This window comes from Empidonax traillii, unplaced genomic scaffold (genome assembly GCF_003031625.1).
Source record: "Empidonax traillii isolate 1590-97213 ecotype Southwest subspecies unplaced genomic scaffold, ASM303162v1 scaffold106:size2091409, whole genome shotgun sequence".
NCBI classification, from domain to species: domain Eukaryota; kingdom Metazoa; phylum Chordata; class Aves; order Passeriformes; family Tyrannidae; genus Empidonax; species Empidonax traillii.
This window is the reverse complement of record NW_020955299.1, coordinates 868,425-938,377: the sequence shown is the minus strand read 5'-3', so window position 1 is coordinate 938,377 and position 69,953 is coordinate 868,425. Positions and strand designations below refer to the sequence as shown.

The 69,953-nt window shown below is 48.0% G+C and overlaps 4 protein-coding genes across 6 annotated transcripts in view; all 4 read right to left on the bottom strand.

The window, feature by feature from the left end:
* PIK3CD (phosphatidylinositol-4,5-bisphosphate 3-kinase catalytic subunit delta) overlaps window positions 1–2,287 on the bottom strand; it is a 24,623-nt gene extending 22,336 nt beyond the window's left edge. The window contains exon 1 of the mRNA XM_027882485.1: window positions 2,134–2,287. The gene's annotated coding sequence lies outside the window, so the exon portion shown is untranslated. The remainder of the gene's footprint in view (window positions 1–2,133) is intronic.
* Window positions 2,288–20,105: 17,818 nt separating this feature from the next.
* Window positions 20,106–20,801, bottom strand: LOC114056862 (forkhead box protein L2-like). Its single transcript, XM_027882450.1, has one exon. The coding sequence runs from the start codon at window positions 20,799–20,801 to the stop codon at window positions 20,106–20,108; it is 696 nt and encodes a 231-aa protein (XP_027738251.1).
* A 1,383-nt stretch (window positions 20,802–22,184) lies between these two features.
* On the bottom strand, window positions 22,185–49,027 carry TMEM201 (transmembrane protein 201). 3 transcript variants are annotated; one of them, XM_027882483.1, is made up of 11 exons: window positions 48,910–49,027; window positions 42,937–43,057; window positions 42,479–42,673; window positions 40,559–40,735; window positions 39,606–39,997; window positions 38,966–39,169; window positions 29,145–29,362; window positions 28,665–28,736; window positions 27,460–27,750; window positions 26,834–26,965; window positions 22,185–26,408 (listed from the first exon to the last, which is right to left on the bottom strand). In XM_027882483.1, the coding sequence occupies exons 1-11, from the start codon at window positions 48,981–48,983 to the stop codon at window positions 26,311–26,313; spliced, it is 1,974 nt and encodes a 657-aa protein (XP_027738284.1). In that variant the 5' UTR covers window positions 48,984–49,027; the 3' UTR covers window positions 22,185–26,310. The 3 variants fall into 3 exon arrangements, with proteins under 3 accessions (XP_027738284.1, XP_027738283.1, XP_027738285.1); XM_027882482.1 differs by having other exon boundaries at window positions 42,937–43,060; window positions 48,910–49,012; XM_027882484.1 differs by lacking the exon at window positions 48,910–49,027 and adding an exon at window positions 48,565–48,638.
* Window positions 49,028–53,004: 3,977 nt separating this feature from the next.
* SLC25A33 (solute carrier family 25 member 33) lies at window positions 53,005–69,496 on the bottom strand. Its single transcript, XM_027882481.1, has 7 exons — window positions 69,338–69,496; window positions 61,756–61,935; window positions 58,798–58,875; window positions 57,245–57,345; window positions 56,112–56,178; window positions 54,558–54,838; window positions 53,005–53,586 (listed from the first exon to the last, which is right to left on the bottom strand). The coding sequence occupies exons 1-7, from the start codon at window positions 69,385–69,387 to the stop codon at window positions 53,384–53,386; spliced, it is 960 nt and encodes a 319-aa protein (XP_027738282.1). The 5' UTR covers window positions 69,388–69,496; the 3' UTR covers window positions 53,005–53,383.
* Window positions 69,497–69,953: the final 457 nt, after the last annotated feature.

The window sequence follows — 69,953 nt, the reverse complement described above, 5'->3', positions numbered from 1 at the left end:
CAGATTATCAGCTTCTGTTTGTGCATCGATCTCTCATATCCTGCCACACAATCCCCTGCACTGATTCATTCATTCTTTCAGCAGCAGTTCATTGTTCATCCAGCTCTACATGGCAGACACATAGTTGTGTTTAATGATGCCTTTTGTTAGATTTCTAAGCCCCTGATTAATCACTTTTACTTACATCAACAAATAGACTGTAGATGTACCGTGGACTCTAGCCAGGATACCTGGGCAAGGGATGATAACACACACCCCTAACTCTTCAGGCCTCTGAGACACTACAGAGCATCCTCTTCCCCACCAGAAGGGCTGATAAAAAACAGCACTTAAGTCCCAAAAGTCAGCACCTTCTGTGCATCAAGATGTCACTGGAGAGCCATGGGTTTTCCCACCTTCCATGGAATTGTTCTGGTCATGTGAAACTACAAAGATCAAGCTTTAAACAACCACTGGATCCAAAGAATGCCTTGGCTTTTGCCCTTCCCTTTATGAAATAAAGGCTTCTTTACTTTGAGCTGTTATATTACTCAATGCCTGCCTTAGACACACGCACTCTCTCCCACAAAACAGGCTCATGGGGAAAAGTAATGGGAAGCAGAAGTACACTAATGTGATCTGAACTGGAGCTAACCTTGTTTGTGTGCAGGGCTGATGATGGAAGGGGTTGTCACTGCAGGAGAGATAGGAAAGCAGAATGGACACGTGGTGATAACAACAGGCTGCAGTTCCCGGGGCTCCCAGCTCCAGAGCAATATACCATTGTCCACGCTCAGCAGAACCTCAGATCCAACCAGAGGGAGGGAAACAGGAGCTCAGGTAAAGCAGTTTAAGAGAAGAGGAGATGTAAAGTCACCCCTCATCCTGGCACTAAAGCCAGTATCACCAGAGAGAGGCTGAGGAACACCAGGGAGTGAGAAAGGCATCTGGTGGGAGACTCAAGAAACCTGCTCTGGTGGAAACTTCCAACCAACTTTTAGGCAAGTTCACAGTATTGCCTGAGGAACTATCTAGTAGGAAACAGTATATGTAGTGGTTAAAGCAAGAGCTTGAAAACCAACAACGTGTAAAGTTCCATTCCCAACCCTGACAACTGTTTGATGCACAACTTCAAACAATGAACTCCTCCGTGTTTCAGCTTTCTCGCATGCACAAGTACAACCCATAACTCATGAAGGATGTTGTAACCCTTAAATGCTGGCAAAGTGTTTGTGGCATCCTTGCACTCTTGCCGTTACTGCTCACGCGGGCAGAGTCTGGGAGTTGCAGGAAGTTGTGAAAAATGAAATCTTCCAGCTGAAGAGGTTGCTGAAATTAGGCTTTTTCAACGTCTCCCATGAGTGGACAACGCCAGAGGCCCCCCCCCACCCCCCCAAGCGCATCTTGTTGATGAAAACAAAAAATAAGTCATGCATTTCTAATGACCTCCATCATGACATTCAACTTTCTTTCCTTTCAGGTTCCCATCTCAAGCATGTACAGCACACTGTGTTTGGGTGTTAAGAGACTCTCTAGAGAGCTCTTAAGAGACTTCCTCATGCCCTACCAAAAACACAATCCAACCCACAGCAGAAACACACACGGCTGTGGAGCACCTGAACCAGGCAGCGCAGCTCCTGCATCAGGGAAGGTCTGGACGACCAGATGTTGCCACTCCCCAAAGCCGGGAGTGACAGCTGTGGCGACAAGGTGCCATGTGCCCAAACCTCACCGGCAAAGGCCCGGCAGACACCCCAGCAGGGCAAGAGCTCACCACCTCCCCGTGGGGTGGACCTCTGGCCGAAACAGCCATCCATCCATCCATATATCCATCGCGACACCGAGCAATCACTGCCACGGCCGCTCCTCGGGTGGGGGGGGGACACGGGGCCAAGGGCGACCCCTCGAGCAGCTCAAACCCGCGCACCGCCCGCAGCTCGCCGGGTTCTGAAAGCCCCGCTTTCCATAAAGGAGAAGCGTTTTTTTTTTTTTTTCCCTGAAGAACAGCGCTGTTCGCTAAAGGAGCCCGGGCACAGCCGGGATTTGCCGCAGCCGGCCCGGCGGAGCCCCCCCAGCACCGGGAGACCCCCGCGGCCGCGGGCAGCGCTGCTCCGCTCCCAGCCCCGCTCCCCTCGCCCCCATCCCGGCGCTCACCTGTGCTGGTGCCCGCCGTGCCCGGGGGGTCCCCGGGGGCTCCCGGGCGCTCCCGCGCTCCCGGCCCGGCCCCGCCGCCGGCACCGCCCCGGCACCGCCTGCAAAGGGGCGTCGGGCACCGGCTGAGAAAGGGCCGCCCACCGGGTCCGCCCCGGCCCCCTCTTCCCCCCTCAGCTCCCCGGAACCCCCGCGGGGCCGTGCGGGGGCCGCGCTGGCCCCGCTGCGCTCCGGGGATGCGCCGGTGCGGGGTGAACCCGTCCCGGGTCCCGCAGCCTCAGAGCCCCGCAGCGCTCAGCGCCCTGCGAGCCGCTCCCCCGCGGGAAGGGCAGCGCGGGGGGCCGGAGGGGGCCGGCGGGAGGCACCGAGCCTGGCAGCCGAGCACGGAGGGTGTCCGGAGCGTGACATGGCTGCCACCCTCCTGCCGCAGCGCCGCGTCCCCGAACCGCACTGGCTGTCACGGAGAGCGGCTGCGGGGCCGTGCGGCACCGCGGCAACCAGGGCAGGTCCTCCACACACGTGTGCGTGTAAAACTACTCACACGGCAGATGTAAAACGCCTTGGGATTCACTGCTTCCCTGGGAAAAGCCCTTCTCTGACAAGCCCAGCCGTGCAACTGTTCTTCCTTCATCCGAAAAAGTGTTGTGCAATAAGGATGGGGAAGACCCCAAATCCCAAAGGGGAATCAAGGGGATTTGAGGATGAGCACAAACACCTCCAAGGCAGGCAAGGTACCCCTGGCTCCGAGGTAGGGGTACCTGCTGGTGTTCCACTAGCACCTGTAATCACGGGAGTGGGAACAAGCACTCCTTTATATGCTGAATGCCAAGGATGTAAAGGGTTACCCACCCATTTTTTTTCTCCCTCCAACCTGTTGTACAGGTCCCTTGGCCGCAGAGGAAACCCACCCAGGCACCAGCCCACGGTGGAAGGGCCCATCCCACCAGCACAGCACCCCAAGCTGCCCCAAGGCTCGGGACTCCTCACACACCCTGAGGGCCTCAAGCACCCTTTGCACAGAGCAGCTCTCCCCGTTTGGCGCTGGGAACCACTGGTTCCAAAGCAGCAGCAGATGGGGATCTGAAATGTTTCCTTCTAGTGTTCAAAGACAATCGTTCCTCTCTGTCTCATTAATTTTTCAGCAGCAATTAGATACCCAAAGACCATTTGTTCATTTGAAAAAAAAAAAAATCTTTCTTTCTTCACACGTCTCCTCTGAAGCGCCCACCGTACTTCGGGTCACAAATGAGAAAAGATTGTGAATGTGGATTTGTGATTGTAATTATTTCAACTGCCACCCACGGAAACAAACAATCCTGGTAGAGGACGTGGTTGGTGCTACTGTGTCACCCTGACTAGTCCTGCAGTTTTATGACTCCTGGAATCACCATTTTTCCTAAAGCTTCTGCTGCTGGAGGCACATGATTAAGGTATAAATTCTTTTTTTTTTTTTTTCCATGTTATCATCCAAGAAAATCTCATTATTCTTGCATTCTGACTCATTTTTTTCCCTGAACATAACTAGTTGGCAACACAGATATCTTGCCATCAGTACAAAATGTGACTGCTGAAACATTTGTTCTTCGACTCCATTTGAATCTACTATCGTGTCTCCATGTGACCTTTTAACGCTCAGAAATTGTCTATTTTAAATCATCAGCCCTGACATGTGTTGAAGATATTTTTAACAGACTGTTTACAGGAATTCTGGTTTCTGTTCTGCAATTTTTTTTCCCCCTTTTCAACAGCTTTTCTATTCACCATCTCCAAGTTGCACATGTGATCCTGTACTGAACACTGACAGGGCATTTGCCCACCTGGTCTGTGAGAAGCTGGACATCAGAAACTGTCAGAAAGGGGAAAAAGGACCTGAAAGTCAGAAAAATAGCTTGCAACCTGGTAGATTTAAGATCCAAGACCTCCAGGAAGAACAGAAGGGAAGGGTAGGTAGTTGTTCTTCCTCGTGTTACTGAGAACCAAACAATGCTGATGCGTGTGAAAGAGAACACTGGTGAGAAGGGCAAGTGGCATCCACGTGGCATTATTCCAAATGCACCCAGTGTGAGGGACGTGCAAGGCACGCCAGTTCACAGAGACCACCTCTGCTGCATGCCAGTCTGGTTTCAATTTACCCAGGGCTGTTCCTAAAACTCTGCAAGGTTGGTTTTGTGTGCCCAGCTCTCGGGTTCTCTCGGCACACGGTGCCACGTGCTCCACGGCACTTCATGTGGTGAGTTTGCCAGAAACACCATTCCCCGCTCCTGCTGAGTCAGGGGGATGCCATGTCCTGCCTGGGGAAGATGCAGACCCCAGCCTAGGATTCACCACTGTCACACCAGCAAGAAATGTAACTGATATCCCTAGTCTAGATGAGACAGCTGGTCAGCTCTCGGAGGAACAACAGCGGGAGAAAGAAGAGGATGAGGACAACAAACGTAACCACAACACCTTGGTGTTTACAGGAACACCCAGCAAGGACACTTCCAACTGCCAGGGGAGCACCTGGAGAGACAAACACCCTGCCCTCCCTCCTGGGTCCCAGGCCATTCACGTCAGGAACGCAGAGATGCTGGTAAATTTCGTGAATAGTAACGCTCTCCGAAGCTGCATTCACCGCTTCCACACACGGGGCTAGAAGTCACCTCTCTCATCCTCCCCTTTCTGGAGCAGGGGGTAAACAAACAAACCAACCAAGGCACCGAACTGGCTGCATTTCTCTGTGCCACAAGGCAAACAGGAAGCCCCAGCAGCTCTAGGAGAGTGGGGGCTCTTTGCTCCATGTGGTTAACGCGACTCGGCAGCGGGAAACCGCGCCTGGCTGCAGCTCTGCCGCGCCGCTCCAGCACGGCTGGGAACCTGCTCTTATATTCAAAAGGCAGAGGAGGGGTTGAGTTTGTTATTTTTTGGTTTGGTTGTTGTTTTGTTGGTTGTTTTTTGGTTTTTTTTTTTTTGGCAAGGAGATCTGAAATAGGATGACAGCCACACGAAGGGTGCAGCGCTGATCCAGCTGTCAGCGGGGAGCAGAGAGCTCACCTGTGTGAGAGCAGCCACAGGACACATCCTTCACTGAGAAAAGCCCCTGGTCAAACCAAACTGCTTCAAGATTTGACTATCAGTTTCTTTTTGCATGTTACAACACAAAAGCTCTCTGTGCTGGAGCATAACAACACTACACTGCTGCAGGCTCTTGGGATTTCTTTAAACACACACACACACATATATATATATATTTGGGGCACACAGCAATGTGCACACTGAAGGGACAGGAGGGATACCAGGATGAACTGCACAAAGTCTTAACAGCACCTCACAGCCTCCAACCTCTGTACACATTCATTTTCATGTTTTGAGCTTTCCAGTTCTTCACTTCAAATAGTCAGAGCTGCCACAGCCTTACAAATTCCAAGGAACTTCACAAACAACTTAATACCACTGTATTTTACAGATATTTATTTGAGTAGGACAGAACATAAAAGGTGAGGGGAGGACTTGATGTTCTTCACTTTGAAAATCAGTGCTAATGCTCCGAGGAAAACGTTGACTACTCTAAACCAACTGCAGATCCCAAACCTTTGTCGGGGAAATTCAGATATGAAGTCACAATTTTAATGTCAAGCCCCATATGACTGTTCCTAGAGCAGTCAACAGCGTGGTGGGACATGAGAGATAACACATACAAACTACTCAGCTTGCCAGAAGGATTATCAAAGCAAACACTCATCCCGGGGAAATCGAGCTCTGATCTAGCAGTGATGCGACAGCACCAACCTAATTTGACATAAATTCTTGTTTTATAGGAACACAGCACTACTAACAATAAATAATAAATAGTAAATGTTGCTGATACGTTCAGAACTCACACACTTTCATTTGTACTGCTGAAAACACTTCAACAGCATGCACTGTAAACTCTGTGTGCCTCTGGCTCCACAAGGCTGGCCTGTCCCCAACTAAGGACCAGGCAGGGGATGAACACCAGGTGAGGATATTTAGGGGAACAAACCCCAAAGCATCACAAGCACAAACATCCTTAACCAACCCCAAGCAGATTCTGTTTCCCTCTATTCCTCATCTCTGCCCAGGTAACCTTGTCAGGAGGACATTTCTCGGAAGACAAACGTGACAGTTATTTCAAAGCTCAGACTTCGGGCCAGCTGAGGGCACGGTGGTTATAGCATGAGTTGTTTTCCTTTCAAGAACAAGGCCACAGTTTGCTTGTTGATGTTGCCACAAGAGAGATTGCAGGGGCTAAAACCACGGCAAAGCCTCAGCGTGTTTTTTCCCTTTGATGGACATGCATTCAAATAAAAATGCCATTAAGCAAAGTTTTTCCCTGAGTTGAGCTGTTGGTGAATTATTAGGGGGTGGCATTCAAGGACCTGAGCAGCCTGTTCAAAAAGCCTGTGAAACAGTGGCAAGCCAAAATGACAGAGAGAAGGGAGAACAATGACAAAAGATACTCTGCTCTCTTGCTGAAGGCCAGAGTGGCCTAATTTGGTGTCCTTGCCCAGATAAAAATACTGTTTTCTTTGTGTGACTATGCATTCAAATGAAGGATACTGCAGACTGGAGAACAGTGCATTCCTCCATGACTTCCCCATAAATGTCTGCGGAGGAGAAAAGTACCAAGAACTGACCCAGGTTAGCTGCAGTGAGCAGCTGAGATTCCCATCTTGATCATCAGCAACACCACAGGACTTGTACAGGAGAAAAGTCCCTGCAGGCAGTTCTGCTACAGAATTATCAAAATGAACCTCCTTGGTCGTTTCTTTATCAGAATTTCCAAGTTAGAACCTCTGCCCAGGACAAATTATTGTGTTAAGGAACAAAGCACACTCTGTTTAGTGCTGGTGTTGCAAGCAGCACATCATCCCAGAGAAGAGTGGAAGGTGTTAGTCAAATGTGAGATGGGAGGAGAGGCTGCTGACCCAGTTCTGCAAGATACCTGAGGCTACAGTTAAGTCGGGGGGATGCAGGGTGAGTTACTGATGCAAAAACGTAGGACAGAATGTGTTTTGGGGGAAAAACCCCACAAACACAAACCAACACCAGCAAAAATCCCCAGCAAAATCTGCTGCAAAAGCCCAAGGCTCTCAAGGACCAGGACCTGGAGTGAAGGTGTTCATGGTCTGCTCCTCACACCATGCTGATGCTGTGGATTTTACAGCACCAGGTTTCCCTGAGCGCAGAACACAGACAGTATCACTTTGTGTTCCACAGGGCATTTTTGTGAAGCTTTGCTGTTTGTACAAGGCATCCGAGGCCTTCAGCTGGTGATGCCGCACAAGTTCAGAGCATCAATAAAGTGTGCACACAAAATATCACTTTGTTATCATGTCAGAACGTCACTGCAAACACACACAAAGAGCATTTCCCCCCACACAAGGAATGCTGCTCAAAAACTCACTTCTGCTGAAGATGCTTTTTTTTGATGCAAAGCCAAAAAATGTCAGACACAGCTGGCCAGAACCTCCATCCCTTTTCAGACTCTCAGTTCTTCAGGAGGGACAAACAACTTGATCTGAGTGATCTATAAACCCACAAATTTCCATTATGAATTGTAACTGCCTGTTTAACTAAACCACCCTGATGAATCTTGAAATTACTCTGAGGGGATTCTGGATCCTCTTCTTTGCTGCCAGGAGAAAAGCAGCACCCAAGTCTTCCCACACTACGGTTCAAGTTCACACGAGCGTTGGGTTCTCAAAAAAACCCATAAAACCAAACCTCAGTGATAAAGGCGGAGCACTGAAATGAAAGTCCTTCATCCAGTTTGGGAATTTTGGGGGTCTTTATTAATTGTTTCCAGTAAGACCGGATCTTGCAGACTCTTGTGTGGGTGGCTGGCTGCACACAGGACAGATGCAGGTGCCTGCCTGTGCTAAATATTTTGCACAGACTCACGAGTTTGCTATATTTCAGGGGGTTTTGTTTAGCTTTATTTGACATTTAAAATGTGTCTTCCGAACTAAGCAACATTCAGAACCCAAACAAATACACTCTGTGCATGAAAATCAGAATATACGTATCGTGTGACCAAACGAGGAGGATGCCAGTGACAAATGCTTCAAGAATTTTTTTTAGCAGCCACCTGAAAAATCACTTAAGAGTCAGAAATGAGGAGCAAAGGCCACTGCATGAGTCACCAGTGACAACAAGGAGGAAAGGAATGTGAAAGGAATTTTTTTTTTTAATTTTTTTTTCTAAAATGAGAGATGGCTTTGCCTGAGAGAAAATTATTTTTTACTGTCACCAGAGGAAAATTTCCATTTGCAAACAGGGGAATTTCCACCTGAGACATATTGATGAAGACTCACTTACATAGCTGGAGGTAAAACTGCTTTTACCCTGGGAACAGTGTCGAAGGAAAAACAAACTCCTTTCGGCAGCAGGAAAGTGCAAAATTTTTGTACTCAAATTTTGGTCCAGAAATAGATAATGTTTGTTTTCATTACGTCTCTCAAAACATTTACGAAGGAGGGAAGATGTATTTCACAGAAGTGACCAGTTCAGCCAGCCTAAACAGAACCAGGACTGGGAAACTGCAGTGGACAGGATTATCTGTGTAAGGCACCCCAAGGGTGAGTGTGCCTCAAAACATCACATAAAAAAAGCTCTGTTGTTTATTACTGCAGCATCATCATTTAAAATGTGGCAGCAGCTCCATGTGCAGGTCTCACCCTGCCCCTTTCCCTGACACCAGCCATGCTGCAAACTCCCTGCCTTGCTTTCCCTCTCAGCACGGTGGGAACAGGAATATTTGGTGTTGGATCATTTAAGAGATCAGCATTTTTTTTCACCCACCCTTGCCTTTGTTGTTGGTTTTTCTGCTATCCCCACAGCAAACCAGCAAAGTCTTTAAAAATGGCTCTCCTAAAGCCAAAGAGAGAGAGGACAGCATGGAAGAGTACACTGCTTATTCCAAGGAAAATACCTGAACACTTTAAAATTAAAGGGGGAAAAAAAAAAGTCCCACTCATTGAACTGATACTTCAGCTGAGTCTAGCACATTGAGTAAATCATCTACTCCTAAACAGATAATAAACCCGTCCATATTCATAAACAAAACCGAATATTAAGTCAATTATTATTAAATCAAGTGAATGGTGGCAGTTTCCATGTGCAATCTTAATTGCTTTCTAGAAGAGTCTGCAGTCTCTCCTCAGTACCTGTACATTTTACATCCCTGAGTAACGAGGCTTCACCTCAGTGACTTCTCCATTTTTCCAGGCTGGCAGTGATCTAGCACAAATTACAGAGCTTACACACCTTTGCCCACACAGTGCTCTCTCGGTTGGAAAATTGTAGAGATTTTAGATTGAATTTGATACAACTTTATTTCCACCAGGTCCCCAATAGCCACTGTCTGTATTAGCACGTCGAGCTCACAGCAACCCACTCCCCTTCTCTCCCAGACAGGAGCTATTCCAGTATTATCCATTATGCCCCTTTTCTAAGTGATCTCTGCTCAAAGCTGCTCTGCACCATCACAGAGACCTCAAGTCCAGCTTTACCCTGACAGTAAGAGGAATTAATCATCAAACAAAAGCAGCCAGAAAGCACCTGCAGCCTGTGGTGCTGGGGGGGCTCAGTGAGATGATAACCTTGCACTGAATTTCCTATTTTATTTCCTTACTACCTTCAACAGGAAAAAACCTCAGCCTCTCGTTTCCTTCCTCCTACCCACTTTCTGTTGGGTGTTTTTTGAGTGACTGGTGTAAATTAGCTGCAGTCAGGAGCCAGATATTTCAATTTGTTCTCCTCCTAAAGGCCAGAGGTAGAGATGCAGAGCAAAGTCTGCTGGATAAATTGACAAAACGACGGGGTGAGGAGAGCAGTGACAGACACAGGGGCTGCAGGAGGAACGATGCTTGGATGCTGACAGCATCAAACCTTCCCTGTCAGGAAGGAGATGGATTGAGCACAGCTTTGCCAAGGTGATGCTTTCAGAATCGGGGTTGGAAATTTAATGGAATAACTCAGTGAAATCTCTGCTCCCATAAGCACCAGCTGCACAGGCCTGTGCTGTTTGTACAGCACAGTAATGCTGCCAAGCCCACTGCTGTGTGTGACTGAGAATGAAATGACCACACATCATCCACCCATTCATCAATCCTTTCTGCCCCCTTGGGAACCAAGATACTCTCTCAGCCCCCTAAAGAAAAGGTTGCAAAGGAAAGGGGCCTTTAAAGACATTGCTCTCCATGAGCAAACCCCACCTTTTGACCACAAGTGATTCCTTCGGTGTCAAAAGCAAAGGAAACCCACAAGCCCTTGGACTCTAAAAATACACCCTCCCTTCTCCTCCTGGACTTCTCCTTTCGCAGAAACATTTCTCTTTCCGGGCCACTTCCCAGCCTGTCACACTTGTCTCTTGGCTCCCTCCCTGGAGCCAGACGAGTGTCCTCTCAAAGCACAGAGCTCCTGGTGATGCCATATGTGCTTTTACTGCCATTACAGCACCCACTTACAGCCCATTCCCTGCTGACAGGTCGTGCCCTGACTATTCCTCCAGCACATTATTTATTTACCATTCTTCTCTTCCTTCAAAGCTTTATTGATTGCTGTGCTTACCCTGTGTGTACCCTGGGATGGGAAGTCACAGGCAGCGGTGGGGGGACGGACACCAGCACTACTGTCTGTTCCTGAAACACCAGAGAGTTTTGCCCCGTGGTCACATGAACATCCACAGAGCAAACTTTTACCCTGGGGTAACTCCCTCAGAGTAGCAAACAGCAAACCAACCAACCCCTCAAAACCCACACCCCATTTTTCTTTACTGCTGAATCAGGACCAGCAAAAGCCTACAGAGATTTGAAATGTGTATCCCTCCTCTTGGCAGAATGGAGGTACAGGCATCTGATCTCATTTACCACCCTGTCCCCCATGGTTCCTGTCTTTACTGAACCTTTATCTTTTCTCTTCTCTGATAATGGATACCCCAGCGTGTTCCATGGTAACAGATCTGTCCTAGGCACTGGGAATTGCTCAATCCACATCATCCCTTCTCCTCTTCCTGAACCTCTTTTATGGGGTTCCAGCTGACCAAAGGAGGGAAGGGAGCCAAACATCTACTCAACTTACAAAAGACCAAAAAAAAAAAAACAAACCCCAGCACGTGAAATCCTGCTCAGTTGCAAAAAAAGTGAAGATGAGAACACCCAACAAACTTGCTCAGGATTGCTGACAGAGCCAAGTCCCTTCAGAGCCCTTCAGCCGCTTTAGACAGCAGTGACCAGCCACAGGGTACTCCAACCCTGATTAATTTTTGATCAGCTTCCTGATGCTCAGTGTTTCCAGCCTGCTCACAGATGGCTGTGCCAGCTACCTTGGTGCTTTGCAGACCTTGTAGCTCCAGGCTGGCATGGGCTAACACATGTCCTGCCCACATGTGAATTAGCACAGGCTGAATGAGCCCTGCAGACAGCGCTCCCAGCAGCTGGGCCCAGGGAAAGTGCCCTTGCTGCAGGCTGGCAGCATCAGGAGAAGACACTGAGGCTGAGTTATCCAGTAGTCCTCCCCACATATTCCCTCGGGACCAGTCTTACAGCAGAAAATTAAAACCAGTCACACTTCTTCTCTTATGTCATTAAAAAAAAAAAAAAAAAGAAATAGAGGAAGAGGCCATAAAAAAACCCCAACCAACAGCACAACTGATTCAGAAAACAATGTTTTTCTCTGCTCTGAACGAGGAGTCAGCAGCTCTGATTGCATGTGTGCAAATTCCCCCAAAGTTTCCCTGAAACTTTCCATTACAGAGAGGCAACTGAGCTCTACTATTAAAATTATGCTGATACTTGTTTATTTACCTCAGTGAAGACTATCTGTTAGATCTTATCATGGCTGAGTGAATCACCCTCTACTACATATGTGTAGTTGTCTCTCCCCAAGGGAAGGAGCAGATCTTCAGATTGCAAGTGCTCTGTGCTAAAGGGGCTTCTCCCAGCACTGCTTTTCCCTCCTTTTTTTTTTTTTTGGCTGGTTGCCTTCACTGAAGAACAAAATTCTGGTGGGAGGACTGAGGACAGCCAAGTGACAGGCTGTTTCCTTTAACATACAAGACAGTTGTAGTTTCATACTATCTGTGTGCATCACAGATTTTACCAAAACCAAAAGACCTGCTTAGGTAATGCAGGAAAATACCTCTGTGAGGGCTTGCAGGGCAAGGAGGGGGCACCTGCTAAATTCTAAGCAGAGGTGCCTGGAAGATTTGTCATGGGAATCCAAACCAGGAAGGATAACAACCCTAGGAATTAATCTGGACGACATGAGTGTCACCATGAAATCACCAGTGACCAAGTGACATCCAGCACACAGCAGAGACTCGCTGTTAAATCTTATTAATTGTATCCTTGTAACACAGCAGACAGCTCTGCCCACAGATCAGAGACCACAGCATTACACTGCAAAAATCATTCATGTGCCTGCTGGTGGCTCTGGAAGGAACTGTAGAATGAAGGAGAAAAAAAAAGGAGTTCTAATGGAAATCTATTCCTGTCACTTAGGAGCCTGGATTAACTTCTGCCCAACCCCTTTACAGCCCTGGAACCAACTCAAATATGGGAAAGCCGGGCACCCCTTATTCCACAAACACCTGCACCAGCTGTGCTCCTCTCCCTGTATCACTGCTCACATCTGGCACCACTGGTAACTATTGAAAAGCCACAGAAGTGGCACTTAATCTGCAGGAGCCTTGGGTGGAAGCATCTTGAATGAGAGGATGCTCCTTCCCTCCCTGCCCTGCTCTGCCTGCACAGTTCATACATCATTTTTCACCTCTTGCTCAGCCACTGAGCGTAGGGGCATCTTACCCCAATCCCCTTCCTTTTCCATCCTCAGCCAAATCCTGTCTTTCCCGTGCTTTGGCAGCTGTTTTTTCTTCTCCTCCCGGCCCATTTGCCTGCTGTTGCCTTGCTAATTATTTTTACAAGGCTCAATAATTGATGCAATCTTTCCCATTTTTCATCTCCTTCCCACAGCACTGTCTGGCAAGCCAGGAACTCCTCCAGCAGCTGTGCTCCCTTGGCTGCCCACCCACCTCCTGGGGAGAGGGACCGGGGCCAGAACAAGACTCTGCAGCCTAATCCTCTATTTACCTTTCTCTGGACTCAGCAATTATTATCCAGAGGAGCAGCTTTTGAAGTCACTTAGCAACGTGCCAGCAAACCAAAGCTCTGATGTCACTAACAAAAATAGCATCTCAGAAACACCCAGTTGTCTCATGCCTTGAACCGAAGTGTCTGCGGCCCTGTAGCTCCGTTCCTCAAAAATTGTTGCTTCTGGAGAATTTATCTTTGACCCACTGGCAGACAAAGGAGCAACACAGCGATTTCAGGTTAAAAATAATCTTCCTTTCTGCAATAGTCACACTGAGGAGAGCACAGGGCTCCTGGTGCCTCTCTAAAGCACACGGCATGGAACAGGAGCACAGTCACAGGTCTGCACTGTGGAGCAGTTCCCTCGACCCCTCAAGTTATTCACCTGCAAAGACGAATTACAGATTTAAAATAGCTTTCTTCACATTTCGCCTCTGACTGATGGTCAAACAGGCCCTTTGCCCCCTCCCAAAACAGAGGGGAGGAAACATGGCAGTAAATACAGGAATTACACCGACAGCAGAGTTCCTACTGCAACTTCTTTGGGGTTTTATGAATGCTGTCAAGCTCTGAAAAACAGAAGTCACAGCTCGTGAGAATTTTCAATTCTTTGCTAATTTTCAGTTAAAACTTGCTGCCTGGCTCTCAGTTTGGGAACCACTTCCCTGAGCAGTTGACTGTCCTCCAGCCTCTGTGCAGGCTGCCAGTGGGAAGGTGGGGCAGCTCTTCACTGCTGCACCCCAAACCAGAGCCTTCCCCATTTCACACCCCCAGCAAACCTACCCTGCCTGGTGGGTTTTGAGGCACAAAACCCCAGATTCTGCAGGAATCAGCACTGGTGGTTCAACGTCCCAGCATTGTTCTGGCACTGAGAACATCTGGCTGATTGTCACAGGATTCCTAAGCACAGGACACATTCTAGGTTTGTCCATTCAAGAGCAGCGTGAGGAGGACAACTGCCCAGGAGGAAAATTAATGGATAGTTTTTATGAGGGGCACACCCCACATACACACACACAGCATCTCCTCCTTGGGGAGCCACTTCCGTGGGACACAATGGCAGGATCCTACCTGGAGGAAAACACAAACCCTGCAGTGCCTTTTCCAGGACCTTTAGCAGGTGTTTCCAGAGGTTTCTTCCAGCCTACCAACCTCCACCCCTGTCCTCCCCTCTGCTTGCAGCTTGTTGTTTCTAAGAGCAGTGGTGTGAAAAAACAGGAAGCCATGCAGAGAGGAGAGAGAATACAGATTGAGGCATGAAACTGCACCAGCAACAGCTCCCCCAGCACTCACCCCACCCCCTCTTCCCCTCCCACCCCCTCACCACAGGCCGCATTCTCGATGAGAAATGCTCTACTTGCTCTTGACGGGAAACTGGTTACGGAGTCGCGTGGCCGGAGAGCCACAGAGGGAGGGGAAACCCAGCAGTGTGAAGGGGAACATCTCACAGGGCTCTGATGGTATTGGGGGGGTCTCATGGCCGTGGAATAAAAGGAGCAGGTTGAACAGACGCTGCTCCACAGGCAGCTCTGCATCCATTTTACGCTCCGCGAAAAAGCAGGTAACTCCTCTGTCCTCCAAAATTCAGATTTGCAGCTTCAAATATCTGCTGAGGACCATTCCACAGAGCTGTTTGAGCTCTGTCTGTGGTCTGCTGCAATCAAACAGCTCCTTGTACTGTTTTATGCCCGTATAACCTGTTTAAAGGATAAGGATTCCGTGTTTCAATCTATTGAAGAAGGACAGTGGATCACCTTGGCTGCAGCTCTCTGCATTGACAGCTCTCCCAACTCACCCTCTGCTGGCAAATCCTGACACCAACACTTGCGTTTCGCAGGAGTCTTCCTTGCTCACACCCTTATCTCTTCAGTCTCCAGCATAAGGCCAAGAGATTAAAAGGGTGAAGATGAGGAAACAACAGTTAGGGGCAAAAACACGAGTAGGGGACAGAAAGGCCAAGCAAACTGCTGACAAACACACAAATACCCCACTTGCAGTTCGTGGGAAGCACTCCCAGCCTTGTCTCTGCTCATAAGCACATTGACCAGCTACCTGGGTAACACAAGAAGAAAGGAAGCAACACCTTGGGAGTCCTGGTGATGCTGAAAGCCAGGAAGAAGCCCAACACCAAAGGCAGCTCGGCCAGTGCTTCTGGAGACCAGCACTCAAAATTCTAAGTGAAGGCAGGTGGGACGAGCGTGTACAACCTGAGTGGGTAACAGCTCACAAAACGAAGGCACAAAATGACCTCCCGCATCGCCCAGTGAGCGACAGCCCAGCATCAGTTATGGGCATTAACATGTTAAAATATCAGCACCTCCCTGTGCCGTGCTTCGATTTATTTTGTCAGTCACAAGTCTTTAACGTCCATACTAACTCAGCACCACGCACAGATAAATTGTCCTCCTCTTCCACTGTTAGTAACTCATAAACCCATTTCTAATTGCTAAAACCAGAGGGGAAGAAGTGAAGACAGGCTCGAGACCACACAACGGAAAAGAATTAACCAGTCTGATATCTACTGGTGGGAAAGGGGAATGCTGTATTTCCTCAGCCATACCCGAAGCCTCTGCACTGCTCACAGAGGGATGTGCTGGGCTGAGGTTTATTTATAAAACCTATAAGAATGTTGACCTAAGGCTATAACTTGAAGAAAAATAAGCAGAGGTCAGATTTTCTAAATGCAGCCACAAGCCCAAGAGAGAAGCTTACCAGTAAGAGCCTCAGCTGCTGGAGGGATGCAGAGCTCAGGGGAGGCTCCGGTCCTGCTGAGCTGCCAGGAAAGCCAAGCAAACCAGGAGCCATCCCCTGGTCTAAGGGCAGCCCATGCAGCAGCTTTCTGTTCCAGCCGCAGAGGCAAGGCAGGGACTGGGGGGGAGTTTGAGGTGCCTGCACGAGGCTGAGGGGGATTCCCAGCACCTCCCTGTGCTGGCAGAGTTAACCAGTCTTCCCAGGCTCTTGGGGTTTTTTGTCTTTTTAAATAGTGAAGAGAGAGAGGCTCCTACAAGTGGTGAGATACAGAGCAGGGCCTTTGTCTAAGTGCTCTGAATAGTTCTTTGGAAGGGCCCATCCCCGCTGACAATTGAAGGAGCCTCTGGAGAATGCAGACAGCTAAAAGAGAGGATTAACTCTTTTGTGGCATCCACGTCAGGGCATCCATGTAAGAGAGAACCATTTGCTACTGGGGCTGTGGCTCGTTATCCAAACCTGCTCCCAAAAAAAGAGGGCAAAGCAGGTGCAGTAAGGAGCATGAGAGGAGGAAGAGCAAGGCTCCTCACAAAGCGGTCTGCGATCCAAATACTTGACCCACAAGCAGCTCAGTCGCGTGCATCCCTACTAATTTTTTAAGGAATACCATGAACTCCACCTGCATCTGTTTGGACCTGCCCACGGACCTCGTCACCCTAAGAAAAATTATCCAAGCCTGGCATGACGGGGGCACTGCTGGGAAGGGGGGGGGAGCAGGAGGTGAACACACACCTTTCACTGCAGGTGAAAATGGCGCTGGGACGTTCCCATCTCCACATGCAGAGTTTTAGAATCTCTCTCTGACATTGCTCCCACATGTATTTATTGTTTCGTTTTCCAGAGGGGGTGAAGGGGATGCCGGGCCTTCACTAAACACCCGCTTTAGCCTCGAGAACCGATCCATACTTTGGGATGCTGGCACAAACGCCCCATCTAGTGGCAATCGCAAAGGGAAAAGCTGTGAAACCCATAAAGTGCTGCCAAATAAATCACTCTTTACCAATTAAACAGGCTGCTGAAAGTAATGAAGGGCCAACATGACACACGAACGCTCTGGAGAAAGAAGACAAAGCTCTTGACTTTTCCTCGTGTCCTCAAAAGTCTGTCACACCTGTATGTCTTTTTGAGAGATGAAAATCAAGAGCTGGACCCAGGTAAAATTCCTGCATCTATAATATATAATATAACCGAACAAAAATACCCCAGCCCCAAACACCTCCCTGCCCAACACTTTTAAAAGCCAGAGTTAATTGGGAAGTTCATTTATTTACTGAATCTCACACAGGCAGATGAAGGATAAGACGGCCTTTGCAGGATCTCCGACATGAAAAAAAAGAACTTCCATCTATTAAATCATCAAAGACAAGGGATGAGCAATAACTCAGCTCTTCCCAAATTTAAGTGCAACTGCAGAATCCCAAATGGGAAGACTTTTAAATGCCTGATATTCAATAATCTTGAGTCCAGGACCCAAATTATTCCCTCCTTAGTTCTGAAAACCTTGGGCCAGACTTCGATAATGATTTCCATTGGGCTCAGCATCTCCATGTGAGAATGGATGCCCCAGGCACAAGAGCCACAGTCACCCAAAAGTTAAAACTCGAAATAACAATAGGAAAAAAAAAAAAAAGCCACAACCTCTCAGCAATTAAGTCCACTTATGAGTACGAAATGTCTGTGTCTTGCTACCTGTAGGATTACACGAGGAGCCAGACAACAGACTGTAAAGCGCTCATTTAGTGGCAAGTTGCCGCAAATGGCTTCAAATATGTGAAAATCGCTTTCTTTTTACTTATTTGTTCTGCCTGTCTGGGCTGCAGCGCTGCTACCCCAGCACAGACAAAACAGAAATGGAGGAGAAATTCCTCAGTCTGCACCTACAAAAGCCAGTGGTGCCCGAGCGCCTCACGAGCCACGGGGCACACGGCCCACCCCCCCAGACAGCCAGGCTATAAAATTCTCTTTATAATCCCTTGTTTCAGAGAGGAATAATCACGGTAGGAGTGATCTTTACTTAAGAAGAGCACAAAAGCAGCCCTGTCTTCGCATTTGGAGCCCGCCCTGGGCAGGGGAGGCAGAGCTCCCCTCACACCGCGTCCCGCAAATGGAAGTAAAGAAGGGACCATCACTTACCCCAGCCCATCGCTGCCAGCTGAATGCCGAGCCCACGGGCAGCCTCACGCCAGGAGCCATCCCTGGGCCAGGCACTGAGGGGTACAACACCCCCAGGATGAGGAGAGGGGGGGTTCCGGGGGCAGGAGCCCCTCCTGACCCCAGCGGGGCTGAGCGGGACCCGTCGGGGCTGTGGAGGAGCTCCCGGGCCTCATCAGCACAGACCAGCTGCGGGGACGGGCCGAGGGGAGGGCACCGACCCCCCAGCTGGGCCCAGGCCCCTGGATAACGCGAGATTCCCTGTGAAAAATGATGTACTGGCCCTTCAGGAACAGGCATAGCCGCTACTTGTCTCCAACCCACCCAGAAAACCCAGAGAATCCTTCTCAAAACCCCATCCCGGGGACAGGTTTCAGCCTGTACGGGACCCACCGCCAGCTTTCTAAGGAGACTCCATGTACCGGACCCCTACTCGGGCTATGGAAAATCAGAAAATCCAGATAAAACCACCAGTGTGAGGCACACAAAGAGAGTCAGGCTTTCAGAAACCCTTCCTATTTCCCTAATTGTGTGCACTGTGGAATTAATGGGAGTGCAGAGGTCAAACTCGATACCCAAAATTCAGCAGCTGGAGTTTTACATCTATGAATTGTTCACACATGCTCTAAACTGCAGCAGGCATTTAACAACTTTGCCAAGCAGAACAGAACCATACTCTATTTAAAACAAAAAACCCAGAGGAATTTGTTTCAGTTACACACAGTTACCAAGAGCTTCAAAATACAGCAATCCTTATGTACCTGCACTCCCCTTTGGGCACTGAATTGATTCCAAATCAGAGTCCAAATACCGTTCTTCAAAGAATAGCAAATGGTTTGGTGTTTAAAGATATCAGGAGCTACATGAAAAATGAGATGAAAAAACAACTTGAAACGTGACAGAACTGCAGCATCTTTAATGTGTTAACACCCTGTAAAAACAACCATAAAGCTAAATCTAACAGTATTTCACTGTTTATATCACATTGGTAGAATTTATAGATGACATTCAGAATCACTTCATAACTATAAAAAATATAAAATAACTATAAAACTGGATTTCAGTTGTACCTACTTTCAAGAAAAGCATCAAAATAAAGTACTTTTTGAAGCCACAACTCTTAGAAAATACTACTTATTAATATAACATGCAATAAGTGCTGCTCTTCACACAACAGTATTTGAATTCTTCTCTCCCTTCAAACGCGGTTCTTATTGGAAGCACATTTTGTTTCTGAACCCTTCTTTTGAGAGAAAAGCATAAAAACTACTCCCTCTGAAATCCAAAGGGAAAACAGTATTACATAGTAATTTATAAGAAACTTGTTAACAATGAACGTATGCAAACATACATAACCAGCAACAGTATAAAACAACCCGTATGAAAAATCCCACATAAATTCTAAATTCAATTCAAATACAAACCCACAAGATTTCCAGTATTAACCCAAATACCTTTGGGGTTTGCTGGTAAAAGACCTCCCCCCCCAAAAAAACCCCACAACATATATATTGCTTTTCCATAAACCTTGAAAGAAAAGCTTCAAAATAAAATAAGGACACTTGAAAAAAAATAACTTCCCTGCATGGACCGAGGAGTAGCACGTGTGTGACTCCTCCTCGTGTACTTTCAGAGGTCGCCCGGGTTCCGCAGCTCCCTCTCAGCCTGCCTGAAGGTTCAAACATCAAAACCCGTAATTCTTTCCCTGCCTGAAGATTCGAACAACAAAACCATAATGCCCCCCTTCCCCAAATTCAAACCGACTCAGCAGTGGAGAAGAGCAACTCATCCTCCTCGGAGCACAGAGGAGCGGGACAAGAGGCGCATCTCAAGTCACCGCAGCGGGGCACTTTTCACGCCGCTCTTCCTCCGGCGCTTCCCGGGAGGTTTGAAATCGCTTTCTCAGGAACCCAGCGGGTTTCAATCACTTTCTCGGGGATCCGGCGGAGATGCAGCAGCGCCCCGAGCCCGGCCGGGGGTTCACCTGAAGGAGGGCGACATCCCGGCGCCCGGCTCGCAGGGCATCCCCGCATCCAGCGGCCAGGCGGGGTAGCCCTGCGGCGGCCCCGGATACCCGGGGGGAGCCCAGCCGGGCATCTCCGGGCACAGGCACCCGCAGGGCAGGGTCAGCGCTGCCCAGGGTCCGTGCGAGCACCCTGGAGGGGCCGGGGGCGGTGACCAGTGCTCAGCAGGCAGCGGGTGCGGCGGGGCGGGCGGCGGTGGTGGCGGCGGTGACCAGGGCTCTGCGGGCGGCGGTGGTGGCGGAGGAGGACGAGATGCCGTCGGGAGGAGAGTGCGGCGCCGGCGCCGGCGGTAATCGCCCTCCGGGAACATGTCGCGGAAAGTGGGATCCAGCGCCCAGTCACCGCCTCGGCGGCCGCGGCGGGGCAGGCGTCGGAAGCAGGGGTTGAGGCTGAGGTTGTGGCGGACGCTGTTCTGCCAGCCCGGGGAGTCGCCGCGGTAGTAGGGGAAGCGCTCGGCGATGAAGGCGTAGATGCCGCTCAGGGGGAGCCGCTGCTCGGGGCTGGAGCGGATGGCCATGGTGATCAGCGCCACGTAGGAGTAGGGAGGCTTCTGCGGCTCGCCCGGGTCGGTGCTCGACCTGGCCGGCTCGGTGCCCGACATCGGAGGGTCGGTGCCCGACATCGGAGGGTCGGTGCCGTCTGCCTCGCCCATGGCCCCACTGCGCTCCGGCCCCGCGCTGCCCCCTCCTAAAACCCTCTCCCTCCCCCCCGTCTCCCCTCCCACCCCCCGGCCCGGCCCGGCCCGGTCTGGCCAGTTCGGGGTCGCGGCAGGGTCAGGACGGCGCGGTGGCTCCGCAAACCCAAATATTGAGGAGCGCGACACAGCAAGCGACAGGGGGCGGCCCCGGGCAAAGGCGGCCCCGGGCAAAGGCAGCCCCGGCACAGCTCGGAGCTTGGGATGGGGGGTGGGGGGGTAAAAATCCCTGCTCTAAAACAGGCCAAACCCATAATTTCTTATCGTTCCGGCGGGTTCAGGCGCCCGGCTACACACCCCCTACTTATAGGTGCCAACACTCCCCCCGGGAAGGGCCGCTCGAGGGTCCCTGCAGGCACAGGGAGGAGGATGGAGGAGTAAGAACTCTGCTGCAGCAACCTGGATTCCACCGGTGCTGCATCCCTGCAAGACACTAAACCCTTCAGAACACGTCCCTATGTACAGAATTATTAGTGGGCTCATGTCAGTCATTTAATTAAAATACACTCTCTTTAAAAAACTACTTCATTGATGACCCTTAATTAATTAAAAACCCACAAAAAGCGCCTAAATTTAAAAAAAAAAAAAAAAACAAACCTTGACGGGTTCCTTTGGAAGGAATCAGTCCCTCTTTTTCAAAAGTTGTAAAGAGCTAAGAAACAGAAGGAAAAGAATCGATGACTATCAGGCTGCTGTTCCAAAACTACCAACAGTGGCTCCACAGTGGTGGCTCCTATTTTAAAAATACTGCACAGGTCTTTGAACAGAAAACTTCCACCGGGCTGGATGGAAATATTGAAATAGCTAAGAATGAAACACCCCTGTTGGTTATAACAAATCTGCCAGGAGCAGAAGGGAGCTCTGATGGATCAGAGGAAAGACTCAGCAGTATGGCCACAGAGGTTTTTCTGCCCTCTGTAATGCAAAAGCAGTTAAACACAAGAGCACTGATGAAAATAAAAAGAGGCTGCAGAACCAAAGAGGTCTTTCACACTGAAAGAACAGGGGGAAAAGTGCCTGAGAAGTGCATTCCCTCCTGCACAGCAATATACAGAACTTCTCCAGGTATTTAAAGACAAATTAGCAGCCCATTTTAAAAAACGTGAGTCATAGAAGTATAAATGGAGGAAAATTATAGCCTTTGAAGCCTGTGTTCAGAAAGACTATGTCCAAAAGCTTATACCACCTGTCCCTTAACATATATTACAAAATAAAAACATACATTTAAGACTATACAATAATGCACAAAACACTCTCACAGACCAAAAAAAAAAAAATTCCTTAAGTGCCAGATGAACACAAAAGTACGGTGTGCATATAACTGGACCACACACACTGAGGTGAAAACTTACCCATTTTTATTTTTTAAAGAAAAATATTCTTCTTTAAACACAAAGCATGAACTAAAAACCTCTGAGGAACAGCTTCCCCTTCCTTGGAGCACGTTTAACTAAACTGTACAGTGATAGAGCTCCCCAAAGAAGGATACACACATAACATACAGTCTTTCACAGGAAATAAGGTTTAGGACTTGAAATTGTCCTCCTCACCCTCTCTAGATACCCATTCAGTCCAAAAGTACTCTGTACCTTACTCCCACCACAGGACACAGTGACGATAATTTCTGGATGCAGAAAAGAAAAAAAAAAAAAAAAAGTTGGCCAAATTGGCCCTTTCTAGCCTTTTAACAAATGTCTGTGAGAGAGGTTAAGACCATCGTTATTTCCAGGAATGGTGCTTGGAAGAAAAGATATAGCAGCATCCACAGGCAACACAAGCCCTTCATTCCAGCTGCCCTGTTTTAAGGAACCCAGCCAGTTCAGCAGTGTTTTACAGATGTTCCCATCACCCAAGAAAATGGAGTGGGAATCCAACATTCACAGGCCAAATCTGTTGCTTGAACAGCCTAAAATTCAGTGAATCTGGCCAACACGTGCCAGTTCTTTCCCCCCCCACCCCCCCGAGTGACCAGCTTAATGTCTAAAATTTTATGTAAAAAGATAAACAACTCCTTCTTCCAATCCCCTCTATCCCATGAAATAGATATGTGCATAATATTTGTCACATCTGCCAAACTACCCAGACTGTGGAACTGGAACCAAACTCTAAAATCCAAATTCTTTCTAAGTCGGAACAGCAAAATCATCTACAGTATCTGCAAGGTCTCAGAACATGCCTAACAAGCTCATATCCAAAGAAAAAGTACCTGGGCATTTCCAGTGGAAGGTAGGAAATGGAAAAGGCCTGGAAATAGAGCTCATTTATACTCCACCTGATCGTTAACTGTTGGTATTATTAAGTAATGCTCACACCTTTATCAGACCATTTTGTAAAGATCTTTTCCATTCCACTCCAACAACTTTTGCAGTAGGAAAAAGATTAGAAAAATAAAATCTCCCCCCTGACCAACGCTGTACGAAGATCAACACCACCAGTCACGAAGACTTTTACAGGGGGACCAGATCAACTTTTGTTTCCTCCAAACCAGCTTCATATAGAAAAGAGCAGCAAGATAGACACAGTATCTACGAGCTAGATTAAGGCCAACAATATAAAGACAAAACACGGGCTCAGGTCTTTTGAAATGAAGAAACCCTCCAAATGTTTTTATACACCTGCACACACACACACACACACACACACACACACACTCACACTCACACACACTCGTGGATTCTTCAAGCAAAGGCTTCACAACTGTGAGAGCACCACTGGAGAGTGTTCTAGCACCAGAACGAAAAACTTGGTTGTCTTCCCTCTTCAGCAATAAAATCCAAAGTCTTTATATTGCTTTGGGCAAGGTCACCAAACCCCCCTCCAGGAACAGTTTCAGCCCATCCGCGCAGGGACGGGTCAGAGCGTTCCTGTTCCGGAGCAGGGGTGGGAAGAGGCGTGTTGAGACGCTGCAGCTCCTTGGTTGCTGGAAGGGAGGAGAAGGTTTCTATTGCAGTCTGGTCGACACCGAGAGCAACTTGGATCCAGGTGGGTGTGATGGCAAAGCCCAGCGCAGGTGGGCTGGGAGGCGAAGGTGGGACGTTTGCATACGTGGAGTCACAGTGCGCATCTGTCGGTGTGACAGAGACAAGCAAAGCCACTTTTCAGTATTTTCTGGCAGCTCGTCTCTGTGCAGGAGGCCCCTCAGGCAGGACAAGGATCCATGAGTGGGATGTCACACACTGCACCAGGACACCACGAAACCCCAAGAGCAGAGGTTCAAATAGGAGCTTGGAAGTCGGTGTGCTAGCATCTTGCCTATACACATGCTCAAGTGAGCCTGCAGAAGTCTATAGAAGGGGGCAAAAATCTCTTTACAGCAAAGTTATGGGGTCCAGTTCGGCTACAAGGAACAATTCATGCAAGTTACAATAGACTCAATCATCAACCCACAGCACATCTCCCTGCTGCAGGTCTGTGCTGGCTCTAGGCCTTTGTGTGGGAGGTGCTGCCCTGCAAGCCCTTCAGCAGCTCCCTGAGGGGGCTGGGAGAGATGCAGAGTCAGGAGTGGCATCTCCTCAGCCTCTCACATCAGCACGAGTGGGTGAGGTCTGTCCTCCAACCGTTGCCACGCGGAGCAGGAGGAGCAGACTGCCCTAGAGGGAGGGTGGGAGCAGCAGCTGGCAGTGAGGCTGCTGAAACTATGCAGGGAGAGGGGGAAAAGACAAAGGGAGACTTCAGTTTTTCAGTGCTCGAATCAGCAGCAGTAAAGCCCCACTGAAGGTGTCATATGCATGCTGATTAGAGCCTGGCTATCACCCCAATGACGGACTAAGAGAGGTTGTGGTGGGGACTTGATTAAAACAAGAAAAGAAATCAGGTGAAAGGAAGGTGTGAATTCCAGGTTCAGAGCAGAGTGGTCAGCACTGATACACTTTGTTCTCTGCACATGCAAGAGCACACGAGAGGGAACGGCAGCAAACTGAAAGGGAGGGAAAGACACGGTAAGCCCAACACTAATTCAAGATGCAAACACAGGACAGTGGGGTGGGGGAGAGGAATATGAGGTAAAGGAGCCCAAAGGAAGAGACAATAGAAAAACTCTTAATAGAGCAAGTCCTGCTTCAGGAAATACACAGCTAATGCCAGTCAGCTCTCTTTTCACCAGGTATTCTTGACACACTGGTAAATCTTCTCTTTGCACTTGGTATTTAGAAATCAAAACACCAAGACTTTTGGTTTTTTTTTTTTCCCTTAGGATGCACTAAATGATTTTGAGTGTTCAGCACAATATTCTAAACGGCCCCTGAATTCCAAGCAATGCTGAAGACTCACCCAAAAGCAGAAATGCCAAACGATAAACTGCTTTTAGAAATCAAGGGCTGCTCCCCCTGGGTTGGAAATGGAGAATCTATGCAGAAGGTTGAACTGTACAGGTTTGGCATTTTTCACCAAAAGCACCTGGGCACTTAACTGAGAAATATCTGAAACAGTCACTCAGCAAATCCCAACACCAGAGTGAGGCATCAGGTTTGTGGATAGATGTGTACAATCAGACAGCCTCTCACCCAGCTCTGACAGAACAGGTTTGTGCGATTTACAGCAAGAACAAGCTCTGCCACTCGCTGCTCCAGGGAAAAGCCCAGCAGAGCTGGGACTTTGAGCCCCTTGACTGGGGTGCAAATCACAGCGGGACCCTTTCTTCTTCCAGACTTCACTGGAACAGAATTAACGCCTCCTGGGCAAAGGAAAGCACATCCTGGATCTGCTTCAGCCCTCCAGGATGTCTGTGTGGGGGCTGTGCAGCACAGTGTGGCTGCAGGGATGGGCAGACAACAGGTGCTGAGAACCAGCATGACCAGAAGGGGAGCTGGTCAAAGTGGCCTCAGGGCCAGGTCCAGGTGGAAGCACATGGACATCTAAGATGCAAGAACATGACAGAGCAGCCAAGGTCACCCACGTGCTTAGGCAAGCTTAAGGCAACTAAAGAAAATTCACTGATAGTTTAGAGGAGAGTGCCAAAGGGAAGAGAGAAGAGGAACCAGCGAGCAGAGGCTGGGGATGCTGCTACAGTAGCCAAAGACCAGCACCAGCTACTAAGCCATCCCTCTCCTTCAGCTCATTTGCTCTAATTCTCCTCATTTTACCAGCACCATCAGCACGAGGTCAATATGTCAGAAAGAAGAGCTGGGATAAGTTCCTAAAAATGCAGCTCACGCATTTTCAGGCTCGTGTCTCAGGTCAGTTGTTCCGAAATAAAAGTGTGTGGGCCGTTCTAACAGGCCTCCTGCTTTGAACTGGAGCTTGGTGGGAGTTCTGCCTGCCACCTCCGGGGGCAAGCCTGGGGTGTGTTCTACCTGGAAGTGATGGAAGCAGCTACCCAGGTTCCTTGTCATGAGTGTCGAGTGTACAGCAGTCCTTTAAAAACCAGCATGCACCAGTGGCATGGCCATTAGACGTGAAGCCATGGTTGGATTCTTGTTGTCTCCTCAGGACCAGGTGGACCCGGAAGGAAAGGGAGTGTTGGCACAAATCAGCGCAGGCTCCTGTAGACGTAGGCTGAGGTGAACACAGCATTGAGGGTCAGGCTCACAGCCAGCAGGCCCCGCAGAGCAGAGGTACCAAAGTGACCTTGGAGGAGGGGAACACACAGGGGAAAAAAGGGAATGGCAGAAAGAGGCATTAAAGAACTGATGGGAACAGTGAACATAGGCTGTAATGCTTCTCTCTCTTTGCCCAGAAGTTACTGAAGCAGTTTTCTTGTCAGGAAAGATTCCTCTGCTCTCTTTGGTTCTATTTTCAATCTCACCGCTGTTCTTGACACCTGCACCCCACCCCTTGTCCTCTGTCTCAGTTTAGCACTGTCAGTGTTCTGCAGACAGGCCAAAGAACAGGAACAGCCTTGTTAAGGTCTTAGAATAGCAGGCACAAGTTCCATTTTGCTACTACTTATTTATGTGATCTCAAGATCAGGTCACTGCAGCACAGGGAAGATCTCAGTTACCCTCACAGAAATGATTACACATGCATGAAACACTCACAGGACTTGCACTTACCCCTCCAGCCTGGCAAATCCTCCCCTTTGGTAGTTGTGTCTACCACACAGGTAGATGAGTGTGACGAGTGATCCTCCTTTTTGATGGAATTATCACTGCAAATGCTCCCTCCTTCCATAGCAGATCTCATATCTGCAAGGAGAAAGGATAGGAAAATTTGAAAAGGCACCAGTGGATGCCAAAAGTAGCAAAAGCTACCAGACTACAGCTAGACGTGAGTAATGGATGGTTGCTTGGTAAGATTAAGAAAGGACTGAGGAGAGGAACTGGAAGCAATAGGCAAATTTCACTGCTGTGCAGCAGAACTGCCTGCACGTGCCTCATACACTGCCCAGAGCAGCACCACCTCACTTGTGGCTAAAGGAGCTCTCCAAGCCAGGGAAAAGGCGGTGGCAGCAGCATTCCTGGGACACCACCAGGGAGAAAAGGACATCTGTCTGGGCGGCCAAGAGGCTCCTCAGCCCAGTGGATTCCTAAGGGAGCTTTGGTAGCCTACCACCACCACCACATGGGTTTCCCTTGAAGCCTTCCCATCTAACTGTGGCCTAGATGTTGCAGGGCTGTGCTTGCAAGCCAGCTCCTTCCTCCCAGAGCCCTCCCAGGAGCGCAGCAGGCTGCCAGCCTACCGGGCATTCCGCGCTCGCTGAGGCTCTTCCTCGGGAAGCTCGACAGCTCGGGGGCAAAGATGTTGCTGTCTGAGTGGGTGTGCTCCTCTGAGCTGGTTGGGGTGAGCAGGGCCTCATTCTGGGATGGGAACAGCAGCAGCTTCTGTCCTTTGAGGTTCAGGCGGGCAGGGCTGATGAGGGGCCGGCGGAACCGCAGGGATCCCGCGCTGGAAGTCACCGATCCGGCCACGGATGGTGCTGGGGAGGGGATGCGGGAGGGAGCACAGCTGCCAGACAGCAGGGAGAAGTGCTCTGAAATGAGACACCCCCAGAGAGGAAACCATGAGATTATCACCCAAATACAACAGGCACAGTTTGGTTTAACAGTTCTACAAGAGAAAGGAATGGGAGTTGCAAATGCCCAACGTATCTTGTGCTGAAATCCTTTATCTGAGTTCCCACACTGAAAAATATGGAGAAATCTGAGACGAGCTCAGAGCATGGTGCTAATGACACCAAGGTTGTGGGTTTGATCCTTGTATGGGCCATTTACTTAAAAGCTGGACTTTCTGATCCTTATGGGTTCCTTGCAACTCAGAGCATCCTGTGAAATTCCACATGCACTCCAGTACACTCAGGAATGACTCAGGAATTGGGTTATCAGGAGCCTGGTGAGCTTTCTCTTTGCTCCCTTGTGTCCATCCAGGAGAGCCTGCATTACACATTTTGCAGGTAAATGGATTGCTCTGGTACGTCCTTCAGAGGCTGGGGGGAAGGTGCACGGGGATGTGACCGCATTTCCAGTGGCACAAACAGCCAAGGGATCCACCTGGGTCAGAAGGGCATCAGACGGGTCGTGGGGACATGGGAGCAAAAGGGCAGAGCAGCCAGGGCAGCCAAATTAGCAGTTCCTGGGGCTGGGAAAGTGCAGCAAAAGAGCTGCCCTAGGAAGAATTGAAGTCTCCAATCAAAGCAGGCTCAACTCAGCTCCAAGCAGGGAAGGGCTCCTTGTTTTGTCTCACTGTGAGCTCTCTGGGGAAAAGGACATCTAGTACCTGATTTTAATGCAATCCCACTCTCAGCTGGGGCTCTCCCTGCAGCATTTCCAACAGCAAAGCTGACATTTTCACTGGGATGTGAGCAGGGAGGAAAGAATTCAACCACGTGTTTCAACCCACTCCCTGCAAATCCTGCAGACAGCTGCTCTGGCAGGCCCAGTGCAGTACCTGATGTGGGAGATTCCTTGGAGTGGGAGGACTGGGAGGCTGGTCGACTTCCACTGAATAAGTAGCCAGAATCTAAAAGCAAAAATGAAACAATCTGAACCCAGCTGGCTCAGCTGCTGGAGGTCTGTCCTTCAGAAATGCAACTGCATCATCTCACGAGGGGACAGGTGGGGAAATGCAGGCAGGAAAAATGTCCCTGTTTTCCTGCGTCGGCTCTATGCCAGCAGCAGAATAATCCACTTTTCCAGCTGCAGCAGAACAGCTCTGTCCAGGCTCTAAATTAGACATCCCTCCCCAAAATATCCAAAGCAGTGCATTTGCCAGTGGACTCTGGCACTGCAGAACTGGTTTATAATGATTTATCTAATGTTGCACAGGAGCAGATGGAAAACATGAAGGTGTGGATGCCTCACAGCCCATTTCCTTCTGACTGCACCGCTCCACTGCCTTTCCCACTGGGGCAGTTTCCTGCCCACTCACCTGCCCTGGCCAAGGAGGGGATGGTCCCCAGTGACAGGGCCCTGTTGAGACGTCCAGGGAGGGAGGATGAAGAAGTTCTGCGTGGGGACCTGAAGAGCTGCTGGTTTGTCAGGTGGAGGAGACTGGGTGGTGTTGGGACAAAGAGAGACGTGGCAGGTGAAGGGAAGGCTGTCCCGGTGCCGTTGGGAAAGAGAGTCATGGAATCCCCAGAGAGGTACCTGCAGAGGACACACATGACACACATTTAGCAAGGACAAGTTCCAGTCACTGCCTCCCTCAGTTGTTCTTGCATGAACAGTTGTTCTGTTACCAGCTTTGGACTGACTTTGCAGTGCAGGAGTGCAAGATGCAGAACGCTGAAGAGCTCCCAGGCACATTCCCACACTTTGGAACTGGGAAAGGAAGAACTGCTCAGCCTGACTTAAACTGTAGTGCACCGACCTGTCCCACAGCACAGGGTGGAAAAGACGGTGGAACAGCTTAGGGACTCAGGTGCAAACAGGCACAGTACCTTGGATCTCTCCTTGGATGAAAAAATTGCCTAGAGACCAGCAAAATGCTTTACAAAGTCCAGGTAAACATGGGATCAACCACAGAGCACATCTTATGTCTGCTGTGTGCACATGCCAACTGCATGCTTAGACATGTCGTGGCTGTGGGAAGCAAGTAGTTATGTATTACGTTTTTGTCCTTAGAAAGCAGAATCAACATCTTACCTCTGATGTCAATAGAGAGAAAAGGATTTATACTTCTGAGATGTACTAAAGGCTCACCACCCTCATTTTACAGATGGAAAAATCCTAAACTGAGGCCTAAACCACTACATTTAGTTTCCCTGCATGTCATAATTAGCCCCAAGTACGTCCTAGCACAGCCACTCCAGGGAGCTGTGCCCCTGCAGCTCCAGGAAGTGTCTGGCTTCCAGTGCTTAAAAACCAATCTCTACTACAGTGCCTGGAAAGAATTTAAATTGGAAATAATAATGGCAATTGTATTTCGAGGTCTGTGAGTTGTTTTCAATGGGTTCTTTCCAAGTGAAAGAGTGGAACTGCAGAACAGAGAGCGAGCAGCCTGAGAACACAAGAGGGGAGAGAACAGACAAAACATACCTGTTATTGATTTTTGAGTGCTAGAGACATAAACTGACTTCTATTCTCTGGTAAAATAACTGCATGAGAGGACTTTGTATTTTAATTGTTTTCACTGATAGCACTACCACAGTATCTCACACTCCACTGCTACATGTAAATAAAATACACAATTAATTTCTGACCCTGATTTCATCCCAGCTTTGCAGTGGTTTAAAATTTAAAAATCAACCTGAGCTGAACAATTTGCTAAAAGCTTACTCCTATTTTTACCTGCTTTCTATTCCTCCTTGCAATCATGTACTGATCTTAGTCCATGTGTACAGTTCAGTTGACTGTATCAGGAGGAGGCAGCTTTGGAGTCTCACCAGTGTTCTCAAGCCACCCAAACGAGCATCCCACAAAGGTTGCAGTGTTGAAAGTACAGCAATTTTGTACTATTTTTAACAATGGAATGAAAATACATGAAAGAAAGTCTAGCACAGGAATCAGATCTCTGAATGATCTCCTGCAAGATTTTTGGTTTGACAGAAACAGTAATAAAATTGTCAGAGAAATCACGATGAAGAACATATATTTTTAAATGGAGATACAATTAATCTGAAATATTTGGAGGCTTAATCTCACTTCTGATGGAAATAGATGAGAGCAGCAATGTGGCTTTTCTTCTGTCAGAGGAAAGTCAGGAGTAAATCAGAGCATGAAGGATATACATATCTCAGCCTTGTGCTGTGAGGTGATTTATGCACCTTCCATTCTGTCTCAGAGATTAAAGAGCTGGTGCAGCAATATCATGCTGTGCTAACACGTCCAGAAGAAGAGGTCTAAGAGCTAAGATTACAATTTAAAATATCTTACAAAACCATTTATCTGCTCCTACGAGGCAGACATAACAATCCTGACCGGCTCAATCAGGCTGAACAACATCTTGTGAGCAGGACTTGGATCTAACAGCAGCAAGGGACTCCTTAGTCCTGCAGCAGAAACTGCCCAACCTCTTCAGGTTCCAGGACCTGGGAAGGGTGTTGTGCTTCCCTTTAGTGCACTCACACACCCACATGTGCCCACCACACACACACACACACACACAGATGTGCCCACCTCAGCTTTGTAAGGGAAAAGGAGTGGGAAAGGGAGTTAAAAGTGCAGCTCAGGACTATGACATGAACCATGGGAGAAGGAGTGATACCTACCACTCGAAGGGCCAAATCAGAGCATCCCCTTGAACAATGCAGCTCTTTTGTCCTAACTTTGCACCTTCTGGGCTCAAGGACCCAAGGTTACACAGCTCCTTGCTGCAGCAGTTTTTCATTCAATGGGCTGGAAGATATTACAGTCATTTATCACCCATAACCACAATCTCTCTCTCTCACAATCCTGGGATTGTAACAGTTTGGGATCAGTCTTCCAAGGGCTTTGCTGCTCAACAGCCCCACTTCTCACCTCACCAAGTTAGTGCAGTCAGATCCTCGGGGCAGCTGAGGAATCATCTGCCTTGCACCATCCAGAAAAGGAGTTTTTCTGGTTAGCAAAGAGGAGCTGAAGAATTTTAAGCATAGCATACCAATGCCTTAGGATTGAATGGTGACCGAAGACTGGCTTATATATTGATCTGTTCTGAACAAACTCCTGCAAAGTGTTCAAAATCCTGTTCCCTTTCCCTGCACTCTCCTCCTTAAGTGTTTGCCACTGCCATGTCAAGAGGGCTGGATGCTGCTAAAAGCTGCCATGGGAATGTGCTTCGTGCCTGAGAAGGGGCAGCTGAACTAAAACTTCCTTCAGCAGCAGATGAAAAAAAGGTGAGGAGATCAAGAGGGTCATAAGGCAGGAAGCAACCACATCACAGCCTTGGAATGGAGCACTCTACAGCTGTGTCTTTGCTCCAAGCCATTTGTGAATGTGATAATAATGGATCTGGTAACAGTGGAAAAAAAGTAACAAAAAGGCTCTGGAGTCAGAGAGTTTGTGGAAATAGTCCGGGCCCGGAAGCCGTTTATTTCAGAACTCGATATCGTGAACATCAAAAATTGGGCATCTTAATTAGTGTTTACAATGATCACAGCGTTACTAGACAGTTGGGCACAACTCTGCTACACAGATACTTTAAAAATAAATAAATAGAAGGTTAAATAAGAGTATTACACGGTCTGGGACTGTACACGGTCCTGAAGAGACACCTCCTGCCAGCAGAGCCTCCCCTCCTCTGTCCCAACACCTCCCTCTTATCCAGAGACACCACCTGCGTGTGTGCCTATTTAATTCACATTTTAACCAGAGATGCTGCACCCTGGGACAGAGAGAGACATGGCAGGGCATGGGGCAGGTCAGACTACAGGGCTGGATGGACCCACTCCTGTGTCAGGGAATTCAGTCCATGAAGGAGGAAGGGAAGATGCAGCCACAGGCAGGCAGCTCGTGGTGTGTGCCCGGGTTCACCAGCCTGGGGCAGTCAGGGGATAAAATGTTAGCTTTGGACTTAATGTCCCATCCCAACTGAGCTGGGAGTTCTCCAGGTACAACTGCACCCTTTCCCCAGGCACAGTGGGTGCAGAACAGCTCCCTGTTACCCCACATTGCTGTGCCCTGACCAGGCACTGCTCTGCTCCACCTCCTCAGTCAGGGCCACAACCTGTGCCTACAGTCAAGAATCAGGAGTAAAGAGCAATCTATGAATAAAAAACAGGCACAGGGAGAAGGGAGAATGATGATTAAAAAGGGCACAGGTCTCGGACACATTAATATTTTGATATGTGACTTAGAGAGCTAGAAATTTTAGCTGTCACAAATAAGAGTTTTCTCCTATATGTTGTCCTGCTTTGGATGAAAAAGGAGGGTTAAACTGGAGCTGAAAACACTCCAGCTGCCAGGTCCTGCACTAACACCTTCTAGAGCACAGATTTGGCGTCAATTTTGCCCTCCCTCCTACAGGTGGCACAAAGGTCCTGTGTCTACACAAATCCAGACTCGTTGGCACGACAGAAATGTCCAGGGAACCTGTTCCTGTCTGTGCAACTCAACAGCTTTGGTCCCAGGTGAGGCTTTACAGGGGATAACTTCAGGACTGAGTACTGTCCCTCTCACAGGAGAGCATCTGCCACAGCTCAGAGTGGCCCCAAGGGTACTCACAGGTGACAACCTGGCAGGTTATATGTGACAGCACACATTTTCAGAAGCATCTCTTTGAAAACCAAAGCAAAGCCACACACCACAGCTCCCTGCTTTCAGGAGTGGAGTCAGTCTGAGCAACCATCTGGCTATTAGTTATATTAATTTTTATAAGAGCATAAATACTTTGTCCACATTACATCAATACATAGTTCCTACAGTATCTAAGCATGATTATTAGCTTCACATAATTTCAGAGTACTTGAAGAATATTCATCAAGCCAAAATGAAATGCCACGACACCGTTTTTATCCTCCCCTCGTGTCCTCACCCTTTGCCACACCCCAGCTCAGCTCACTGGGGCATGCAGAGCATAGGTGCAGGAAAGGAGGAGTTCATAGAACAGAAAAAATGAGATATAAATATAGTGTATTTCGAGGGGTAAAGGGCCACAAAGGCGTCAGTTTGCATGCACTGATGTCAATGAGGGCTTCAGAAGCAGCAGCAGAAGTGCTGACTTGGCTGCTAGTTCTGGGCCCTCCCTCAACCCCCTTAGAGTCTGCAGAGCTGCTCAGAAATTTAAGAGTGCAGCCCAAGTGCCCACTTATGCCCTGTCACCCTCACTAGGGGCAGATGAGGGACAGAAGCACTGGCCTGGCAGGCACACAGGCACTGCTGTCCCACGCTGCTTTCACCGCAGCAAAACAACACATCATTGTCACAGATCTTGCCCAGGGAAAGGCACTTAAAGAACCCACATCAGCCCCTTTATAAATCTGGCTCTGCTGGGCAGGGTACAAGATTTTGAGCTGGCAGATCAGCCACGACCACTGAGAGCCAGAGTCAGGCACTTGGGGATGGAGCAGATCTGATTTCAAGTGACACACAAACCTCACCACCTCAGCTCCATTCTGCTGTACCATCCTCTGCTCCAGGCACCAGCACGTGGGCACAGTGTGAAAAAGCAGCACCTTGAATTAGGGGCTTTTGGGCTAAAACCCTCTAATACTGTTAAGATGTTTGCACGCTCTGGCCTGCCTGGCTGGGAGAACCCTCAGGCTCCAGAGCTGCATCTGACAACCACAGGTTACCACAGTGTTCCTCTCTGGCCTGAAGGAAAGAGTCCAGCTAAGGGAAAACAAGGAGCTCAAAGCACCGATCAAGTGGTCCTGGATGCTTTTGTGCCAGCTGTGTTGATTGGCTACCAGCCCTTTGTTAGGTCTTGTCCCACCCAGCAGAAGGAAATGTGTTCCCCTGTGTGTGTGTCACACGAATAGCACCTCAGCTGCATGGGGAGGGAAGGGCTGTGCTCAGGGGATGGACCTGCACTGAAATACCTGAGCTGGGAGCATTTCCTTCTGCTGGATCCACTGGGGGGAAAGCAATCATGCAGTCAGGTGATATATCCAACTGCTGAGCTGTGTCCTCATTGAACCTCAGGGGAAAAATGCAGAGCACCTTCCATACAGAACCTACAGCGTGGCAGTGTCCAGAACAGTCTATTTTGCATTAAATCAGGGGTGGCATGAACAGTCTCAGGAAAGGCAGTGGTGATTTACCTACTTTTTTTTTTCCCCCCAGGAACAGTCCACAGTAAAATACTGCAAACTTACAACTGATCTTCTACAGGCCTCATTGTCTGACACACAGCTGGTACAGACTGAATGCTGCAGTTTATAAATCAGAACACCTCCGGAAAACCCCACTCTTCTCCTCCTTTCTTCCCTTTCTCCTAAAAGATCCATCTTCCTCTACCATCAGCAAGAGCATGAGAGACCAAGCATGTGAGAGAAGCAGAAAGGGAGGAGATTATCAGCATCAGAGTCTCTAAAAGACCAAAAATTCAACTGCTGCAAGTTTGGTTTTGAGGCTCTGAGGTTTTCTGTTGTTTTAAGAAGCAGCAGCACAGACATGCTGAGGCACAAAGAAGGGGGGATAATAAGCTGACACCTGAGTACAGACAAAAGCTTCTTTGGCATTAAAACTGAACCCCACTTCAGTATCTGTTATTTTGTTTCACCCATGACATTTTTTCAATTACAAGTCCAGAAGTTCTTCAATAAATCATGAACGAAGCACCACAGAGATCAGTTGTACAGCTTGACCACAAAACAAAGCAGCTTCCTGGTGTTCTGACATATAAATTAGTGCAACTTGTAAATATACTTCACTTGTATTAATCTGCATAAAGCGAAGACAAATGGATTTCTTGTGTTCAACTGCAGTTCACATATCTCCCAGATTAAAAGATTTTAAACTCAATGTAGAATTTGCACTTTGCTGTGCCAACAGAGCTAAAATACTCCCTAACAGGGTTATTCTGGCTTCACAGTGTAAATCCCCCTCCTTCCCACAGTTCTACCAACTGCCTGTTCCCAATATTGAGTTGCATCCTCCCCATCCCATCCCAGCACTGCACAGGGAAAAAGACAAGAGAAGAAGAGAAAAGAAAAGGAATAGTCAAACAACATAACAGAGATTGTTATATATCAGGGGTTCAAAGACGGGGCAAGGTTAAATTGAAAGAAAAAAAACCCCAAAGTGCTCCTAAAGAGATGGGAGGAAAACAGGAGACAGAAGGGCATGTTAAACAGCACACAGAGAAGCTTAACACAGCCTTGACTTTCAGCTCCTAAGAGCTAAACACCCCAAGAGGCTGCCAAGTATCTTCAGAAGCTGCCACTGAGAGATTCCTTGCTACTGGGCAAGAAAATTTGGACAGATTAATTTTGTTCTTATAAAAAAAGGGATAACTGCTGATAGAAATCAGGTATGACATTGCCCACAGTCTGTCAGCTGCTCACACCCCTCCTCCCGCCAGCAATCTCAACACATCCTTCAAACATGAGAGTTCTCCCATCACTGGGACACACCTGACAGGGGAGCAGCAAGAGCAACTTCCAATCCAAGCTGTGCAGTGAGGGCAGAAGAAAATCACAGCTAAACAGAAACATCAGTTATTTCCTACATTTGACTTTAGGAGGAAAAATTTAAAGTCCTGAAGCGGAAAAAAGGGAGGAAGAAAAAAATAAGTCTGGTTGTCTTATTTCACTTATTTCACAATAGCTCAGGGTTTTCTGTGCAGCTTTTTCAGAGAGTGGCAGAGCTGGCACTGGATTTGGTGCTCCTGCCCATCTCATCATGGCTTTGTCCACCACCTCACTTTGAACAGCAGATGGGCTGCAGAACAGTGGTGTTGGTTTTTTTAGGGCTTTTATCCTCTGCCACTTCCCATCCTTTCACGAGCTTATTACTTTCTGTCTTAACACTGCTCCCTGCTCCAAAAGGTACAGAGAAAAAAGGACTGCACTTTTAAGGAATGTTTCCTATTAAATCTCCTAACGGAGGGTAGGAAAGAGGCACCAGAGGGATTGTGAAAGCCTGACCCAGCACACTTCTGCTGGCTTTTTACTCTGCTTCGTCACGTGGCTTCCTGCAGTATTTACTTTGAAACAATTCTCTAAATTCAACCAAGTGCCCCTGCAGAAAATGGGAAAAATGGTTGTTATTATCATCATTTTGAAAGTCTGAGGCTGGAATAAGAAGCAACCTGTGACTGTGAGCTGGAAGATGAGCGTTTTGGGTCAGGATTGATAAGTGAGGGGAAGGTGGAAGATGGAACCAGACTTTGCAGGTGCTGGGTTCCTTTTGTGGCTAAGTAAGTAAACAACCCTAAGAGCAGGATCATTCACAAGCACCAGAATGGAGACAGGTGTTCTGTGAGCCTGGAGGTGGATATTTATCTGAAGGCACTGGAAAAACGTTCCAAAGGAGAGCCCAGAAGGGAAGCAGGTTTGTGTGGCCCCTTCCCTTGTTAAGTTACAGGCACACAGTCCTTCAGCCAGGAGCTGCACCTTCCCATGGCACACTCAGCCTGGCTTATTGTTAAAGAACCTCACAGTGTCACCTTTGTGCTTTCACAAGGATCACAGGTTGGAAGAACAGTAACTAAGAGAAGATATTTTGTTTCCTTTAAAAAAAGGCCTCTGATTTCCCCGGCATCTGCAGCATCCAGTAGTGTCTGAATTTCAGCAGGAGCTGCAGATACTTCACAGTGAGAGCTCCACTGATTATTTTAGAGTTTACACACTGGAAGATCACAACACCCAATTAATTTATATCAGACCATTAGTGTGGCAAGTTCCACTGCACTATTCAGAACAGAGGAAAAACAGCAGACCTGTAGCAGTGCTATTCCCTCTTGGAAGACCCAAATCCATCAGAGAGACTCAGTGGAGTGCCTTGCAAACAACAGTGCAGAATACTCAGCCTGCTGATCTAAAGAGGTCCCAGCAAGTCAACCCCATAAAAACCCAGGCAGCTGGAAGCTCCTTCCTCCCTCCCCACACAGTAACACCCAGCCATCCCAGCTTTCAGCAGAGGACTGCCAGGCACTCAGTTCCAAATCACCATTTCCAGACCCCTTTTTTTCAGCAGCATTAGCACCAGTGCCAGACTTCAAAAGAGAACCCTTCCAAGTTAACCCCAAAAATCCATCTCTGTTGCCATGCAGTCCCACAGCAGAGCTCCCACCCCTTCCTATAGCACATCCTTCCTATCTGTGTTCTCAGCAATAAACACTGATGAACAGTAAAAGCTGACCATGAGGTTGTTAGTCCCGTATTTTTTCTAAGGCTACAGGAGTGAAGGAACACGTGCATTTTTATCCAATTGTGCTTGTACACAGATGTTCCTCGGGGGGGTGGGGGTGGGTGGGTAACAAACCCAAAGAAAACTGGCACTGAAAGCAACAGCCACTGGTAGATCTGAAAATTTAGCCTCAGTCAGCTGAATACTTTCAGGTATTAAATCAAGACACCCTGAGCTACAATGACCTTGTAAAGCACCCTTTTGAATAAATTATTGGAGTCCCAGTCAACAGCACTTAAGGACACTTCTCCATTTAAAACAGGAGCCAGGAGAAGGGCAGAGCTAGAGGACATGCAGGTAAGTGATGCTACACAGTGGAAGGCAAGAAGAACCAGGTGATGGGCTGCGTGTGGTGCCCTCCTCGCATGCCTGGGCGTGTCACCACAGCACACGGCACAAGGACTCCAAATCCAGAGGCAAGTTCCCATCAGTTCCAAGTTAAAATGACCAGCACCATTAGAAAAGTGAAGGTGGCCTGGGCCCCATGGTGGATCAAGGCAGAGGGTTCCTCTGTGAGTGGCTAAGGATGGAGAGGCAGTGAGAAGAACTGGGAGGACAGGAGGAGCCCGAATCTCTTTGGCTGGAGGAGCAGAATGGGGAGGAGGCTGCATTCACGGAGCAGTTTGTGAGGCAGCTGCTGGAAGAACTGGCTTTGGGGAAGCTGGATATTTGCACTGCTGACGTAGGATGCAGGAGGAAGGGAGAATGGAGGCAGCAGGAGTAGCTTCCATGGCTAGCAGTGGAAGTGCTCCAAGCAGCTAGCACAGTGGTAAGCAAGAATGGGAAAAAAATAAAATATATATATATATATATAAAAAGGAAGAAGAGATCTTCACTGCTTATCTAATTAAAAAAAAAAAAAAAAGAAAAAAGGGAACAGAGGAAGGGAAATAAAAAGAGGAGAGAGAAGCACCAGTCGCAAAGAGTTCACAAGGCTTTTTTTGCTCCTTCCCCCAGGGTCACTGCTCTGGCTCTGACCTTCGGGGCCGGTATCTCCGCTGGCCCGTCGACTTCCGCGTGGCCACGGCCGCGGTGAATCCCACCAGGCAGCACAGGGACGTGGTGCCAAACTTGGCCGTGTCCAGCCAGCTGGGGGTTTCCATCTTCAGGTACCTCTCGGCTACGTGCAGGCTCATCACCACGAACCACAGCACGGAGGCGAAGGCGTCGATTCTCCGGAGTCTGCAATGGAAAAAAAAAACCAAATGAGTTTGAACACCAGTGAACTCCCTCGGTGCTGAGGAAGCAGAGGGAAGGTGGGGAAAAGGAGGGCAGGGTACATGGATTGAGCAGGTTATGTACTGCCCCTGACTAGGTGCAGCCCTGCCCATTGCTGTGTGTGAGCACCTGAGTAGATCAGCCCAATTTCCTCCCAGAGCTGCACAGGGAACTTTTCATTCACATTAATTCAAGTTTAAATTGAATGAGCCAAGGCACAGATCCAAAGCAAGCTCTGCTCTCTCCACCCAGCCTGCTGGCAAAGAGCTGTGCTACCCAGTACTACATCTACCATTCTGGCAGATGTTTATCCCTGGATCACTGAGTCAACACAGGACCAAAGGCCTCCAGTGCAACGCAGTTTTCCTTGAAGTGAACCAGGAGCCAAGTGCACACCCACCTGATCCTCCCAGCCAGGAACATGGCCAGCAGGCAGGTGAACAGCCCCAGCACAGCCACGGCCATCTGGTGATTCTTCCCATAAGCCCACACGGCGCTCAGGTTCTCCACCACGTGCTCCGGGAGCAGCTGGAGCAGCTCCCTCCATCCTGCCACCCTCACTGAGGTGTCATTGCCCACGTCTGCACGGGAGCCTGAGCCAGTCCTGTTCCGAAGGGGCGCTGGGCCAGAGGGGACGGGAGCAGGGACTGCTGTGCTGAGGGAGAAGGGGTCGCCTGACCCGTACAAGGCCATCAGAACCAGGAACGCACAGCTGAGGAAGGCCAGGAACCGCAGGAGGATCACCTGAGCTGGTGTGGTTATGGAAGCAGAGGAGGAGGACGAACATAAATTCTGCAGAGGAAGGGAGAAACACCTTGTCAGAAGCTGAAGGAACTGCAGCAAGGTTTTGAAACGGTGCTTTACGAAACGCCTCCAGACTGTATGGTTTACTGGACTGTTTGGCTCAGGTCCTTCCAAGTCTCTGTACTGGGCTGATACTACATGTAGACCAGCAAAGGGCAACTGCAGAGCCATGAGCAGAAGCCAAGGTCAGGCAGGGAGAATGTCATAATTCACTTCCCATCGTTCTTTTTTAATTTTTTCCCCTTGTATTCCACAGTTTCCTGCATTGCACTCCTAAATTGCCTTCCCTACCTCCCCTTCTCTCTACCTGTCCCACAATTTCCCTTCCACTCTGTTATTATTACACTAGACTTGCCTTCTGGCAACTGCCCTGAAAGGCACCAGCAGGAGGAAAACCTCAAACCAACCTCAGGAGCATCCGTGCCAACTACCCTGTACTCTTCTAAACTGCTGGTTTAGAAGCAGCTCCCAGCTCTGGGGAGCCCCAAAGGCTGCTGCCTTCCTTTCCCAGCAGGAATGGTATCCAGCTCTCTGCACGTGTCCCCTCACCTGGGCATAGGCCTTGTCCGTCTCACGGCGCTTGAAGTGGTGGCTGAGCAGCAGCGCGCGGAGCTGCCGGTTCTGGTGTTTGATGTAATACTCCACAGCAGCCTGGCACGGGCGGCACAGCTTGTAGGTCTGCTCCAGGTGGTGCTTGTACACCTCAATCTCCTCATCATACTTGCCCTGGTGAGAGAGCAGGAGAGGAAACGTGGGTGGGAACTGCAGGGCCCTCAGCAGCTATCGTGTTTGCTCCTGACAGGCTAAGCGTGACCCCGGTGTCCGGGGGAACAGGCCCCTGGAACCAAGCTGGAGGCCAGGCACACAACCAGCTTCACACACAGCTGACCCAGCCTCCATGACCCAGAAGAGACGAAAAAAAGCCTTGGAGAAGGCTGCTGTGGCCCAATTTCAGGATGTTGAATTTCTGTGGCCCTATTTTGCTGTCTTCGTTGAGACCTTATGAACTCAGCCCAGGAGGTGAGACAAGAAACTAAAACTGCTCTTCCCCTCCTCAAGTGAGGGGACACAAAATACCTGTTGCTCCACTGTGCTGGAGAAAGAGACAAGCTCCTTTCAAAAATCAGCCCCAAACTTGAAGGCTGTCCCTGTTTGGAGGCCTTAGTGAGATGAGCTCCACGAATCATTAATAACACCGGTAAAAACTGTCAGTAGGAATGTTTTTCAGTGTCACCACAGTGGACACATCACTTATCACAGAAGCTTCCAGGGCTCTTCCACCTCCCAGATCCTTGTACCAAAAACGTCAGCTGAAAGCATGCAGCTTCTCTGGAAGCAGGAAGGTGCATTGAGGCTGCCCAAAAGTTTGCTCCAGCAGTTCCAGAGGCTCCATCTTTTGGAATCAAGAAGGAATCTCATGGCAGAGACCAGGAACAGCAGCCTCATCCCTCACTGGAACAGGCCAGCAATGCTGCAAGAGGCCACTGCTGCCACTGGCACACTTATCCAACCACGCTGGATAACACAGTCCCACATTTCTCAGCTGGCACAGACACTGCAGGGCACTGAATGCCTAAAAAAGGGGCCAGAGGCTGGCAGTGCTTTGAGCAACTGGATAGGTCTGGCAAGAGGCAGGGACTAGAAATAAAGCTGAGAAAAGGGCACCAGCTGAAGATACTCTCATTAAGCATGATCAGATTTAATTCTCTGGGAGTCACCCTGATCAAACTCATTACAATTACACAAAGCAGACTGGATTAGGCAAAACCAGAGGAGGAACACGTCCCACTGCAGCACAGTCTAACCCCAAGGCTTGACAATGGTTGAAAGCTAAGGAGTGCAGCACTAAACTTTCTCTCTGTGAAACGTTGGGGAGGTATAAAACTGCGAAGCAGAAACTCCATTATCCCATCTTCCATGCATATTAAGTAATGGGAAAGCCAAGAAGTTGCTCAGCAGGAAATCCTATTGCTGTAACTGTAAAATCCCTTTGCCCTCCTGGGCACAGATGCCTAAGCAGGGAAATTATGTGGCTGCACAGGATTCCTCTCCCACTGCACTAATAATGCAGAGCTGCACAGGCAGGGCCTCAGGAAAAACAAAATCTGTTAAGGCTTCAAGATATCCAGTGGGCAGCTGTGCCTGCCAAATCCTGCAAGCTCGGCCATGGGAAGCACTGGAGCTGTTAGCTGATCTCAGCAATGTTTTGGGCTCCAGCTTCGACTCCCGGCACTCATCTAGAACAGGGCATTACATTCTGGCTCTGGAGCAGAATTAGGTAAATTTGCAGCACTAATCAGTAACCTTCTCTGCATGGAGAGTCACATGATGCTTCTGAAGACTATTGGAGCATCATTCCACAGTACCCTGAGAAATTGCTCTCTCTCCTGCTTTCAAAGCTGCAGGATGGAATTAAATCAAGCAGGAACAGCAGAGCCATGAACAGGAATGCCTTGGTCAAACACTCACCTCCTCCCTCGGTGAGAATGAAGCCAGCTGTTTGATTTTCATGGTTTGATGGTTGTTGCACTTCTTGCAGAGCAGAATTTGGCTGCTCACCCACTGCTGTGGTTTGGTGGGATCACAGTAAGTGGTGCCGCCCGACACAACGTGGTTTAGGTGCTCCATGTACTGGGCAGGGATGGGCTTGTTGTAGTCTCCATTCTGACAAAAAAAGCAGGAGGGGGAAGCAAACATTAGGTCATAAAATCAAAGCTGGGTTGGCAATAAGATTCCCTAAGCTCTGCCAGCAGCTTTAATTCCATGCATTCACTTACTGTAACAAAACAGATACGCAAGAAAAGAGACAAAACCCTTCAAATCTTCTGCCCACCTCCACTGCTCCACACACCTACTGCAAGCAGCTGGTGGCGAGATAGGTTTTGTTATTTAACAGAATACAGAACCAGAGGATAATAACACTGCACCTCCTGGAAGCCGTTGTACTGCTCACAGTTGGGGCAATCCCAGCAGTTGCGATTCCCGTAGGGCACCACCGTGTCCTGGTTGCAGAACCAGCAGTTCACCGTCACGTGCGTGGGCTTCTTCCTGCTGGGAGAGGAAACGTGTCAGGCACCAACACTGAGCTGGTGGACAGGAAAGCAACGGCTTTCAAACAGGGAAATGCAAGTGGGGCTGGAAAAACGATCAGCCTTTCCCATTCCGTGCACTTAATGAGTATCATTCACTTTGGCAACGAAAAGGTGGGTTGCCAAAGTAGAAATAAATTCTGTACTAATACCATGAACATGCGGAATTAACATTTTTCAGGGACACGTTTGGGGGTGCAAATCCTCTCCATAACCAGCAGTGTTATTTATATGAGAAGGGTGCTGTAGAGTAGCAAACAGAATTCCAGGAAAAGGAAGTCACGATCCACAAGGGCTGCCTATGATGGTGCTCAGAAACCCAGGAAATGGGCTCATGGTTACATGGTTATGTGTTTTGATAGAAAACTTTTCAAGAGTAAGGGTTATCACATTATCCCAAGGCTCAGGCACTGTAAACAGCTGTTTCTTCACAGCTTTAGATACAGAAAGAACTGAGGAAACAACCTGTCTTCCCTGAGAACGGAAGGGATAAAGACTAATGACCTTGATCCATGAGCACCTTGTTTTCTAAAGCAATCCTGTTAAAACAACAGCCAATACAGACAAACAGCTGTGACATGATCCTCAACACCACAGGCTGTGACAGATGTTTGAGCAAAGAACTGCAGTGGCCCGAGCCCTGGGCCTGCCTGCTAAAGAAGGTCTGTGTTTGTCTCGGAACTCGGGGCAGTCCCCACGAGGAGCTCCCTGGCAGGTCAAGGCAGCACAGCCCAGCTGTCTGGGCTTATCAGAACCAGTTCCAGTCCCACTTCCAAGGGAGGGCAGCTGCTCAGGGCCTGGCTATGGCAGCTATGCAGACAGATGGACCCAGCTGCTGCCAGCCCAGCTCCACCAAGTCATTAATCTGTGCGGCTCCACTGCAGCGGCAGAGAAAGCAACGGAGCAGGGGGGCTCATGGAGGGACTGGGAAGCAACGAACAGGAGTCCAAACGCTCCCAAATTGAGAGCAACTTCCCTTCTTCCTGCTCTAGGAAAGGGTCTCTGCTGCTGCAAAATTCCACAGCAAAACAGCTTCTGAAAACTGCAGAAGTGTTGTCTGGCACCCTGCAACCAAAGGGGCAGCTGGGTCTTCCCCTCTCTCTCAGCCATCACCTCTGTAGTTGGATGGCCACAATGAACATTCTTCCTCCCTCCCATTTCCACAGACCCTGCCTTGAAACTTGGTTCATAGAACATCCAACTCTCAGGCAGTGCCTGCCCTTCCTGTTTAGGTGCTAACAGTGAGATGAAGCTCGCAATGAAGCGCTGAAACTCCACAGTGCATTGAGGATTCCCTGCCAGATGCTGAAAGAAAATGGCTGGAGCTACTTGGGTGACAGATTCTCATCCCAAAAATAGATGCAAACACCCACACCCCTCCTAAAATGAATATTCCCTGCTCAACTTTCTTCATTGCCAAGGGGGCTCAAAACAGTAACTGATGCGAGTTAAAAATACCACTGCTGAAACGAAGAGGTAAAAAAAAAAGAAAAAAGAGTTTAAAGCAGACAAATCTAGGTCGTTAGTTTGAGTTATCCATGAGCTCCCACTGCCCAAATGCCAAGGAAACCACTTGTCAAAACAGCCACGAGAAGGATGGACAGCAACACCTGTTGGCACTGGTTTCATCTCACTATCCCAGGGGGGTAAAAGCTGTGCAAGCATAACATGCAGGGTTCTTTAACCACCAAAATACAAACCCTAGTGCTCCTTGAGCCCAGACTTCACAGCAAGCACAGTCTGATCTCCACCCACTGAGGGAGATTATTGCACAGGTCCCAGGTACTGTGGAACATGCCACAATCTCATCTCCATGACACTGTTCTCAATCCTCTGGCACCCATGGAAATTAGACACACCACACTTCAGCCCCTCCCCACCCCCAGTGTCCTCCATGACAGGACAGAGGAGGTGGAAGCACCGATTTCCAGCAAAAAAAAAAAAAAAAAAAAAAAAAAAGAATCAATGCCAAACCCTACCCAAGAACTTGCTAATACAAGAGACCAAATCCTCAGCAGACTCCAGACCCTCCCACCTTTTTCCAAACAGGATTCCCCTTCTCACTCTTGAGGCTGAGGAAGTGCTGGAAGGATTAAACAGCAGCACTTCATTCTCACAATGTATGCAAAAGAAATGGCTAAGTCCTGGATTATTTAGGATAAGAGGCAATAATCCTTCCTTTTGTGAACCTATGAACTGTTGCCATAGAAATAGGTGCAAAAAATCCCAGGTTCCCACTCTGCTGGATGCAGAAAGAAGAACGAGGGGGAAAAAAGGTCATTTTAAGCAAGAACACGTAGGTGGGGTACAAGTTTTCTAGTAATTGGGTAGGACTTTAAAAGCAAAAAACAAGTACTGCATTTGGAAAGGCTCTCCAATACAGATTTAATGAGTTTGGAGCTATATTTACCTTGACTGAATTCAGGCAGCAGCTGAAGGCAATAAGCTACAGCACACACTGCTGCTGGAGTCACACCCCAGGCCGAGACAGACAATGCAAAACTGAGCACTTACACAGTGCTCAGTGCCTTGCAAAACACCGGGCAAATCATCCCCGAGGAGTTTACACTGTACCACTGGATTAACTCGAACCAGCTTCACTGGGACAGAGAACCTCCAGCATCAAGAGGTGACTGAATTACCAACAGCAGAGGGAGATTCCACTCCCGGCTCACCTGCTGTGCCAGCTCCGTGCGGAACCCGCACACACAAACAAGCTCGACAAAATTCCCAGGATAAGTTATTCTGCAGGTAAGAAGATATTTGCTTAAGACAACAGCAAGGGGAAAACACCTGCAGTAAACTCACTTAGGGGACCAACACCTAAATGTCTGACAGTGCCCAGATAACACAGGATGTTCCTTTGTGAGAGGCCTTCATTTTGCTCACAAAAATCAGGTTGCAGCTCTGCAGATCCCGTTGACAGACACTGTTTAGCAACTACTTTGTGTCTGTCATGTAATATAAGAGGACCTCAGGTTCCTTCCAACTCCCAGCCCTCTTCACTATTCCTCACTTATACACATATTCAAAGCCACGCTTTTAATGGATTGCCAGAAGAACAGTCTGATAACTGATAAATGCTGATAATAATAAACTGGATCTATGAATATTAATATATTTAATGTATAAATATTTATAAATATTTACATCTATTTCCTCCTCCCCCTTACTACTAGGTCAGAAGACGACGATGTTTGGTTTTCCATATTTAAAAGAAATCACCGGTGGATGAGCAGTTCTTTGGGGGGGGGTTATCCTCATCCTCTCCCAAGGATTAGAATTAAAACCCAATTCTCCATAAAAAGTACTTAAAGCAGCACTCTTCATTCTGGCACAACTGGATTACAAAGCAATTATAGAAATGGCTATGCCAGCAAATCTGAAGGGAAGACACGCCAGGAAGAGGAGCTGATTTGCACAGATCAGCCCCAGGCACAGACCCAGCTATGGCACAGCCCAGCTCACCATCAGGGAAGCTCCTGGGTATTTCCAGGTTGTGCCCATGTCCATCACCTGCCAATAAAGGGGTCTGTCAGTGCAGACCCCCCATTTTCCAGTACAAGAAAAACACATCTATTTAAATTCCAGCAGGCAAATGCTGTCACACGTTTGCTCACAATCAGCAGTTGTGGACAGGGTTGAAGATTTAACCAGAAGATCAGATTTCTAGTACAGTGTCATAGGTTACAATGCACTCTCTCCTCTCACAAAACCCTCATAAGTGTCCTCTCAAGAGGGAATAAGGTGCCCAGTGGACCTAGGCAGGGACACAGACCCACAGTCTGTGGGCTTGTCCCCCTCAAGGGCTGCCAGAACTGTGAAACTGCAGCTTTAGTAACTTGGAACACTCTGGAGAACACTGGCCACAGGTCAGGATGCTCCAGGAAAGGTGCCTCTTTTTGCCACTGCAGTACCCATGACAAGCTTCCCAAGGAAATGCTGCTACAGCTGCTGGTCTGAACTCAGCACCCCAACTGACAAACAGCCAGCCAGGCTGTGATCTCAAAGAAAGACCACCAAACATCCCAGAGTTTTTCTATCTGGCCCAAATTCACACAGATTAAGGAGTTCCTGTACATATGTGGACATCAAATCTTTTACTTCCTTGATTCAAAAAGCAAAGGTAGCACCATATCTGTGTTTGACATCGTGTCTGTGTCCCTGATAAAGCTGTCCTCCTGGATGACTATGGAAGATTAATTTCTGAGGCAGAGTAAGAAATCAGGTAATATCAGACCATTACCAAGAAATACAAACACGTACCCCCAAAGAATTATCAAGGTCGCCTCCTGAAAGAATTTACCAGCAGTCTTCAAGGAAGAAATGCTTTCCATTCCAGAGACCTTTTGATGAACTTGAGCAAAACAAATCCAATCTCCTCCCTCAAAAGGCATGTTAGCCTCAACTGGGTCAAAGAAACGCTGCCTGCTTCGCTGGGATTGCTTCAGGCCACCAGGATTTCTTGGCTACCCTAAATATGTCATAGAAATGCCAAGTCCTGGATATGGGTTAATGTACCACTGATCATTTATATGGTTACACAGACAGCAAAGGCTTTAGAGCAAACTTTAAGCATCATATTGTTGATGTAGAAATATGCTTCTACTGCTAAGTGTAAACTTGAAGTGAAGCTTAACACAGGGAGCCCTTGGGGCTGCCTTTTCTCCGAGAGAGGCACTCAGCAGATGAGCAGACTGCTGTCTGTAGCTATAAAGACTAAAGTGCCTCGTATTCCACACATCCCTGCACTCCTGTCACGCTAGGCTAGATTAGAATCTGTCAAATTAAAGCTTTGCTCCTTTTATGAGATCTGTATCCTGACATGCCTCCTGATGCTTTTCAAGCCTGCTTTCCAACTGGTCTGAATTTGTCCTAAAGCGTCCTGTGCAATCAAGAAAACAAGTAACCAAAGAATTTTGCTCCACAATCAAGAATTTTGACTTCTATGGAATCCCCCCGAGTTCTAGCACTGTGCTAAGAGTGATGTGATTTTGCAGCCCCGTTCCCCATGAAATCCTGCCTTCAGCCTTCATCAATCAGCACGGGAAGCAGGATTTTATCTTTCCCTGCCTCAAACACATCAGAAAAAAAGGGGGAGACACCCGACCCCTGAGAGCCTCTGTCCCTGCATCCTCACATCTCTCCTGATGCTTTTCAAGCCTGCTTTCCCACTAATCTGAATGCATTCTAAAGTCAGGAACAAGAAAACAAGGAACCAAAGGACTTTGCTCCCTAATCAATCATTTTGACTTCTATGGAATCCCCCCCGCGTTCTAGCACAGTGCTAAGAGCGCTGTTCCAGCAATCCTGCCTTCAGCCCTCACCAACTACCACGGCAAGCAGGATCTTCCCTTTCCCTGCCTCAAACGCGTCAAAAAAAAAAAAAAAAAAAAAAAGGGGGAGACCCCTACCCCTGGGAGCCCGTGTCCCCCGCGGTGTGAGGGCAGCGAGCCGCGTACTCACCGCTCCCCCCGCGGCGCCTCCGGGATGCTCAGCCCGGCACACACAAAAGCCATTCCGGGGGACACGGCAAGAACAGATCCAGCCATTCGCCCACACCCTGACAACGCCGGGGGGGACTTTCCCCGAGCGTTCTCCTCGGGGACGGACCCGGACCCTGGCCAGGCGCACCCGCGGTGTCCCCACACACACACCCGCGGTGTCCCCACACCCAGCGGGCCCCGCGTGGCGCCTTCCCGCCGCCGCGGGCCGCACATCCCGCCATGTCCCTCCCTCCCTCCCTTCATTCCCTCCTTCCCTTCCCATACCCTCACTCCTCCTCCCTCCCTCCCTCCCTGCCGGCCGTACCTCCGCGCGAAGCGGTAGAGCAGCAGCCCCGCGGCCGCGGCGCACACGGTGGCGCCCAGCCCGGCTCCCTCCATGCCGGCCCCGGCCCCGACCCGGCGGCGCTGGCGCTGCTTTGTACGCGGCGCGGCCGCCCCCCCGTCCCGCCCCTCGCTCGGCGGCGGGGGCGGCGCGTGACTCACGGAAAGGCCGGAGTCGTGCGGCGGGGCCGCCGTGAGTCAGCGCCGCCGAAAAAAGGCCGAGATCGTGGCGGCGGGGGCGGCCCCACGGGCCCCCCGGCGCTGCCCCGGCCCCGTGCGGGGGCTGGCGGCGAGGGGAGGTCGTGCCTGGCCCCCGCCGTGCCTGGCCCCGCGCCCGCCGCGCTCGGGAGGCGCAGGGGGTTCGGGGGGGGAGTTGTTGGCTTGAACTAAATTTAGACGCGGCGCTTTCTCTGTGCTAGAGAGGGACAGGCCGGGCGTCCCCGGGAAGGGCGGCCGCGCTGCCCGGAGTCGTTCACACAGACACAGAATATCCTGAGCTGCAAGGGACGCACAAGGATCATCCAGTCCGACCCCTGGCCCTGCACAGACACCCCAGCAATCCCACCCTGTCCCTCAGAGCGTTGTCCAAACCCTCCTGGAGCTCTGGCAGCCTTGGGGCTGTGCCCACTGCCCTGGGCAGCGTGTTCAGTGCCAACCACCCTCTGGGGGAAGAACCTTATCCTGAGATCCAACCTGAGCCTGCCCTGGCACAGCTCCAGCCATTCCCCGGGTGCTGTCACTGAGATCCCCACAGAGATCAGCACCTGCCCCTCCGTTTCCCCTCACAAGGGAGTTGTAACCTCAGTGAGGGGTCCCCTCAGTCCCCTCAGCTGCTCCTCCCACACCTTCCTCTCAAGGCCCTTCACGGGTCCCATCTCCAAAGAGGGGAAAAAAGGCTTCAAACACCATGTTCTTAAAAAGGCACAAATGGAAAAGCTCTTCCCAAATATTTGTACTGGAAGTAAGCTGTGCTTTTAAGCTTGTCTTAACTATGGTTGGGCTCTCTTCACTGTTCCATTTCCCTCTCCATATATTTAACCACGGTAATGAATTCCGTGGAGTAACAGTGAATATTTCATCTTGACAAATGTAAAAGGGACATATTTTTTCCATCTCTCTTCCACTGTTTAGCACAGTCACTTAAGGATTGTTTTATGAGACCAAATGATAGAGATAGGAGAAACAACCCACCCAGTTATTTGGCACATGAAGACCTTCGAGGTCCTCTAGGACTTCTGGAGAGCTGGTTGATGTTTTCTACAGAGGTCCCTCCCTTCCTATCAACTCTCTGTAGCACCGGTCCAGCCAGACATGCATTGTTTAAGAGTTTCCTCCTTAAAGGAGCTAATGAGGAACTTGGGCAAAACCACTCTAAATCACAGTGAGGGGCACAATCACAACACAAGCCTGGATCCCAGTTCTCAGCAAATGCAGGTATTTTGAGGGATATCAACACAAACACAGATACCAAAAGGGAGGCAGTAAGTCTTACAGCATAAGGACTTGACAAATCTTCAAATGCCTCAAAAATGCTTCTAAAACTAAATTAACCATCGTGAGCAGCTCTTACTATTGCAGCAACAGTGTGTTTGTAATTTCATTTTCCCTGTTAATGTATGAATAGACACAGGTTCAGTCCTGGTAAAGTTAATGGGATCATAGTGGTGACTTCAGATAGGACTGTCATTTCATCACCTTACTGATCATTAAACTACAAAGGGTCTATTAATGAAGCCTTTACCTACCTTCCATGAAAATGACTTTCTGTGGAAGCTGGAGAAGAGGAATGAAGAGTGAAAAATGCTTTTAGTTTGACTTTCACAAGCAAGGAAAGGTTGGTTATTTTTAAGTTCAGGTATCGTTTTGGTAAAAGCTACTTCAAATTCTTTCCTCTGGTAATAGGCTTATTCCATACTCAGTGACATCAATGGGATTGCTCACAGAGCATCACCTAAAAATGGTAACTCTTTATAGGGTTTAAGGAATCAAGGGCCAGTGAATTTTAAAAATTCTATTAGAGAGAGGAAGGAAAAAGGATTTAATTATACTAACTCAGAAACTCTATTAGTTCCCAATACAGCTTATTAACCCCCTATCAAATTAAGACTAATTCTGTTAGGATTGGTAACAAAGCTTAAAAGAACAGGAACAGAAATCCTGCAGGATTCCTGATTTTCCACCAGATTTAGGCAGAACAAAAAATTGTTCACTTTCTCTTGCTTTCTCTCTTACCAAGGCCCAGACTCCTCCAAAGGGTCGGAGTTCCCTCCCCTCATTCTCAGAAGACATCAGCAGTCTACACATTTGACTAACATTTTAGAAGTGAGCTAGAGCACTGTAAGTACAGAGGAATGCTAATTTAAGAAAGCAAATCTCAGAAAATGTTTCAGAGTAGCAGCACAAGTGTCCCAGTTCACAAAAATAGCATCAGCACCATTTGACAGTTTTGCCTCCTATGAAGAGAGTGAAGCTTTTGCTGCTCATCGTCTCCATAAAAAAACCCCGTGTCAATTTTTACTCAACTGTTTCCTATTTTAGCTCAGGAGGAACGTGATCTGTTTTGTTCAGTAAGACATAACAGAAATCAGTTATTTTTGCCTCACAATGAGGTATACACACATTCTGCTCTCTTTGCAGTAAGCTCCTACATCACACTGATGTCAAACATGACCTCAAGTACCAGTCATCAGCTGGGGTCTGCTGGGAACGAACGGGATCTGAATCCAGTTATCAGCCCATTCTATTTCTGCAGCAAAACGCCAGCCTGGAAACTTTACCTGATCAAAGACAGCCCTGCTCACTACCAGGCTGCTTCTTAATGCTTCCCATGCTCCTTCCAAGCCTGCACAACACCATCTCTGCTGTGAGTGGTCCCTGAAGTCAAAGATGTCCATGAACACTTGTTCATGCTCAAGAACTCAACTGCTGCTCAGATCACGAGGAGCTCATTGTTCAGGCCACCAGGGAAGGCTGAAGCTTCAGGGTTTGTCTCAGCTGCCAAGGCAAATGACACCAATGAAGAGAATAGTATGGCCAAAGCAAAACACAAATCTACACAGTGGAGTTCTAAAACACTATCAGTAATTCATAAACCGCAATTGAATTACAAGGTACTGCTGCAAGTGGTGAAGATTATTAAAACTGAAACCATATTCTATTTTTTAGGAAAGAGCTAATCTCAGGTATGCAGGATATTTGATTTTGAAGTGAAAGGCAAGAATTGTATAGTGAGAACTGTTAAGAAAACCCCTTGGATACTGTGTTTGTGAAGGGGAAGACAGGCATCACAGCTATATGAAATGTGAGAACTCTTCAGGAGGCTGCACTAAGCTGATGAATCCCTACTGCCTTCAGCAAGAAATCAAGTAATAACATGAAGGAACTATTTACACAGACTGGGGATTTTTTTTGGTGTTAACTGCAATGATGTGTCCACAAGATAACCCAGCACCTCATTCCTATCAGAAGCCCTGCTCTACAAGGACACCAAGTCAAGAGGGACTTCTTCCTGAGTATCATATTGTAAAGCAGAATCAGAACTGCAGTTATAGTTTATAGTGGTTAGGATATAGCTTATCCTCTCTTCCACTCTCCAGACCCCTGGCATTGAAGTATAAGGCAAACATAGCCCAAAAAAGCCCCACTGCAGTAAAAGGCTGAGGTCAGGATACCTGACCAAGTCACTCCATCTCACGGGATTCCCACAGGGCAGCCAGGCCACAATCACTGACTGTCCTTATGCTCTCAGGCCTGCACTAAAACAAGTTCTGACGGATGTGTTTATACCCAGTAGCATAACCATGTATCCCAAATGCACAGGGGTACAGAACTGGGATTACATTTTTATGAAAAGCCTCCCAGAATCGCACTGCAAGTGATTTTTCTAAGAGATTCTGGTGTGCATAGTTCACACCATCAAAACAGAGAAACAAGTCTGTCCTACTTGAACACTCCAGGGTGTTCACACAGCAATGAATGATGCACCTTGAATAAACCAGAACTACTCTCAAACCTATTTGGGCATTTAGGGCATTACAGTGCTAAAAAGCAACATGACCCCAGTGGTAAGAAGACAGAGTTTCAAATGTCCAAACCGGTTCTCCTGTTTTAATACAGTTTTAATGAACATCAGTCCAAGAGATCACTTGATAGTATGAGGTACATTCCTTGACCACATATGGCTGTGCTTAAGGAAAAGGACAAACATATACTTAAATTAAATAGTGTCATTTAATTTAGTAGCATTTTAATTATCATCAAGTTAAAAAAAATTATAATTAACTATTAACGTTAATGACTTGAAACCTTTCAGAAAGCATGAATCCAAAAGGAAATATCCACAGGTGGTCACAGACTTGTAGTTCTCCCACCAGCATTGCCACCTGTACCAGTCTCTTAAAGGACTACTTGTTCAGTGAGGAACTGGTCTTCAGTCTGTTACTGGAGTCTTGGCTCTGCTACTTCGCATGGTCTTCTAAGAGATACACGATTAACTCGTAGGTGGACAACACAATGGCTGTGTTTGGGATCTGCCGGATGAGCTGGGCAAAGAGTCCTCTGTAGAAGGCCAGGTAACCTTCCTCCCGTGCCACCAGCCGAGCTGTCTGGATGAAAGCCTTGTACTTGGTGCCTTCCTCCCGCAGCCGTGTCCGAATGACCTCTGCAGAGCAGGGAAACAGGGCCTGGCGTTAACAGAGCAACCCTCCCACCCTCACGGCTTCCAGCAGCCTTTGGAACTACAGAGATGGTTCTCTGCTAAGTGGGACTCCCAAATTCTCCTAGGAAAGCTGCACACAGCAGGGTTGTCATGCTAAGAGTGCACACTCGGCTTTGCTATTTCACTAATACATACTCATAGTCATTCTTTCAGCTCGAGTTCTATCCAGTCTGTCACAGTTCACACCCATGCTTTAAAAGACAATCAGCACTGAAGAGACACTGCTTTGTGTTAAACTGCTGATTCCACTCAAAGCCATCAGCAGCAGGCCAAGAGACAGAGGACTGCTGTGTGGGGAATGATCCTTCATTTTAAGAAACATGTCACTACCAGGAAAGGTCTTGTATGCAAACCCCAGAGACAGGGAAACCTTCCTGTACCAACTGCCTGCCAGTACATCCAGCCATGGGATCCTGGACACACTGCCCTTCAGGCAAGGGGAAAAGTTATAAGAGTTCTTCATGTGGAATAAATGAATTGTTTGCTCATTGAAGCTACTACAGATCTAAATGCTTTACTGATGCTACATAATCAATATTGCTCTTTCTATACGACCACGGTACCGTTCACATCTGTCCAAAAAGAACAACACTGCTCAGTCCAAAAGTGTTTCTTGCCCACAACTTGCCCACAGGATCCCAAAGGTTGTGGGGACTCAGCTACATGAGGCTACTAGTGAAATCAGAAGCATTAGGCAAGCACTTTCTCTTTGGTGTTTTTTTGGGTTGTTTTTAAACCAGCAAGTCCCAAGCACCAACTATCTGTCTCCCCCTAGGAATGGTGGGACCAGTACTGAAAATGCCAGTGCACAGTAATTAAAGAACTAGGAGTTTTCATCCCTAAACCCCATCATTTGTCTTGGATTACAGGCAACAGCTGCTCTCCAGCTCTCCCAGATGGAAGGGTTGACATACCGTGTGGATAAGCAATACAAGAGGCACAGCCCTTGGAAACAGCAGCAGCAAACATCAGTCCAAAGAAGTTCGTCGAGCTCCTCTCAGTCCCGTTAGAAGAAGGGGGTGGTTGGACTTCCTTTAAGTGCTTTTTTAAACTTTCATAAATAGCAAAGCAGATGATGGTCTCAGAAATCCCTGCATAGGAGGCAGTCAGGCCCCTGTAAAAGCCACGGATACCTTCTGTCTGGTACACATATCTAGCACACTGCAAAGCATTCATTGGTTTGGAGCCCCTGACTCTAAAAAAAAACAAAAAGAAAAAAGAACAGAGCATATTATGAGCCAAGAAAAAAAAAATTAATATTAAAAAAACCCCTACCCTCATGGCTTTCAATAGTTTTTATAACTACAGAAATGGTTGTCTGGTAGGTTTTACTCCCAAATTCTCCTAGGAAAGCTGCACACAGCAGGGCTGTCATGCTAAGAGTGCACACTCGGCTTTGCTACTTCACTAATACATACTCATAGTCATTCTTTCAGCTCGAGCTCTATCCAGTCTGTCACAGTTCACACCCATGCTTTAAAAGACAATCAGCACTGAAGAGACACTGCTTTGTGTTAAACTGCTGATTCCATTCAAAGCCATCTTCAGCAGGCCAAGATACAGAGGTCTGTTGCATGAGGAATGATCCTTCATTTTAAGAGGCAGCACTCAGTTCAAAGGTGCCACCCTGTGAAGTGCTGGAGTTAAGTCTTATAAATTATTTATAAAGTTGTCGTGCTGTATAAGATCCTTCTTATCTGACCTAACGTGTCCTTGCAGGAGGGAATTTCCATTCTAAGCAGTCCCATTATTAGCAGAGTCCCTTATTGCTCCGATATCCATCAGTGACTGTGAATCACTCAACTAAAAGACACTGCTGTCAAATTCCCTCCCTGTCTTCAGGAGCTGTGGTTCACAGCAACACAATGCTGAAGGAGGCAAAAGAACATTAAACCACTGCAACAGATTCTCATTGCCTGCAGGGTGTTTGATGAAACTGCACTGTTGTGGCTTCTTTACAATTTAAACTCATCATCTTGCTGTTTGCAGCTCCATGAGCATCAGCACCCTTGGCCTGCTGCAGTAACACACACCTGGATGACCTGGATTCAGTTCAAGTGACCTTTCCACAGCCTCTGTTATTGCTGTGTCAAAGCATTTCAGTCCTTATTACATTTATCCCCAACATGACCCCTGAATTACACAGGATTCTGTACACAGAATAATGCTATGCTCAACTAAAGATTTACAGTGAAACCAGAGACTGAACCAAACAGCACTCAAGGCAACTTCCACATCCTTCTCAACAGCATCTGTGCATCCAACTGACACAGGACACACAGAACCAGAACTTTTAGTCTGACCAGACAGAAATATGGTGGCTCAAAAGGTGGAATTGGGACTCAGGGAAACAACCGGGCAAGATCTATCGAAGTACAAAGAGCCATGAGCAAAATCATGGAAGTTCAGTTTTCCAGTTTTCCCTTAGCCAAGCAGTGGCATCCAATCTCCCTCAGTCAGTGACTTACTTCCGTTCCAGCTGCATTCTCGTTTTCACCATCCATATAGGATTCATCAGGGAATTTGTGATAAAGGCTGGAGAAAGCAAAAGAAAACCAAAAGTACAGCTGAATCCAGGCTGGTGGATTGTCATAACCTTTATCCCCTGTGCAGTGAGGGAGTTCTAGTCACCAGCTCTGGCCAGAGGTGTCTAAAGCCCCCCCCAGTTCACAGCTTACAATCTCATGTTAAACTTCAGGAGGGATCAACCAGTGGATCCTTCCTTTTTGCACGTATTTTAACATGTATGTCACGTTCCTAAAGGTTGCTGCAGACAACATACCTGCCTCACTGACTGGGTTTGGAATCCCAGCTCCAAAGAAACCTGTGGGAACACACTCCTGTACTGGACTTGTTTCCCCAGGGCTGTAGGTGGTGCCCTTGAGCCGCTCATTAACAGAACCCACCCCTAATTAAGGGCTTCGTTTGGGAACGGCTATTTTTAGTGACCACTCTGGTGACTGATGATTGAACTAGCAGAGCTCTTCTGCAGTATTTTTCCTACAGGAATAAACTATTTTCCCCAGCCTGGTAGGAAAAATACAACATCCTGAAACAATTTGGCTAAAACAGTATCAGAAGTTTGCTGGTGTGCACTATTAATTTTTTTCATGCCTTCAGAGGCATTACCAGAGCACTGCAGCTGGAAAAACATCCCAAATTAGTAAACAGCAATCTAGAAATATTTCAGGGTTGAACAGACCAAAAAACAGTTCCTCCACAGACCAGGTCAGTTTAGGAGCTTGCAAACTGCTGTTTTCTGGCATTCACCACCTCAGACTGAGTGTACATTTTCAGAACATGCCACACACTGGCCTTTGTACCTGTTTATGTACCAGAGTCACCCAGAGGCGGCAGCCAGGACTGGTGTGCTAGCCCAGGTCCTGCACAGACAAACAGCCCATCCCCACCTTAGGATCCATCCTTTTAGTTTCTGAACTATTTACAGGGCTAGAAGGAGTCTTGTAGCAACAACAGCTTGGAATAAATACTTTAAAGAATTAAGGTGCATCTCAGAGCCACTGCCTCAGACACCAGCCTGCTGAGGGCAGGACACAGGTACTGCTGCAGACCACAGGGAAGGGGAACTGGAAACACAAACCTGCAGAACCTGCAGAACAGACATGCACAATGTTGCTGTTGGGCACAAACATGCTGTTGAATTGCTCTTTGGCTTTGGAGTAGCATCCAAAGTAGACAGCTCTGTGGGGGAAAAAAAAAAAAAAAAAAAGAAAAGCAGTGTAATACAATGTCAAATGAGACAAATACTGTTCTTCTCCCCACCCCTGGAAACCAAACCTCTCTCCGAAGAGGCCTCCACGTGACCACTTTCCATCTACAAGCACACAGGAGGTTTTGTTTGGCTTTGGGGTTCTTTTCACTTGCACTACAATGCCCCTATTTGACTTGACACCCACAGGGTAAAAATGTTTTACTGTGGGAGGCAAGATGTTCTTGCAGACAAAGCCAGTTAGATCTGATACCTGCACCAGCTCTGGCACTATACACTCTCTGGAAACTTGGGACTGTCACTTTCCCACCTGGAGTCCATGTTTTCCATAAATTTGTGCAGCACTTCATGCTTTAAACACTTAAGCCTGGACTGAAATAAAAGTTTTATGCACCTCAAATCCCTACAAAATGCACAGGAATGGGGGAAGCTCAGCTGATCTGCAACAATCAATGGGCTGAGTAAGAAGCTGCCTGGATCAAGTAAGCTCAGCGCACAGCTCCTCGAAGGGAACTGCTAGGAAAAGATGGATAATGGGGGCTACAGTTTGAGAATTCCCATCAGGTACCTTACTGCAATCTTATGGATGAATGTGCACAAAAGACAGCACGAGTGAGTTGCAGGGAAAAGCAAGGATGGGATTCAGATCCCTGCTGCAGAGGTTACCTGTACAGAAACAGGACTCCCTGCTTCCAGAGGGGAACATCCCACCTACTAGGCAAGAGGCCAGGCAGGGAGTTCCCCACTCCTCAAGTTCCCTTTTAACTGGTTCAGTTTGAGGCACAAAAACATCCGCCAATTTTCAAATGGCTAATGAGTTTTAACATTTCCTAGACAGAAAGATCCCCAGCCCTGCCAAGAATGGGACAGCCACAGGCACACGTAGAAACCCTTTAGGTGCCTGTAAGACTTCCAAATGCAAGCAAATCTTGCAGCTGCTCTTGTTGTTGCTGTTAGAAGAGGGACACACACTCCCTTCTGGAGCTGTGTGGCAGCAATGGGACTCCTTCCCCTTCAGCTGCAGTTTTTCATGGGAGAAGAAGTCAGGCAGTCAAGGAGCAGAGAGGCTCCCCTGCCCCCTGGCACCCAGCTCCCACTCACTGCTAGGCACTGTTATGTATTCAAGAGAAGCAGTATATTAGAATAATGCAATTATTAGTCCTACAGACTTTTCTGCACCATTTTCTCTCGCTTTCTCAAGCACACAAGTGGCTCTTGCAATGGCCTGGAATTTAAGTGCTGTATTTACTCTGCACCTTACGGTGTTACACAGGTGTAAACCAGATTTCTTGGTGTGCATACTCCACAAATCTCACTTTACAGATGGGATAGCTTCAAGGCCCACTATTTTGAATCACAAATGCACTGGTAACATTTGTGTTGGCACCTTCAATGTTACTTTTAGCAATAGTTTAACTATTTACCTTGATGGTGCAACTCCAACCAAGTTTGGACCCAGCCCTCGGAAGAGTGACCTTGGTCCTTCTTTTTCCAGAATCGACCTTAAAATAAAAAGCAAATGGGGGTAGGGGGGAAGATAGTATTTAGGTTAAAAGTTACATTTCTTGTTCTGTCAGGCAGAGTCAAAAGAACGATATAAAAACAATGAGTTTAACAGCTGTGAAGCTGTTAAGATTTTAAGCTACATGACAGACTTCAAAATTAGTAGAATTATACAGTACTGAATAAAAGCCACTGACCATAAAATTCAGTGCACTACAGGCAAATAGGTGTCATATGGCACCAGGTTATAATTTCCATTCACTGAAAGCTGTCAGGAGTTGATTTAAAGTTTCCTGGAGAATCCAGTGATAGCTGAGTCTTGATGAACAAAGGGTATTTTTGGCATTCTCTGTACCAAAGCTCCTGTGCAGAGACATGAAAAAAGAAATGCTTTTCCCTTTCACCATGACCCAGTGAGGACACAAAGGTGAGACATGGCAGCCACACCACAAGCTGTGTGAGAGCAGAGTCTGCTAGAACTGCACTCCCCATGTGAAATCCATGCAAGAAAATCCAGATAATTCCAGGCTCCATGGGTAGCCCACTGCACTCACTGGAACCGCCAGTTTTCACAATTTCCTCTCTAGGTCATTAGCACTGTTCGTGTTCCCCACAGACTTCAAACCCAAGCTCATTAGACAGGAGGAGATACATGAGCTTCTGAAGCACTTTTTTTCTGCAGCAGAGTTGAACTTTCCGAATAAACTCCAGGGCTGAGTGTCTCCAAGGAGACAGATCCACCAACTACTTGTTCTTTGTCACTTAACAGTCACGACTGCAGATTCCAGCTGGGCTAACTCATCAGAATCTTAAATGGATTAGACAAAAACAGCCTGTCCTTCTGGAATGAACTTCTATCAGCAGCAGGCTTAACCTGCCTCCCTGGGTACCTGTTTTCTTTCTATTTACAGCACTAAAGGGGCTTTCATACTTAACACCTTTAACTCTTAAAGAGCTATTTTACAGGTAGGGCTCTAATGTTGCTGCTTCCACAGCCATTTAATCTTCCCAAACCTGGAGGCCCAAGTCATGCTCAGCCTGGCAATGAATGCATGATCAGGACTGAGAAAGGACTGGAACAGTAAAAGCAAGAGACTGAACTTCACTTCTTTCTTCATATGTTTTTATTTTCTTAGGTTAATCAACAGCATTATCTGCTCTTCCTAGATGCTGCCTGCAAGGGGATGGCAGCAGAAATATTTTGCTCTTACTTCTCAATCCTCTAAAGCAATCAGCTTGAAAACTTGGCAATACATACAGCTAAGCAATTCCTGAAGTGACATGAAATCAAGATCACAGTCACTGTATTTAATGAGCTTAATAAATATATTAAAAAGCTGACCCAATTTTAAACCATTTCCTCTCCCCCTAAAAAATTAGACAGCCTCAGAAAAAGATGAGCCCAGAGGATGAATTAAGAACCTTGTGCCTTAAAGTTTTTCACCTCCTTTAGTTACAGCTGCCTGAAGTCCAGTGCTGCAAGGTGAAAAGGCAGCAAGGGAAAGGAAATGAAAATCAAAGGCAACTGGCACTGCCTCACGCATCCAGTCACGAACTGCTCTAGACTCACCTCTGAGCAGACAAAGAAATGTTTGGCAGGGGAAAGCAGGCTGTTTACAATACAGAAACTCAAGTGCCAGAATGACTCCCAGGCAGAGAGCTCTGCAGAGAATTTGAATTAGCACTCCACTGTTATATAACTGTGCAGCTTCTCTCCAGGCAGCCTGCCAGGCCTGCTGGCCTTACATAAAATCGTTCAACTTGCACTGCCACTCGGTATTTTCCTTGGCATTCCTGCTACCTGATCTCAACAGGACCTCTCTGCATCACCCTGGGGTGCCCAGGGAGCCTGAAAACCTCAACCCTTCTGCAGGAGGTCTGACCCACACGTCGGTGGTGCTTTGGTATTAAACACAGGGGCAGGGATTTGGATGTCAGAGCTGCTGTGGAACCTTTTCAGCAGCTGTAAGATAAGTAATCAGCAGAGACAACATCCAGTAGCAGAGGAGACCTCACTGTCAGCTACAGCTGAGAAGGTAAAAGCCTCCAAGACCCCCACTGGATATTATATTTTAGGGAGTGCTTTTGCAAAAAGTGTTCTCCCTCACTGCCATAAGTTCCAGTTTTAGATCATCCACACAAAAGTACTGCAACATCTTAAAATGTATGGAAGCACAGAATTCTGGAGGTCACCTGGTTGAAAGCAGTGCCAGCTTCAAGGACAGAGCAGGGGCAGACCTGCAGCACTAAGGGTAAGGTAAATGGGCAGCAAGTTCCTCAAAACAAATTGGGAATGGCTCCAGGAAAAGACAGCATATGTGACTTATGCAGTCCTTCAATCCTTTCCCAGGAATTGCCCTCAGTTAGTAAGGATTACATGTGCAATGCTCAGAGGACACAGCAAACATGATTACTGCAAAAAAAGTGACAAAGATGGCACTTGTCAGTGTTGAAAAAGAGAAAAAAGTACTTTCTTCTAGAATAGTTTTCTGTGATAGTTCCCACAAGCTAAGGTACATTAAGACCTACAGTGTGTCCCGTGTATTGATCCCCAGGGAATCACAACTACCAAAAAGCCTAAATGTGAGGGGACAATTTAAAAATAACCCTCCAGGCACTTATTCAATTTGGAAAGTTTTGAAGTACTGGAAACAAATTCCTGTGGAAGTTCAAAGGAGCACTCAGGAGTCCTGAATACATCTGTGTTCTGAAAAGAATAATTTCTCTTTCTGTTGCTGAAGGCAGAAGCCCAACTGACACGAATCCTTCCAGTGCAAGTCTAGATCAAAATTTGCATTCTGTGTTTGCACAGAGGAAGGGAAAACTCGGATCCCTGGAGTCAAGGAACACCGAATAAGAGGAGGAGCAGCAGCACTCACTTGAGGACACTGAAGAGCCCAGGTGACACAGATGTTGGCCTGACCATCCCTTCACCGCTGATGGTCCCCAGCTGCACCTGTGGGTAGTAGACAGTCCGGAAGGCCAGCTTGGAAGATTGAAGCCTTGTCTTTATTACCTCTAGGGGACATGTAAAGATGGCACCGACTGTTCCCCCACATCTGCAAAACACAATTTGAACAGAAGACAGAGGTTGAAAAACAAATCACAACACGGCGTGTAAATAAAACCGGCAGACTTGTCTTCTCCAGTTGGTTCCAAGCTGTGGACAGATCATTAGGAAACAGGGTGATCTTGGCAGGAGGCAAGAGAAAACTGTTCCCATGGCCTGGGGGAAGGGAGAAAGTGGGAGAAACTGGTAGAATGATCATGTGTAGTGATGAGATTGGTAAACACCAAGGTGATTCCCAGCACTGACACAAAATCCCTGACTGACCACGGGACTGGTCCCATGTTCTACCACGACTTGGAATTCTGCCTGTGAAAACTTCAGAGGCATCCACGTTGCAGAGGTTGTTGTCCTAAAACAGACGTGCCCTTGGATGGATTTTCTTATGGGAAGCAGGAAGTTGGCAGATGAGAACGAGCCACTGGGGATTAGGACACTACAGACTGAAAACACAACAATATCATTCTTCACCACTTCGGTATTTGTGATTAGAGAGGAGTAAATATAAAAACTACACTAAGTTAGGCACTCTTAAATAAAAGAATGGATGTCAACTTTTTTGGGGGGTTGTACAGAGGGAAGGAAGCTGCAAGGATGAGAGGGAGGGTGGGAAAAGGGAATGACAGGGCAGAAAAGCTACTAAGGAACAGCCCACCCCACTCTGATAACAGAAGGACAGAAATAAAATATTATACACACATGATCCTGTAATAGGCATATATTCATCTTAATACAGTCAGGCTGAGCCCCATGAAAAGGACACTTGGCCAAGAATATAAAGTGTATGAGTCTTAATTTTCATTTTAATCAGTGATCTGGAGAGGGACTGGACTGGTCAAACCCATTTCTCTCTCTGCTGCTGTTCCTCTGTTTTAATTGAATGTCCCTTCTGGCCAACTTCACAATTAAACATAATGCTGGGGCTGGCTAAAAGGTACTATATCTACATTTATTACTCAAACACACGGGGATTTAGGAAGACTTCACTAAATATTTCAGGTTTTTTCTTTTCTAAAGGCATTTACTACACTGAACTGATCAGGAAATATTTTCTTTGTTTACACAAGTGTCAAAGCACGTGACTCCTTCCAAAACCTGCGTTTACAACTTTCCTCACAAAACACCGAGAGTCAACAACTTAACTCTCTTTGATGTTCATGTGAAATTGTAATTTAAGTAGTTTTCCGTGAAAGGGAGATGAAGTTAAAAAAATTATCCCACCCTTTTCCTTGTGTATAAGGAGCCCCACTGCTTGCTAAAGAGCATTGCCTGCACTCATTTGGGAACAGAGATCTGTAGAAGGGCGTTAATGAAGGTACCAAAGCTTATTTCCTAAAGCCCCTTCTAGACATGAACTACTTCAGTAGGAGAATCTTTTCTTAAACACGAGGAAAAGGGAAATAAAAGAATGGCAAAGAGATCCCAGCTGTAGATACAAACCAGTTTATAAAGGCTTTATCTAGCACAGCTTATTTTGGCTGGTTGAAACAGCATGTCTTGCATCAACAGAAACCATTCTTTGCCAAACCCCCAAGTTTTTGACAGCCTGACCACCCTGGCTGTACAACCACAGAAATGAATGTCTTTAAGGGTTCAAAAGGACACCCCAGACCTCATGGCCAGGGAACACAACTTCCTCAGCACAGCTTTCATGTTCTGCAAGATTCTGTCCGAGAATGACCCCAAACTGTGCTTTTCAGATGTTAAAGGCATCCAGCAAAAGAAACAGTTTTCATGGAGACTGAGGATGTGATTGAACAGCACTGTGCAATGAGTTTCTTCTCTAAGTCCTTGCTCCTTCCTCTTCCCTGCTGAAAGGGATAAAAACCTAAACTTGGGACAAGCCACGCATCCACAGTGACAGACACCACAAGAAAGAACTTTGGCTTCTCTCTTTGAAGCGCCTGTGCTTTGAGTGCTGACTGAAGTCATGGAGTCATTGATGGAAGTGGGTCCACAGCAGATGAAACTGTGTCATTTGGCTCACAAATGGTTGTGCTCACAGACCTTATCAGGTCTGATTATTTTGTGTACTGACCCAGGGCTCAGAGCCGAGGTCTCTGTGTGTCAACAAAGAGCCTCCAGTTCAGCGTTCTTGTTTTGTCAGATGAGCCTCAGGCTGCTCACGCTTGTCTGAAATTAGACCCCAGGGGGGAAAGGCCGGTCAGGAACGGCCTCTCCAGCAAAACCTTTCCTGTTCCACATCTAACTCAGAGCAGAAAGTGTTTTGAGGATCCCCCTTGATTCCTTCCCTAAGATGTACATCCAATACAGACACAAATACGCACAATTAACACCCAACTAATCAACCTACTCAGAGCAATTGTAAGTCTCTGGGAACTTGATGAAGAGAATTTGATTGCCTTAATTCCCAATTCATTTCTCTACCCATGCTCCACTACTGTGCACCCTGTCTTCAATCCTCATTTACTTCACATTTACCAACATTACAACAATACTTTGTCAGTAACAATTCATAAATTCAGAGCACTGAAACTCTTCTTGCTATTTTCTGAACCACCACCTGCTCAGTCTAGTGACATCTTGCCACCCAATTTTTCAGCCTCTCTGGCATATTCCCTCCTGCATCAGCTGTCTTCTTGCCTTCCTACTCCACTCCTTGCCTTTCATCCTTTTAGTCTGATAATCCAGTTAATTTATGCAGCCTTTAATATTTAAGTACTTCTGGCAACGCACACGTAATCCTCTGATACTCAGCACAATGAGTGAGTATTTGCAAGACCAGTTTGAACAGCTCAGAGTTTATGTTCTCAGTGTGACATTTAAGAAAAAAAAAAACCAACACATTATCTAACAGAGCACTTCTCAGAATGTCATCAGGGTGCACACACCCTGATATGTCCCAAATATAAATATACTGCTGATAGTTCAAGTAAGGACAGTTTTTTTTCAGATGAGATTATTCTCCTCTGCATGGCAATTCTACACATCACTCCCTGGTGTTGCTCCAGTCCCGGGGAACATGCCTGAAAAACAACACACTGTGCACAAGAGAAACACTTTGTATTCCTGGGGTGTTCCGAATGCCTGACTCTGGGAGGAAAGGAGGAACATTCTCAGCTACATCAACAGCTACAGACCCCAAAGGCTCAGGGCTATGCAGGAAGATAAACTTGATTTGGGAAAAGCTTATGCTGCAATCAAGGCAAAGCCTCCAAGTCTTCATACTGCTGTGAGTCAGGGATTTTTTGAATGCATCAGTGCAGAACAATAGTTCCAGAGATGTTAAGCAGTGTTTACTGCACCAGCCTCTGGCAAAAACCCCAAAACAGGGCCTAAATCTGTCCTTAATGAAAAGATAAAAACTTCCCTAGAAACACAACACTATGGCAGAGTATTTTCAACAGGTCAAACATGGTGACACATGGAGAAATGTAATGTATTCTCCATTAACAGCTGCAGAAAAATCCTTTACTTCCACAAAAGAGAACACTTTAAAACACACACAGAATATTCACATCTCAAAATCCAATTCCCATTTCTCCCTTGCTGCCAGCTTTCTGTCTTGACAAAGTCTACCCCCGCTGTACCCATGACTTGCACTTGAAATAAACCCTCAGCACCCACCAGAACAATTGATAGAGATGCCAAGAATCTTAATTAAGACTTACTTCATCAGTCCTAGGTTTAATCAGTGAGCAGTATTCTCAATACAAATAACAAGACAGTGCTGAACGTTAAAGGGAGCCCTGCAAACCAAAGATCTTTCAGTAGAGCAAACCCTGACTTCACCCAGACCACAAGAAAACGATGATGGAGCTGCCTGGTTAGAGAAATCACAGCTTTTAACCAGCCTGACACATTGTGCTGTGGGAGTATATGAAGTCCTTCTGGTTTTCCAAACCACGCCACATGGTCTAACGTGACGTGCACAGCAGAAACAGCAGAGCAGGTTCTGTCTTTGAGATTTCATTATTGCACTGTCAATACTGCAAAGAAAACAATCTGCTGCATTCTCAGATGCCACAGGAAACTGAGCATCACAGCAACGCAGATTGTTCCTAATGAATTTTAAGATACTGGCCATTCAATAAATTTCCAGCTGATGATGTTACCTTGAGCATCAAATGTCTCTTGTCTCTGGCTGAGACACTCCACCTGTGCCTAGGGAGACAGATGCCACCATGCCCTCAGTTCAGAGCAGCTGGATGTCACCCACCTTCCCAGATAGATGATGCTTCCAACACTTTTACAGGTGGCTTAAGCGAGCTTTGGTATCTAAGGCTGCTTTGCAGAGCCTCAGGAGCAAGGGGGTTGTGGAATTAGGCTTTGATTCCAAGACAGAAAACAAGTCCCAACCATGACTTCATTCAAACACTGCCCCCAGTCTGCCCCAAGCTGCTCCAGAACACACATCACACAGCGCCTACAGGAACTCGGGATCAGAAGTTTCTGCCCAGGTTTTGCTCCTTGCCAGTTCTAGGAAGGGCACTGCAGCCTCCAAGAACCACTTCTTAGGAAATGCCTGTAGTAAACAGCATTGCTGCAGCTGGAAAGACAACATGGAGTTGCTGGGGCAGCTTTCCCTAAACAACAACAAGCAACAACTGCCCTGACTTGAGCAGGGAAACAGGAACCCAGACTTGTAAACAGGCTTGTATCTGTTGTGCAACTCGGGCATCATTGTCCCTGCTGCCTCCGAAATCTTCCCAGCCCTCAGAGCCCTGTTCCCATCAGAACTCCAAGACCCTTTGGTTTGCTGTTACCACTGGCAGCCTTAAAAGGAACGAACAGAAAAGTAAAGGGGCCAATGAGTCTGTTTGCCTTGAATGCCTTGGTTAATAGGAAACCATCTCTTTCAGCAACTGCAGAGCACTTTGCAACATTCAAATGCATTTCATCACCCCCAGGCTCTGAAGCACTAAACACTTCTGTTCTGGCCACTAAGATTATCTGAGGCTGGCCTGGTTTGTGCACACACAAAGATAGGGCATTACATTTTAATCTGACACCACTCCCCACCCTCACCTTCCCAGAAAGCCATCCTAGTGCCAATAACGTCTCTATCAAAATTATTTCAAGTGAAAGGGCTGCTCTCGCTTTATCTGCAGGAAACACTTTGCAAGTGGACAAAGGTTGGCATCTTATAAAATCTTCACTTCCTATAAAATACTCTAAACTTCTAGCATTTTCTTGGGCTGTCTGGGTAATTTTACCCGAGGTTCTGGTTCTGCAAGCAGCTTTGTGTCACAGTACAACCCATTTACTGTCACAGGGTTCTGTGAAGTGCAAAGGTAAAGGTATATGAAGGACTGAGGAAAGACCTCAACAGAGTCTGTTACTCAAGCACTAACACATTAATTCTTTCTAAAATTCCTTTGGGATGTAAGAGATGCAGCAAAATATTATCACAGCTGAGCTCCTTTAATCAGGCTTTATTGAGCAGACTTTCTCTACCACTACTACTATTAAAAAGCAAAGTGCTCAAGGCAGGCATGGCAGAGAGCTTTTTATCTAATTTGATTAGATAAATTCCAGCTTGCCTGCTAGTGGGCTGGCCCAGCACCCCTCCACACACACATCACCTATCTCCCACAACATTTCTTACAGGTAGGGAAAGGCACTTTAACACCTTGGGCACCAGTTTGATGGTCCATTTCTTGTTCTATCCAGTCAGCCCCCCAAAAGTGCATTTCTCACTCGAAAAGCAGATAAAAGAATAAATAAATGTGCACATACAGAGAGAATATGGGAATTTAGGGCTTGAAACTGGGAGAGCTCTGCAATAAACTGCATGGCAGGTGGGTGTGTGTGTGGGGCCAGACACTTCAGCCTTGGCTGGTGCTGGAGAATCCTAAATCTGCTGTCTCATTTTCCCATCACAGAAATGATGGCACACTTCCCCTCGTCCCTTTAAATAACAAGATATGCAGAACCAACAACAGGTCTGAGCCTTTAAAGGCCTGTTTACCCTAAAAGGGCATCTCTGTCCCCTGTGCTGCATCTTCATCGCTGCTTCAGGACCAGATTAATCTTATCCCACCAGAGTGGTCAGGGGGGATATTCCCTGCTGGATTCTCCCTGTGAGCTCTCTCAAAAGCAGACTGGACCTCGTGCCTTCCTGGGCCTGCTGCAGAAAGTGTTTACTGGGATCCCTGGAGAAGAGTACAAAAAATCACTAAGGAAGATGCTGATCACCCAGTACCAGATTAAAACACTGACGAGTTTAGAATTCCTATTTATTTATAGTCTGATGAGTTACATGAGGACACCAGGAGCTCTGGATAGGTCTTGTTAGCACCCAAAGAAGTTCCACGTGCACGTCCAGGTCCAGTTTCTGTGCCAGGTTCCAGGTATTGCTCTGATGCAAGTGGGGGAGGCAGGGGAAGAGAGGACTTAGCACAAAGTATTCAAGCCAGAGGAAGTGTCTCTGGAAAACTTAGCTTTGTTGGGTTTAATATTATATTAAATGAACCTACTGCTCCAAGGACACGTCAGAGGAGACTGAAATCTCCTGTTTAGCAACAGAAAAAACGACAGTGTGGTATTAAACAGATTTAAACTGACAACAGATTTCATGCTGGGCTTCCTAACTACTGTCAGCTGACAAGCGCTACAGAATATTCTATTACTTAGATAATTTAAGCTGCTAGAAATTTAAAATAAAATATTCCTGACAAGGGCAAAAGTGCACTTAATCTGCGCAACAGATGATTATAAATTAGTTTACACCATAAAATTTTCTTACTGGATTACTGCTAAAACAACTGCCCTAAGTTAACTAACAGGGCTTTCTGGAAGGGATTTTGGCTGCTGGTTTGTGGGTTAGGGCTGTTACTTCAACACAACAAAAACCAGTAAGTTTTCAGGTCCTCGATGCAAGAAGGGGCCTGGAATGCCAGGTCATTTGCACACAGGCACCAGGCCCTTCTCGAACCCTCCTTTCCCCCCACTGCTTTTCCCTTTGGGCTTTTCCCTTTTTGGAGCACTTGCTTTTCAGTGTGATGAGGACCAGGCAGTTGGGGGCTCCGCGGAACGCCTGCCCACGGTCACTCCACAGAGACAACACCTTCCTCCCTCAGCCCCCCGTGCGGGCTGCGCTTTTGGGGTGACCCCGCTCGGGAGGGCGGCATTTACAGCGCTCCGACCCCTCAGCGCTCGGCCGGCACTCCCACACCGCGAGTGCCGCTGCCAGCGCGACCTCGGGCGGCCCCGAGAGCCCTCCCTGCCCTCCCGGCCCCGGGCGCCGAGGATGGATCGGCTATTTCTGGGCGGCGCAGCTCCTTCCAGACGGCGGCTGGCACGGGGGGGTCCCTCACGGCGGGACACGGGGGGGGGGGGGGGGGTAACAGAGTGTTCCCACCCGCCCCTCACGGGGGAGCCGCGGCGGGGACCGGCGCGTCCCCCCCACCCCCGGCGGGGCCCGCACTCACCCGCCGGCGAAGAGATGCAGCAGCGTGTTCTCCTGCGGGCCGGCCGCCATGGCCGCGGCGGTGAGGATGGTGAGGGGCGGTGAGGATGGTGAGGGGCAGTGATGAAGGGGGGGCGGTGAAGGCGGTGCCGCCGGGCCGGGCCGGGCCGCGCTCGGGCCCCGCCGGGAGCTGCGGGCGGCGAACGGGCCGCGCGCGCGCACGTGACGCCCGGCGGCCGGGGGGGGCGGGGCGGGGCGGGGCCGGCAGCGCGTGACGTCACCGATGGAGGCACCGCCCGCCGAGCGATGACGTCACCACACACAGAGTCCCGCCTCGCCGTGACGTCACGCATTGGGAGGCGGCGGAGTCACCAGCCCCTGGAGGTGTCTGGATCTGGCGCTGGGTGATGTGATTTTAGAGGGTCAGCGGTTACGTTGGTAGCGCTGGGTGGTGGTTGGGCTTGATGATCTTAAAGGTCTCTTCCAGCCTCGGCGGTCCCATGGTTTGCTCTGCCCCACATTTTTCGGGGCACACCTGCCTCAGATATAGATGTACAAATGAATGAAAGAATAATAAAATCTGGAGAGGAGATGGCTCAGAAGGGAGCTGGTAACCATTGTGGGTTATCAGAACACAG

Bases quoted from the DNA above. Each gene is read 5' to 3' on its own strand.
- LOC114056862 (XM_027882450.1), bottom strand. From the start codon at position 20,801: ATGGGCGAGGCAGACGGCACCGACCCTCCGATGTCGGGCACCGACCCT.
- TMEM201 (XM_027882482.1), bottom strand. From the start codon at position 48,983: ATGGAGGGAGCCGGGCTGGGCGCCACCGTGTGCGCCGCGGCCGCGGGG. The intron at 42,674-42,936 runs GTGCAGTGTTAT...TTTTTTTGTCAG, and splicing joins AGTACAACGGCTTCCAGGAG to AATGGAGACTACAACAAGCC. The intron at 28,737-29,144 runs GTGAGTGGGCAG...TTTTGCTTTTAG, and splicing joins CCCCTCCTTGGCCAGGGCAG to ATTCTGGCTACTTATTCAGT.
- SLC25A33 (XM_027882481.1), bottom strand. From the start codon at position 69,387: ATGGCGGCCGGCCCGCAGGAGAACACGCTGCTGCATCTCTTCGCCGGC. The intron at 61,936-69,337 runs GTGAGTGCGGGC...TGTGTTTTGCAG, and splicing joins CTGCATCTCTTCGCCGGCGG to ATGTGGGGGAACAGTCGGTG. The intron at 58,876-61,755 runs GTGAGTGCTGCT...TTTTATTTTAAG, and splicing joins GGGCTCTTCAGTGTCCTCAA to GTCGATTCTGGAAAAAGAAG.